Raw genomic sequence first — 72,089 nt, forward strand, 5'->3', positions numbered from 1 at the left:
ATATGCACATTGTTCAGAAAGACTCTAAATTGTGATCTGGTTCTGTTGTTACAGTATTTGGTGGTAGTTCTGAACAAAAACGTTAACAATTGTTTTTTCCCCTTCAATCATTCAATTTGTTAAAATTACTTGCCATGTGGATATAAACTGTGTACACTGTAAGAGGGAAAAAATGTTTTGTACTGCACATACAAATGGACAACACTGTAAAAATGCAAATATATATTTTATGGAGAGGGATAAAATTCAGCTACTGTGAGTGCTGTGTCCAATGTAAGTGAATGTGTTAGGGTTCCGCTGGTTGTTCCCTGAATCTAAGCTACTGTGTAGGTTTGACTCCCTCCGAAGAACTGTTCCCTGCATCCTTGCTTTCAATCAAGTCTGAACTGCAGTGCAGGTATGTCTTCAATAAATAGCTGATTGGTGAGCTGCACTATTTAAATACCCTTACTGCCTTTGTGCCTTGCCAGTCATAGATTTGGATAGTGTTTAACACACAAGCCTCCTGGCTCCTGCATCTTGTCCTGTTTGTTACTGACCTTGTACTGGTTCCTGTATCAACATTTCATTTGTATCCTGACTTCTGGACTTAACCATACAATTTTGCTGGTTCTGGCTCTGCTCAAATTGGACTTCTGTTACCTGGTTACTTCACACAACTTTGCTACTTTTTTACTCTGCTTCTGTTTGTTTCTGTAGACACTGACTGTGGTAACTACCCACAGCTCTTTAGTAGAGCTTTGCAGTGACTATTGGACTCAGGGCATGCCAATGAAGATGGGGTGATTTAAGTTCTGGGCTTCTCTTACTTATGCTTTTTAGCCACATCACTTGCATCAGCTACAGGGCAGTTGTAAATACCGACTGATAGTGATAACTGTCATGCATCCATTATGTTTAATCAAAAACTACACATATGCATGCCACAGAACATATGTATGCATGTAAGTGAAACTATAAAACTGGATTTTATGTACTGTACACATTGAGAACTTACTGATTTATGCATTTAATGTAATAAAATAAGATTTATTTGAGTTCAGTTTCAGTTAATTTATTTTATAAAATATATATTTTTTTGCATTTCTGGGACAATATATTGCCCATATGTATGTGTGTGTCCTGCAGTCTGTCTACATAAAGCAAGTAACATTTTTCCGGATCGTACTTACACCCAGATTCAAATGGAAACATATATTGAGTTCCGCTTACATTTGAATATGGGCGTACGTGCGCACAAGTCAAATATATGCTTTTAAAATGTAAGCTCCAGTTTCGTATGACAAAGACCAAGTTGATATAATTATATTTAAAGGAAAATATATAATTAAAAACATTTGTGTTGTCTCCTAAATGTGCAGCCATAGGTACATGTCTAGTTTGCTATAGGGTAAATACAGCCTTATGCAGTGGAATATCTGTTGTGAAAACACCTTTAACTCTCACTAATATAAAGAAATATTTGTTTCTACCTAAAAGGGAAAACATTAGAACTTTTTTGCCCTGCCACAAAATGAGAATGTGCTGATGACACCTACCAAAAATCCACTGCTAGTCTGTAATTTGCCAACAGAATTACTTGTGTCCAATGAGTGTCCTCCACATTAATATTATCTATTCTGGGCACAATCTGTCACAATTTTTTTAAATGTTTATATTTTCAAACCATGCACACATTGTAAATGATCAGATTTACCATAAGACCAGAAACTTGGTAACGACTCCTGACCACAACCCTTTGCCTTCCAAACCACCTTTTCCTGTAGAGAACACAAATCTTGCATTTTGACTAATTCTTGTGTGTTTATCCTTTCAGAGACCATTATTCTGTCAGTTGTCTGTAAGGCTGGCGGTCTGATCACCAACTCACAGAACAAGATGGCGGAGGTCTTTGCCTATAGCAGCCGCCTTTCCCTTAGAGCTTGATATGCTCACCGGTACTCAGATGCCCCCAGGACTTAACTCCAGGCATAGTGTGAGTTGGTAATACAGGCCTGTAGTGGCAGGCCAGGAAGCTGGATAGTAGGCAGCGACTAGTCACACAGTAGCCGAGATCAAGGGTCACAGGCAAGCAGAGTAATCAATAAACATGCCAAAGGTCAGGGTCACAGGCAAAGTAGCGGAGTCCAAGGTACAGGCCAAAGGGTCATGGTCACGGGCAAACAGGCAGAGTCCAAAGTCCAGGCAGGGGTCATACACAGAAAATCCGACAGGCAGTGTATCCACAGGACAGGATCTAACAACAGATAGCAGGTCAGCAATACTGGGACAGAAGCGCTATAACCGGCAGGGAGGCTAAGCTCTCCCTGCCTTAAATAGTAGAATCCACCAATCAGGGCTTTGCCCTGTAATAATATTCAGGGCCAGACTGACAAGGACAGTATTAATTAATCAGCCCGCAGGCTGCACCTCTGCATGTGTGCCCGGCTGCCAGACTTGCCAGGGCGCATAGAACCTTAATTCGGCGTCCGGCCCTTGCCCTGGAAACGGTCGGCCCGGTCATCACTGCAACGGTTGAGACATCGAAGAGAGGGGAGGTGAGTCGCGCCGGTGCCCGCAGCCGCCGCGGCTCTCTAACATTGTCATAAATAGATAAACCTGCTGTGCACTTGGCAGCTCCACCTACCCTGTCACACCCACTCTGGTGGGCCCCTAGCGTTGCAGTCCATCGGTGGGCCCTTCATGCCCCAGTCTGACACTGAATACATACAAAGAACAGTGAGTTTATCTGGGAGCTAACACTTATAACCTGTTTCATTAGACTTCGTTACAAACACACTTTGTTTTCTGTACAGAAAAATAGTTTTCCTAATGTTGGTAAACACTTTCCTGAGATTTTAACAATTCCTTTACAATTCCAACAAAATAACTGTTTAAACATGTGGTAAATGTACTGGGAGATATATGCGCATGCTATGCAAACAAACCATATATTAATCATAAAATGACATGAAAAATAAACATTCTATCTTTCTTATCTCTAGATTCTTCACCAGCACCTCTTAGATCACACAAAGCGGATATTCAGTTTAAGAACACTGGATGATAAAAAGGCATAGAAGTATTTGTGTTCTTACCTGTATATGATGCGTCTCTCCCACCCTTTGTTGGTAAACTGCAATCCGTAGGTTTTGCGAATCCTTAAGTAGTGTGGCACCATTTAAAGCCCCCATGCTGTTGTGTCCGCACTAACCTTAACAATAAATATTGTCCAATGCGATTAATGTGGTTAAGTATAAAAGGTATAAAAAAATACAAGAAAGATTTTACTTTGATAGCCTTGCACTTAAACCCCAATGAAAGCCAATATCTCAGAATTTAATCAGGAATAATCAGAGGCCTGGTCCTCATCCAGATCCATTTAAGCTTGCTGAGCTTTGCTAGTTAGATATGGCATCAGCCTCTCAGCCCAAACTTTAGAAGGCCAATTTGTCCTTTTTGCAACTCCATCAAAAGACACCATGTACAATTAAATGTCATCAGCTGAAAATATTTTCTGCAAACCAGGCGGCATGTTTCTATCATTCCTCACTTGGGCTAACTCTTCCTGCAACAGCCTGGTACTTTCCAATGGTGCCTCTGCAACTCATAGCACCTGATCCTCCTGCTCTATTACTACATATATTGGGGAAACTGCAAATTCACAAGGATTTTATTATAATCCATTGAACTAGCATTTCAAAACTTTTGAATACCAATTGGTTTTGCATTACACTTTATTGCTGTCAGATTATCTGAAGAGTAAAGCAGACGTTTTCCTCTCACTCTTCTTAGTCCTCCCTGTCAGTAAGTGTACAGTAAGTACAATACGGGGAAGGGGCTCCATGTACAGTCACAAATGTGACTGCATTGGGGGTTTTTTGCCAGGGCTGCTTTTAAGTGCCATCCTGAACCAACTTTGTGCAATTTACATAATTACTTGCCAATATGTAATCTGTTCTTTCTTCAAAAGTTTTATAAATGATTTAGAACCTACAAAATGAATGGATAAAATGTATTCACACCATCCATATTTTCTTGTCAAAGTGTGTTTATGCACTCTGCCACCTTTTATGCAGACTCCATACTTGAGTAGGAGTAATATTGTTATTTAATGATGTGTGATGTTCAAGGCTCTATTCAAAGTTATTCTGCTCTAGTTCATTCAAGTTAGTGATTTGTTTGCTGCATTTTGAACAAACCATAAATGTCCTTATATTTGTTAACAGTGTGGCTTATTCTTTCTGTCAGGAAAAGCACAAAGGATATTTTAAACCTTTTTTTCCTCATTTTCAAAACTATTCCTGTCAGTTGCTTTACAATGTTGCTTCAGTTTAAAATGTTGCAAGTGCTTGCAGCAAGATGAAACATTTTCGGTAGTATATTTGTATGTCTGTTTTTTGTTTTAAATATATTAAAAGGGAATCATCATGTGACCAGATGGGTCTATAGCTACCATTTACCATCTGCCACAATGGACCAAAAGACTACCTTGTCTACCTGGACATGGATAGTCCCTATTACATAATTTACCATCTATACAGACTTTTGTTAATTCCCATGTTTGGAATATACAGACACAATACAAACTGTTAAATGTAGCTAGGTGGGCTGCATATGTTTTATTTGGATATGATGTCTGCTGAACTGTTTTATAGCCAACCACCCCTTCCCAAGAACAGGAATACTGAAGCACCTGGAAACCCTCCACATCACAAATTCATGGTAGAGGTTAAAAGAGGAAGTTGCCTTCATTAATTGGGATTAAGCACTGTATGAACAGTTTGAGCAACTATTGTTTCCCTTTGAACTTTCCTAGACTACTGGGCAGGTGCTGACTGGCAAATGTTAGCCCGGGGAAGAAATTCAGCTCAGCAGCCTACAAGGAACATTTAAAGGAATACATACAGGGGGCCCAGTGACCCCGCCTAAAGTAGCTCACTGTGGGACTGGCCCAGGGGACAAGTTCCTCTTAGCTCAGCCAGTCCCTGCTCATGGGCACCATCTCAGCAGGATGGTATACAATGTGTGGCTGAATATCCATCCCACCCAATTCCATCCCCTGGGCAGCTCCCAGCCAATCTGTTATTACATTTAATTCTGATAATTACATTGTTATTTAAAAATAATTTTGTTTATATAGCACTTTGCTCCCAATAGGACTGCAATGGTGGCACTATTAAGCATTCCCACACATTTATTGATTTATTATTGAGTAAACATATAAACAGTAATTAATTATTTTCCTGGTACCCACCAGACAGGGGTCCTGGGAAAGGTCCAGTGCTACTTAACATTGGGCCAGACATCTCTACATATGGTGGCCCAAACACAACCACATCTTTTTCTGGAAGGATTTCCAGTGGGTTATTCTGCATTTTGACAAATTTAACATTTTTTATTTTTTTTTATATTAAACTAAATTGGGATGCAATATCTAATGTGCCAATTTGAAAACCAGCTGTGTTTCAGAGATTTGACCTTTAATAAATTTGGCGGTTTGAAAATCACCCCTGACATTTCTGAAAAATAAGTGGTTTAAGTGAACAACACTTTAGCAAATATCTCCCTATGTATCCAGTAGTCTTCCCTCATACTGAGCTGGTGAAAAGCTAATACACAGTGCTTTAAGTGAAAATATTCAATATTATTTATTTAAAAAAAAAAAAAAATTTTTATTAAGGCATGTCTAAATTTACATTACAGTTAAAGGATAGAAACAAAGGAAAAATATATCCACATGGGGTATAGTTTACAGCAGAAAAATAAAAATGTCAGCAATTGAGAAGATTCAAACATTGATAACTAAGAACATGGCACAGATATATACACAGTGTTACAGAAAGCTTAAAATCTTCAAACCATGGGAGCCACTCCTGTGAAAGCGATGTTATGAAAAAGTGATATGCAGATCATCGGCACACATTCTAGAAGTAAGGTGTCAAAGGGGCTACCCCAATCACCCAGGGAGAAGGACCGGATCACCATACTTACATAATGCTGGGCCTGCAGAAATGTCATATTAAAAGATCTAAATTCTGGGTGAGTAGATACAGCTTAAGCAAACATTTTTTTTTTATGTAGCAGGAATATTGAGAAAGTGCCTCACCGTACCAAATCCTCTACTAGACCAAACCATGAAGGGATAAGCAGCCACACCATCTTGAAAGTTTGGTTTGCCAAGCAGGGGGAGGTGAATAGAGGAATAAACGTGCAATTTGTATCTATAGCGAAGTATGTGCCCCAGTTTGCTTTTGGAAATCAAAAGGGGGTTTTCAAGAACATTTCTGGGGATTTCCTGGTCACCCTTATATAGAAAGGCTGACAATCAGATAGTTGGAAGAAAATTTTGTTCCAAGAATGTATTTGCATATACATCTGCTCCTCATACCCAATCCCTCAAGTATCAGAGTTTGGTGGTCTGATTATAAAGATCAATATTGGGAAAATTGATGCCACCATTGTTCCTGGACTGTTGCAGCCTGAACATTCCAATATGAATTTTTTTTTTATTCTAAATAAAATTACGAAAATGTTTGGGGATAGCAGCAACATCATTCCGTGTCAGCAACACAGGGAGAGATTATAATAGGTAGAGGAGCTTAGGGAATTACACAATTTTCAGTAGGCTAGCCGGGCCCACAACAGAGAGACGGAGAGACTGCCACCCCTCAATCTCATGGATCAGCTCTTTGATGGCCCTCGAGACATCGAGGCGATAAAGGAGATTCAAATTTTTGGGGAGCCAAATTCCTAAGTAGAGGATGTCCTTAGAGGCCTAGCGCTGCGACATATCCTTTGCCCTGAGAGAATCCTTGGGGTTAGAAAGGTATAACAAGATGTCGTCCACAAAGACCGACAATCTCATCTCAGTGTCACCAATTTGAATACCTTTAAATGTTTGCCATGTGTGCAATGCTATAAGCATAGGGACCAGATTGAAAGTAGGGGTGACAAACGGCATCCCTGACATGTTCCTCTGGTCATATACACTCTGTCACTGAGTAGATCATTCACAAGTAGAGAAGTGGATAGGGAGGTGTAAAAAAGTTGAAAAAGTTTCTCCAAAAGCCCTGTGTCTCGATATTTCAAACATATAAGGCCAAGAGACAATGTCAAACCTCCTTATTGGCGTCCAAATTTAAAAGGACATTTGTAGAGGTAGAAGGGGACGAAGCCACAGCTGCAATGGCAGTTCTTATTCCTGTCACCGAGTGATGACCTGCCACAAGTTCTAACTGGTGATGAGGTAGCAATGAGGGTAGAATAGACTTTATTTTGGCCAATAGCTTGAAATCTATATTAAGTAAAATAATGGGATGCAAAGAGGCCATTCATTGTAAATCCTTACTCGGTTTTTGTATCAGAGTAGTGTAAGCTGTGTTAAAAGTAAGATGGTCTCTCCCTGTAAACACGTCGAAATACAGTAGTTCAAGCTTCGTAAGGATGATGTCAGATTGAAGGCATTTATAATATTCTGAGGAGATGCCATCTTAACATGGGGATTGGTGTAATTTGAGATTAGCAATTGCTACATTAAATTCATGTTCAGTTCACCATCCAACATGTCTCTCTGATTCTCAGTCAGTTTAGGAAGTTTAGCTTTGTTAAGGAGAGAGCCAATTAAGCCAGGATCAGGGAGAGTGCTGGTGTATAGTGCAGAATAATAAATATGAAACATAGAAGCAATGTTCTTTGATTTAGTCAGGAGTGTGACATCTGATTCATGATGCATTGCAACTATGTGATTTTTTGCGTTTGGTAGGTTTTGCTTTTTTAGCAGGAAGCTTACCGACCTGGTTGTCCCAAAACAATATTTGTTTATTGTAAAATCCATTAGTAGTTTCACTTGTGATAACAAATGGAATTCTAAGAGGTGACGGGCTTATTTGTGTGTCTCTAGTTGGTTGTGACAAACGACTAGACACACACAAATAAGCACGTCAGCTCTGAAAGAAAGTGATGAAAGGATTGAAATATATGGTGATGTAGGGAATTATATTTGTCCTTGTTTGTTTTATTATAATTTTATAAATAATGTGACCACGGAGAACAGCTTTAGATATCTCCCAGAATAGTATGGGGTCGTCCCAGTGCTCTATATTATCGTTCATGTATTCCCGCCACGTGTCTAATATGTTGTTGAAACTTTTCAGAATGATACAGGTCGGAGAGAAAGTGCAAGAAGTAAGTCTGAGGGGAAGAAATGAGTAAATATAAACTATCATGGAGAATAACCTATGGACTTCTGAATAGAATATAAAGGTGTGGCTTGAAGGATTGAAAAGTGTTCAAGGATCTATGCTAGAAAGGTGCCCACACTCACAAGGTAGGAACTGTTTAGGGATAGGAGAGCGGTCTAACAAGGGGTCATCAGCCAAATTAAAGTCCCTCGCTACAATTAAGTTTGGAGTGTCCCTTTGTAACAATAACTATGGTTATTCCCCTTCATCTTGAATAAGGCCCAGCACGATGGGCCACAAGGGAAACAGAGCAATGCAGGAGACCCAATGAGAGTTAGAGGAGACCCTGATTGAAATGAGGAAGCCTTCAAGTGAAGTTTAGCTACCTGGGTGTCATCAAAGATGTAAGTTATTATTATTATTACCATTTATTTATATAGCGCCATTAATTCGGAAACGCGGTACAGAGAACTCACTTACATCATTCCCTGCCCCATTGGGGAGTACAGTCTAAATTCCCTAACATACATACACACAGACAGACAGAAAGACAGACACAGACAGACAGAGAGACACAGACAGACACACAGACTAGGGTCAATTTGTTAGCAGCCAATTAACCTAACAGTATGTTTTTGTGCTGTAAGGCAGAAGTGCTAACCACTTAGCTACCGTGCTGACCGTATACATCCGAGGTATCCATTAGCAGTAGATTGTAAGTCTCAAAGAAAGATTGCTGGACACTGGACATTAGAAGAAACTAAAAATGGCATCCTCACAGAACCAAATACCTGAGAGGTGGAGGAGGGGGAACCAGGGGAAAACGGATTGTAGTGGAGGAGGCAGGGGATAGGTCCTTTGCAGAAAGTCAATGAGACAGATGTTAACTCATGTGAGCCTAGTTGATAGAGATATGGCCCTCAAGCAGAAAACAGGAGTAGGAACTGGGCGTCCAGACAGGTTGGGTACGGCTTAGCGATTACGACAATTCTGGCAAGTGTCATACCTACCAAAAAAAAAACCTGATGGCAGAAAACGACGAACTAAATAGAAGCAGACTTACTTGAAAGATGAAGAGGCAAATATCCGATGGCACCGCAGGCTGACAGGCAGTGATTTCGACTGGACAGCTCTCCGGCACATCAGTGTAATGTGTGCGCGACTTACATGAATGTTAATTTAAAGCGGCAATGTCTGGGCCCTGCAGGCTATGTGTTTCGGTTTTTTTTTGTAGGTATGACACGTGTCGGAATGGTCGTAATTGGCAATACGATCACCACCGGTCCAGAGACCCCAACAAAAATATATAGATAGGAGAGTACACACCAGTTAGAGGCACTCTATGGGTGTGGGAGCAGTAGGCTTGAGGAGCAGGCAGAAGGAAGGAGTTCAAGAAGAGTTCGGAATGAGGTCATCCTGGTCAACAAGGAGCTAGGTGCCTACAGGTGTAGTCAGGCCAGACACCACAACAGAGCCAACTTGGAGGCTGGAGTTGTCAAGCTGCAGTAGCCTACTCGTTGGGACAGTGTCAGCAGAGAGGAGTCAGCAGAGAAAGGTCCAGAGATCGCTTCAGTCCAACAGTGCCAGGCTCCAGTTCCCATGAGGTAAGTAACAGGGTCAGCTGTGTGTGCATACCTTCGAGATCAGTGCAGTCCGAAACAGACACCTCTAGAGTTGATGCAAAGTAGATCACCTGCCTGAGAGCCAACGGGGCCAGTGACAACTCTGATTACTCAGATAGGGGACCCAGAGATGGCAAAAGGATTCTCCAACCTGTCCCGGGGAGCGAGCAGCAGGTGAATGCGAGATGTTGAGGCATCCATCACATGTTTTAGTCCACAGGTAAATTGCAGTTTCAGCCAATGGACGGAAAATTATTATATAGCTAAGTTAGGGCAGGGAGGACCCCGTTAGTGCCTCAGGCTAAATGTCTGGTGAGAGCTCAGAGGAAACACATCCTCTCGAGTCTGCTAGATATCCATGCTCTATCTTTTGTTTTTATGGTCTAACTTGAACTAGCTCAGTGATAGATGACCTGATGTACTTCATGGGTTACATGTGCAGCCTGTATATAGGGTATTATAAATCATATTTCATTTGTCAAACCTTGGATTATTTTATAGAATTTTATACTTCTACAAAAACTGTGTAGTTGCCAGTACTTAATTATTTAATAACTTCAACTACAATGCGTCTCCATCCTTCAAAAGGGCCCATCTACCCTTAATTTTAGTTATAACAATAGCCCAAAAATGTCCTCAGCATCCCCTTATTACTCATTGCAAAAAAAGCCCCTCCCTCTTAAACTTTCCTACTTGATCCAAAATTGTACCACATGTGTTCAGAACGCCACTTACCACAAAATGCTCCCATATGCCTCTCAGACCTTACACTTTCCATTAACTACCAATGTATTTCACATGTACTTCAGGAGCTAAATGTATCAAATAGCGATTTTTGCAAACGACGATATCCGGCGGCTTTGCATGGTAAATTTAAAGCTGCAATACCTTTAAAGTCAAGTTTTGCTTTTAAAGCCATTGCCTGTTTAAATTTAATATGCAATGTCGATGGATATTGGCGATTTGTAGAAATCGCTATTTGATACATTTAACCCCAAGAATCTGCCACTTACCAATACAAACAACAAAGACCTCCCTGATGAGATTTCCAGTGACCACCAAAAATAACAATTTAGTCACTTTTTAAATTATTATTTGAAATTAATTTTATTAATGTCAGCCTAAAAAGTGCTTACCTTTAGTCTGTGGAGTCTACAGAGGAAGGAAAGAGACCACAAGACTGATTTTGCTTGCTGTGTGACTGATTTTGCATAATTGTTTGGTGATTGATGAGGCTTTCAGTAGTTTTGTACCTAGCAAAAAGCAATGATTTTACCACCACCTCAGGGATGGCACTACCAATATCCCATGCTTTCAAAGGGAAGATTTTACTTATAACTAATGTAATGTAAGCACAGTTTTGTGCAGTGAAACACATTTAAAGTAAACATATGTTTAATAAGTATAACACATGCAGCAAAGGCATTCTTGGTGTCACCATACTATCATGGATAATTTCATACCTTAATGAGGGTTAAATAATCATTACATAGGGAGAAATGTGTAAAAGTCCACATAAATGGAGAGGTCCAAGTATTTGAATATCCAGTATTTCCTTAAAAACATTGAAGTCTTACACCAAAAATGCATTATATGTGCTCACAATGATCAGAGTAATCAAGCGTTTGTTTTTTTGTTGCAAGTAATCGCAACGATGCTCATTCATGTATAATTGCAAAAATAATGTTTGTACTTTAAATGACCCCCACAGTGTTTTACATGAACATTTTTTTAAAACTAGTCTACTTGTCTTATATGGCTACTGTCAAAGCTACTAAACCACCCACTGGTGTGGCAAATTACTTTATCTTTCAAAACGTAAATGGTTTGGCTTTTAATTGGAAGCTACTGGTGGAATAATTTATTCTGTTTTTTCTTGATGTCAGTTCTCGATGTTGCCTTTGAGAGCATTTTACATTTGCTTCTCAATGATGTTTCACATTTCTCGTTGATACTGGGAACAGATGGATGCACAAGATTAATTTTTATCCTCCTATCTTGGACTACATGTTTAAAACAAGGAAGGCATGTCCAATCTAGGCTCCATTTTTGGTTCTCTGATTTGATCTGGAACCACCAGGGACTACTTGGAAATATGCTCTTTCATTACATGTAGCAGTAAATTGTTTCATGCTGTCAGAGTTAGTGCTGGAAATGTCTACTTAATAGGAAGTTTATGATTGCATATTCTAGAAGACTTCTAAATGTTTAATAATTTAACAAAATACAGTGAAATTTGCAGTCTTCTGGTCAAAACTTCCCTGTATGTGTGTTAAGGTCAAGATAATTATCATATTTATACTTATAAATAAATGCAGACTTGATGAAAATAAGCAAATAAATAGCGTACAACAACATTGTGTTGGAGAGCTAATTAGTGACAATACAGTGAAATAAAATATTTACTGTTATTATTAAACACATGTTGATAGTGTGTAAATCTACTGTGCACTATATTATTATGATAGATGACTTTCATATAGAAAAATGAGTACAAGTTGATCTTGGGAGAATTGTATCACAAATATTTAAAATAATTTTAAGGAGAAAAAGTTGTTTATAATTTTGAACATGTGTTTTAATTTTCTTCAAGAACATTTGTTCAAAATTAACATTTTAAAGGCACTCATAATATAATTTAAGACAATTTGATTCTGAATTCTTACATTTTTTTTTCAGTATAATCTTCATAAGTAATTCACCAGCTGTGTCACTGATATCTGTCCCACATTTACCAAAATATATCTTAGAAATATAAAGTACTTATATACATCATCAATTCAGAATTCAGTCCTAGGGGTAAATGTATTATAGTGCGATTTTTTCAAGTCGCCGGAAATCGTCAAGTTGACAGCTAACATTTAAAGTGGCGCTGCCTTGTAAAGGGAAACTTGCCTTTACAAGGCAGTGCCGCTTTAAATTTTAGCTGTCAACTCGCCGATTTCCGGCGACTTGAAAAAAAATCGCACTATAATACATTTACCCCCTAGAAACACTGCACCAGGTGATATATTAAAAGGAATAACATAATCTCTCTTCAAATTTAACAATTGGCATGCTATTTGCATCATTTTGTACAATGCCTTAATCAATTATTTCACCTACTGTCCAGTGATGCTCATCTTTTGCAACTGGTAGCACCATCCCACCTGTGATACTCACTGCAACTTCTTTATTTGCATATTGTCACTGACAACAGACAAACTAAGCTACTGATAACCCCTCCTTCCAGTAACATCTGCCTCTGATTACATTTTTCATACCAACAGCTTACTGAATTACTACCACTTCTTTAACTTGCCTGGCACACATGTATGTAAATCAACTGTAATTGGTGTCTGGGCATTCAGTATAATTTCTGAGTTGTTATTTTAGATTTTAAGTTTGGTACATAGGCTTTATGAGAGCGATTCATTTGGTAGCAATGCTATGTATTTTTGTAGATTTTGGCCAAAAGTAGAGTTTAAAGGCCTGATTCATTAGAGCATGCCTTCTGAGCTCAACCCGCAATCTCAAGATCCATGGCCTGTTGAATTTGGGAGAAGGGCAGCTGTAGTACACAGCTTCTGCAGGTACGTATGCATCTGTCAGCACCTGTTGCGCCGTTAGATTGGTAGGCATTTCATCCGCAGACCCGCCGGCTCGGTGTTAAAAAATAGATTTAAAAAATAAAATAAAAATGTGGGCATCCCCCTCCTAATGCTATTAACCCTAGTGCTGCCAGGCTACTGCTGGTTTAAGAAAAATGCATGGAGTCCCCCCGATTTTACCGAAACCAGTACTAGACCAACCACGGTTGAGTGACACTATAAAAAGGGGGGACGCAGCAGGGGTCCCCTGCCATAATGACAAACCAACCCCAGGCTGTTCAGTACGGGCTGGATTCCCTAGGGTGTGGGGTCCACAAAAAAATGTTCGCCGGCCCCCCACCCCCTCTAGGAAGCGTGCTTGAATTTGGTATGCCCATACTGTACATTGCCTATTGCCACACGCTCCTTCACTGCTCCAGTCACTCCCCTTTATCGTACACTGTAATAATGCTCTTTCTGTGCATTGGAGCATGGAAAAGGGCTGTTTTGCCAGCCATTTCTTCTGGTTCAGAGCATGCGCAGTGTGATTTTGCATACAATATGCTCAAAATCCGCAAATACATGCCCTAATAAATCAGGCCCTATGTTTATAGACAGATGTCCAAAACTTCTATATTCTATAGAGTGTGTAGTTTCTGAAAATATATCTATCTATAAATTCCTGGAGCCCTGTTTAGGGCTCCAGGGATTTTTTAGGTCAGGGAAAATATCATAAATAGGGGTAGTACGACAAATTAAGTATCCTGTGTATTAGTAGTTTATAGTGGTGTCATCAGTGAATGTTTTAACTCTTGTTACCAATTCTTTCACTGAGTACCTATTTTCTAATGAATTTAGCTGGCTCCATAGGTCTATAAGACCCACTGGTTGTTTTTTTAGTCTCTCTATTGCAACAACACTCTTGCTGAAGACTTATACCAGCCTTCTATACTGTGTTTACATTATAAAAAATAGTGCCCCTGCAAAACTATTTCATAATTGGCTACTCTCCCAGAATCTCTGGGAGAGCAGGGCAACCTTCCAAATCCTGCTTCTTTGGTGAAGTGGATGGGGATAGGGCTAATCATGTCACCCTGACCCCGTCTCCTGCTATATTAGGACAAAATTGGTATTGTATAGCATGGGTGGGGTCTAATTATGCAATTAGTGTGGTCATGTCCCAAGACACAGCCATCTTTGGAGATCGCACGGAAGAGAGATCTGCAAAGTTGTCAAGTATGACCTATTTGCTAATCTTCATAGTCTTTATTGACCTTTCATAAACACTGCTGTATTTCTCTTTAATGAAATGTCTTTACTCCTCAAAAAATAGTTTTGGTGCTATATTACTGTTGCGGTACTGGTATTTTACTCATATACTATGTAGCTATTCAGCCACCCCACCAGCCATGTCTGGACTCTTATATAATATAAAATGCAAACTACTACATTGGACAGTACACTTGTTAGATGGTAATATGTATCTGTATCCCTGGGGTAAATTTATCAAGCTGCAGGTTTGAAAATGTGGAGCTGTTGCCTATAGCAACCAATCAGATTATAGCTATCATTTTGTAGAAAATACAAAATAAATTGTACCTAGAATGTGATTTGTTGCCGTAGGCAAAATCTCCACTTTTTCAAACCCACAGTTTGATAAATTTACCTTTGTGTGACATACAGGGAGAAAAATATTGCATTTTCATTTCACTGCACTTGTTACTGGCCAGAGCAACATGGCTGTGGGGGTCATGTATTGGGACTTCAGACTCATATGGTGTTCTTTCAACAAAATGGTGTAATATACAACACATTACATACAACATAATGAGACAGTTTAGGGTGCATTACTTTGTATATTCTGTAGCTAAAACTGTGCCATTTCTGCAGTATACAACAAAACACTCTGGTTCCGTTTATTTTGCAAAGCGTTTATTCAAGATGGCAGGAACCTCTATCTCATGGAGAGAAGAAGGACCCACAAAATGGACATAGAGGGTTTTACAAAGTTACAAGGTTAGTGACGGAAACCAAGGCTATAATAAACAGACACTCCTTAATGGGATTTGTCCAGAAAAAGTATACAATTGAGTAACAAAAAATCAAGGCTATAATTTGCAAATTATATATCAGCCCCCTAAATACAGTTTGTACATAAGCAAAATAAGAAGCTAATTTACTAGAATTGTTAATAAAAATAAATACTCCACCTATAATCCTTCTAAAGGATCCCCGTCTGAATGAAACTCAGTACACAACACATAGAGTAAGGACACCCTCTAGGCAGGGACGGATCTAGACTTTTCTTTTGGGGGGGGGCAGTTTAAAGATTAATTCTGACCCCTCCCCCTCTCCATTCCCGACTCCTGTAGGCCTTGTGCCCTACAACACTATGTGTATCACAAATTAATGTAGTTTAGGATACAAGACGGTCAGGTTTGTTCTTTGCTTTATTTTAAGTAAAACATTATATAGCTATAAAATCACAACAATAAGAGCAACAAATAACAGATATGTATTTCGCATCACCACACTGCTGCCCTTTTATCACACTGCTGCCCCTTTCATCACACTGGTGCGCCTTTCATTCCCCCTACATCACACTGCGCCATCTTCATCACAGTGCTCCCACCTTCATCACATTGCTGTTGCCTCCCACACTCCAAAAACATACTAGTAGGTTAATTGGCTGCTATCAAATTGACCCTAGTCTTTCTCTCTCTTTCTCTGTCTTTGTGTATATGTTAGGGAATTTAGACTGTAAGCCCCAATGGGGCCGGGACTGATGAGCGAGTTCTCTGTACAGCGTTGCAGAATTAGTGGCGCTATATAAATAAATGACGGTGATACAGGTATAATCCATCAATTTCCATTACAAAATCATTAACCACCCATAAGTGAGTTCTAAAAGAACCTTGCTGGGGCTTAGCGGCACAAGTGAATGGACAATATATAGATGAAGAACAACTATTATTGATGCCCATTTGGCTATTAAATATTGCAATTAAGGCAAGTGACATCCAAGAGCTGTCTGTCTGCTCGCTCGGGTGATAGACAGTCAAAATCTGTCAGGTCACACCAAAACTCCATGGTCCCATCGAATGCACTGAAAATGTGCTTTCAATGCATTTTTAATACCTCAAATGGGTCAAATGCAAGTTAAATTCTATGTGCTGGATTGCAAAATACTGCAAAAAGACAGTGGATACATATGAATGAGCCTTAGATGTACAATGCATTTTCATACTATACATTTTATTTTATTTTTGTATCGTAGATTTGTACTACTATAGGATTTCTTAAGTTTATTTAAAAACTAATAAAAGGAGAAATGCTTATGATGTCTTTAATCAAAATGAATAGCAACATTTTTGTCTGGGAAATTTCCCTTAATAGAAGAAATCCAATTACCCATATACAAAATGTTTGCACCTGTCCAAAGTTATTGTCAGATGTGCCAGCAACACAAGCTAATTGTGGTGATAAAACTAAACAAAAGTATGCCATATGTAGTATCTGCCTGCTGTTTCTAGTATCACAACATCTCTGTTAGTGTTGCCTAAGAGAAAGAAATACAACCGCACTAGGTGGGATTTATAGGTAATATCCCTCAATAAGTCTAAATTTAGGCTATTCAGGATTCATATAATCCTGAAAGATGCACCTTGGACACAAGAAATATAGAAATCCAGAGAAAGAGAATGTGTATATTAAGAGGAGCTCCGGGATAACCCATGCATAAGAACATACATTTTATTAGATATACATTAAAAATAAGATAAACAAACAAGGATGGTTGGAAAAGGAGCAAAATAATTAAAAACAATAAATAAAAACATATAGGCTGTGTGATTAAAAATGCAAAATAAATTGCATTACTTTGCTGCTACTATCAATATTCAAAGTGTGAATTTTTAATATTAGAATGAGGCCTGCTATTATGATAATTCAACTTTAAATGAAAAACAGAGGGCTAGGTGTTATGAATAAATGCCCTCTAAATATCCAGAATGGTTACCCAAAATAATATATTCGCTGAGTTGTCAGTGCAGTGTGCTACATATAAATTGGTTTGAGTTAGACTGGTAGGAGCCCTTTAAATTCTCTAACCAGGATCGTGGGGTTATATGAATCCCTGCCTAGCATACATCTAGAACACCCCAATTGCCCCCCCCCCCTTCCCCCCTGGCTCTAGGGCAATACAGCTCACAGGAAAATGAAAAAAAAAAAAAGAATAGCTTAATACAATGTACTGCATATTGACTTAAACATATACCTGTTTACACTATCATATACCTATTTTTCTTTGTCACATGGAAAACCCCTTATTTGCTCTGCAACTTCAATTGCTTCACCTAGTGGTTGTGTCGCTATGGCAACAGCATTTTATGTTTTTGAACTTACTGTAGATGCCAGAAATACAGGATTACCAAGCATTTTGTTGCACCCATAGAAAGTTTTAGCTAACACGTTTTAATGGGACACAGACAAAGCTGGGCAAAATATCTAATCAGGAAAACCCTAAGCTATTTATCATTGTGTTTTACCTCCTAATATTGATACAATATTGAGACCAAAAAATAGTACACTGTTTACCTTATGCGCATGGCATACAAAATAAAAAAGACAAAGACAAATACAAAAAGCAAGTGTGTCTAGGCCCTAAAAGAATGCTTGTGATGTTGGATTATCACACCTAAGCACTCTGTGTGGTATAATAAAGGGCCTTCATAATAAAGGTCTTAAAATAAAACACATCAATATCAATCACATTTGTTATCTCATTTAATACAATCATAAACTATTGTATAATCAACATTAAAAACTATTGAAAACAGTTAATATTCAGGATTTTTATCACTCAAAGTATATAGTATACTATGACTCATTGATGGAGTGAATTATTTGTTTATTATTTAAGTAAGTGACATAATGAAGGCTTTTTTAGAAATGTAATATGTGAGCTATTGATTACATACTACTGATTTTTGTGCAGAAAAATAATTGTCCTATAATCAGTACAATGTAAAACCAACTATTAGGCTAGACTCAGAACATACATATTTGTCACCTGTGACTTATAGGTAACTTGCAGGTATGATGTATATTGAACAGGATTCAAGCAACTGTGATAAAAGGGAGAAGTCACACTCAACCCCTATAATGATCATGAAGAAGCAGGAGGCAATGTACTGTAGCTGTATTCTTTCAAGTAATTTGGTCTATGGACTAGGCAAAGTAAGAATGTCAGAACACACAAGAATTTAGTGGATCAGACACGATCAGTTGGGTTTGGCGCACCACACAACAGGGGTGCAGAGTGTAATGTGGCATAGGTTTTCACCAGTGATCCTGCAATGAGGTTTGGTCTTCACTGCTAGAGCCCCGCAGGTCGCAGCCTCTCATGTGATGTACAGAGGCACAAAGGTGCTGGATGAGGACTGCTGGAGCAGCTAGGTAAGTTTATGAATTATTTTGGAGCAGGAACAGCAGTAGATATACAGATTACGCTGGAACTGGAACACAGATAAGTAACAAATAACAGGAGCCAAAATGGTCAGAGTAACAAGGAAAAACTAAGACTGAAGGTCTGACACCTAACAGGTGCACTGGGTAGGTTTACATTTCCTGCTGTTCAATTGGGAGGTGAGGATCACTACAATTGCAATCACTTGACTGCAATCTAACACGGTGCCCAGCAGCAGAAGAAGCACCACCACCAGTGCAGACAAGATGACCAATCACAATAGAGATCCTTTTTTTTAAATGCAGGATTACAAAGTAATAAAGCCTGCAAATTTAACAATTATAGCTATGCCTATAGATAGAACATATTGTTTTATTAATTAAAATAAAAATATATATGTTTATTTCAGTTACAGATTACCAAACTCTGGTAAAAATAAGATATAATAAATCATAACCCAAGCAGCCATACCGTATCAAGTATAACCTTGACATATAAGACACAATGCATTGTTTGCATAATGTTACGAATGCTACTTATTTGCCATTGGTTATAAAGAAGTAGACAGATAGACAAACTCCTCGAATGATTCCTATTAAAACATTTATTCTTGGCCTAATAATTACGCCACCCAGCTATTGTATGATCATGAATATTTCCTTCTATTGCCAGAAGGAGCATATATAATGGAACCTAAACACAAAAGCCAGAGATTCAAAACACTCCCTTTGCCGCTGAGTGGTTTGATTGACCTACATCTATCTACAATGCCATTGTATGACTACTTTTAATGTTACTAATTTAAATAATCATACTGAGCTATGCAGCTTATTCATTTTGTACTTTCTTTTAGTTCCTTCATCATTTAATGCCATGCAAATAATAGGATGTTTTTAAAAAAGTCCTTGACAGCGAGAAGGAGGGTCATGGTCAGAGCTGTTGTTTAACAATCATATTTTTGTCTGTGGAGAGAGGAGGTGCTGGAATAAGATGCTGTCAGAAAGATCTGTTCTCTGTAAAGTAAAAGTTTGATGGAAAGAGAGGGATAGAAAAGTTTGAGGAGAAATATGTATAGAAAATAGAAATAAGAAAAGGAGATGAGGAATTAAAGGAAGAGTAGGGAAATAGAGTTTAAAAAGAGAGAATAGAATAAACAAGAGCAAAATAGCTCAAATATACAATATTTTCCCCGGCGCAATAAAGGGACCGTAGTACCCTTAATTTATGGTTAGTGACAGATTTAATATGTAAAAAGAAAAAACATTCTTGTTAATACACAAGCAAAATAACAGCATAAGTGATCACTCCAAAGGATTACCAAGATACATATCCATGTAACAAGAGTATACATCAGGCATAGGTTAGCACAAATGCATGGAAGAAAATTCCCATAAATGTTCACAGTGGGATCAGGCATAAATATACATAAGGATCCATATGAAACAGGCACTATACTACACAGAAATATGGAGGAAGTGGCCCTAAAAGAAAGTTAGCATTCAATGTTGATAAAGAGGGAAACAAGTCAAGTGGTCCCAGTCAATTGGTATCCAGAATCACAAATGGAAGGGAACTCCTAATGGTAAACACCAGTATAAATGGTCTGAGATGATACTACACCAATAGTAACAGTAAATGGTGTTTTTCGTGGTCATGATTTCAAAAGTTCCACACCTAAGGGAGTGACGGTAAAAGTCCGTGGTCAGAGGTTGTGGGTATGGACTTACCCTATACTCTGGTCGATTTCCCGGCTTCTCTGGTCCACGAGCGTTTCCTCAGTTCTTGTCCACATGCCATCCTTTCCTTCCAAGCGTGGAGTAATTACTTCACCAGTGTGCATAGTCTATGATGCGCATGCGCATGCGTCCGTGGAGGAAATTGACCGCAACTAAAACATTGGGTCGTGAGATGAAAAGATCCAGATTCAAATGCAGCTAGCAAAGTGTAGAGTGGGTTAACCTACGCATTTCGCACCAAAGGGCTTCCTCAGGGATATTTTGGCAACAAATAATGAATTATTCCATCTTATAACAGGGTCCAATTTGAAAATCTTCAACATGATTGGATATTTCCTTTGATTGGCAGAACTAGGTTACTCCCTACTGGTTCACCATTGGTCTTATTTAGAATAATATAAACAAAAAAACACATAAATCGATGCAAGCAAAATTTGTAAATGTACACATTAAAGGGAAATATGTTACCATCCAGTTAACACCATGTTATAGAAAGGAGGTTTAAACAGTTTGTTAGACTGAGATATTAAAAGAAAACATAGTATGTGCTGAAACACAGAGGGGCAAATATATATATATATACAGTGTCGGACTGGCCCACAGGACTACAGGTAAAATTACCGGTAGGCCCGGCTACCTTACGGCCACACCCCCTTTTAGATGTGGGCGGAGCTTACCTGGAGGCCCGTTGTTCACACCAGGATGCTCGCATTCCTCTCCGGCGTCCCCGCTGCTGCGGATGACTGGCTGTGTACTGCATAAAAGATCCATTTATTAAGGCCTGACTAAGATATAACTCTGGTGAGTTTAACAACATTAGAGGGAGCAAGTGTGATGGTTGTCTATTGAAGCACAAAGGGGAGAATTATAATTTTTTGCAAACTTTGCATTAAGTTGTTTACAATTTTCAATAATACACGGTATATTATTGAGTATGCTGTACAGGCTGTATTACACTATTTTGGATGTTCATTTTATTTACATGATTACTCTGGATTAACAAATGGAATCAAGAAGACACTGACACATCCACATTGGAAACTTGCAGTCACACTGTATCATCACATAATATTTGTAATCGCTAGAGGAACCATAAGCGCTTGAATTGTCACACTATCCAAAAAAATTTTCATTATTTAAACTGGTTTATGGTTTTGTTGGGGTAATTTTAAGCTGCATTTCGGTTTCGAGCGCTGGTGAAATTCTAATTCTTTTATACACATAGGGCCTGAGTCATTAAAGAGAGCATAGCAAAAAAAAGGAGTAACTTTGCACCTTGGCAAAACCATGTAGCATTGGAGGGGGAGCAATGTTCCCTCTAAGCTGAGCAATCTGGAAATTATAGAGTTAAACCTGTATCTTACTAGGAAACATCCTGTAGATTGTGAATGCAAACCTTTCGGGTGGAGCCCTCACTAGAGTGACCTTTTAACTCTTTCCTTTCCAGATTGCTCAGCTTAGAGGGAACACTGAGGGGGAGGTAAATTTAAAATGTGGGGTCAGATTTATAGTTGGGGTAGGGCACGTCCTAGATTAACTTTTAAATTTCAGTGTAAATATAAAGCTATCAAGTATTTGTGTGCTACATGAAAAAGCAGCCAGTATTTTTCTTACATAATAATAAACTAATTTGCACCCCATGCATTGTAACATTGTTTGTCCAGAATCAAATATACTCTTTTTATGCCTTATTCTTCACAATGACTCAGATCCATAGATTTGAGGATGATCAGCTCTAGTCAGAGATTGGAATAGGAATAGGATGACTGACAAAACAGTGGCGAGAATAGGAGTTTCAATCAGGAGTGCTAACAGTCAGACACAGTAGTATAGGGAAAGAAGTAGAATAGAGAAAGAAACTGCAGTAACAACACCGCTGGTGAATGTCAATACATTTAAAAGGATGTAATCAATGATCAGTTCCTCTTCCATCCAAATGGGAAGTCTAAATACAACTCAAAGCCAGCCAACACATGCCAAGGATACAGATTTAACCACATGCACAAAATACACACAGAGCTCACCTATAGTTACCAACATTACAAGTAAGTCCTGGCTAGGTGAATAATTACCTGAAAAGACTGCATTTCAAAGAAATTTAAACTATGGTGAATACAGTAAAAAAAACAATTTCCTTGAGGATGAATGAACCCACATTCAAGAAACTGCTTCACACTTGTCACCCCCCTCATCCAGGAGTAGGACACCCATTTAAAGAGACCCATATCTGCGGAGCAGAGTCTGATTGCTACACTGAGATTTTTGGCCACTAGAAGGACACTGGCTGATCTCAAATACAGCTCAGCAATTTCATCTGAAACTCTGGATTTGATCATACCTGAGACCTGTAAGGTTATTGTACAAGTTCTGCATGGTAAATACATTATATGGATGAAACTTTTTGGCCACACCTGTTATTTATTGAATTGAAGTGTTTAGATCAGACCCATTGCCAGTGGTGTATAAAATCAAGCACCTAGCCATGCAGTCTCCATTTGCAAACATTTGTGATACAAAATGGGTCATTCTGAAAAGGTCAGTGACTTTAAGCGTGGTACTGTGATAGGATGCCACCTTTACAATAAGACGGTTAGTGAAATTTTATCCCTGCTGGATATTCCATGTTCAACTGTAAGTGATATTATTAGAAAGTGGAAGTGTTTAGGAACAACAGCAACTCAGCCACGAAGTGGAAGACCAAGTAAAATCAAAGAGCAGGGTCAACGTCTGCTAAGGCGCATGGTGCAAAAAAGTCACCAATGCTCTGCTGATTACATAACTGAAGCGTTCTGAACTTCCACTAGCATTAATGCAAGCACAAAAACTGTGTGGCGCAAGCTTAATGTAATGGATTTCCATGGCTGAGCAGCTGCATGCAAGCCTCACATCACCATGAACAATGCCAAATGTCGGATGGAGTGGGGTAAAGCACACCGACACTGGACTGTGGAGCAGTGGAAATGTGTTCTGTGGAGTGAACACTTCTCTGTCAGTCAGATGGGCAAGTCTTGGTTTGGTAGATGCCAGGAGAACATTACAGGCCTGACTGCATTATGCCAACTGTGAAGTTTGGTGGAGGAGGGATAATCATATGGAGCTGTTTCTTCAGGGTTTGGGCTAGGCCCCTTATCTCTTCATGCATCAGCATACCAAGTCATTTTGGACAATGCTATGTTCTAAACTTGTGGCAACAGTTTGGGGAAGGCTCTTTTCTATTCCAACATGACTGTGCCCCAGTGCGCAAAGCAAGGACTACAAAGACATGGTTTGATGAGTTTGGTGTGGAAGAACTTGACTGTCCCGCACATAGCCCTAATCCCAACCCAATCGAACGCCTTTGGGATGAACTGGAACGAAGATTACAAGCCAGCCCTTCTCATCCAACATCAGTGCATGACCTCATAAATGCTCCACGGAATGAATGGGCACAAATTCACACAGAAACACTCCAACATCTTGTGGTAAGCCTTCCTAGAAGAGTGGAAGCTGTTACCACTGTAAAAGGGAGATCAACTCCATATTAAAGTATATGTATTGAATTGGTCCCTGTTGGTGTAATATTCAAGTGTCCAAATACTTTGTCCATATAGTGTAGTTGCCCACTCTCATCACTTCTGAGATCAGACTATATGAACAATTCATCTTCGAGCGCAAAGGACCCTCATACGATTTCATGGAAAAAAACAGGAAGGGGAATGGTCGTGTGCACGTAGTCAATGTACAGTAAAGGCATGTCGAGGTTGAGCACATGCAGCAGCATCCAATTTAAGCTTTGAAAATCTCAATGGTATGTGATTTTTAGTCATAACACTTGCACCAGCTACAGTCTGGTGTATGTGCCAATTACTAGTGATGACAGCTTTGTATGTATGATATAACATGTGTTTGCAATTGGGAGCAACTGTAAAAATGTATTTTATGTACATTAGACGTTAAAAACATCCTAATAAATGTATTTTATGGAAACAAATAAATACATTTGTTAATGTTTTGTCGTTAATGACTATATTATTAACAGGTGACATTATTTGAATAGCTTTTTTTATTCTGTGTGTTTTTGTGACTTGATATTCCACATATATATTGGTCGTATCCTGCAGTGTCTTGTCTATGAGAGCAGAGCATCAAATTCAAATTCTAGGTGCAGCGTGCAATTTTCACCACGAGTGGTCACTATAAAGAGCATGTGCCCTAGAAGAAACTGAGTCTGTCTGTTTCCACTGTAGCTGGTAAACCTGATGGCTACACCATAAATACTAACCTCTTGAAAACAGTCCTTGCTAGATAGTTGCTGTTTTTGTGTTCCAGTTTCCTTGCTACCTGGTTCTCAATGACTTACTTTCCTGCTGCCTGCTTGTGACCTAATCCGGCTTGACCTCCTACTATGGTAATGTATCAATCCTTGGAACTTTGTCTGAAATACTGTTTACCTATGTACTTACCCGCCTGGACCCATGACCATGCTATTTTTATTGATACCTGGAAATTTGCACTGCTGACTCACTTGTGTATTAACCTAGTTTGAATTTGGGACCAAACTATTTGTACTATTACCTGCAATTTGCCTGCACTGCTGACTCACCAGTATACTGGCCCGGCTTGAAATTTGAACCACACTATTTGTATAAACACTTGAATTTGCTTGTACTGATGATTTTCCTGTGTTCTGACCAGGCTAAACCTCTGACCACATTCATTATGCTTCCGCCTTTACTCTGCCTCCAGCCGTTGGGGGTCCAAAAAATTGAGTACAGGTAATAAAACGTATTCTTATACACACACGTGACACTCAGGGATCTAAAGAGAAAAAGGTTATGGAGCTATAATTGTAGATCAAAGTTGAAGCCTAATGTGAAGGGCCATCACACTTATAAGAACTGTATAGAGAGATTAAGCTCATTCTATATACTAGACGCATGGACACTCACACCAAAATGCACATTGGATGTGATTGAACATCATTTTATACGATGACTTAAAATTAAGATAGTTAACATCAATGAAGGGCCAATCTGGTATAATATTTATCATATTGAGATTTTTTTAATGAAGTATAAAGCACTATTTATAATTTGCAGTAAAATACACAGGGCTAGATTTACTAAACTGCGGGTTTGAAGAAGTGGAGATGTTGCCTATAGCAACCAATCAGATTCTAGCTTTCATTTTGTAGAATGCACTAAATAAATGATAACTAGAATATGATTGGTTGCTATAGGCAACATCTCCACTTCTTCAAACCCGCAGTTTAGTAAATCTAGCCCACAGAGTTTGTATAATATTTCCTTATTGAGAAACTAAGAATCATATAATATTGAATTATTTTGTGGTTTTATACTTAATTTATCCCAGAGTCCACCCTTTGTAATCCTTGTCCTTGTCCATCCAATTAAAATCATCTCTAAATTGATGTTTAGTTTCTTGAGGTCTTGTTCTGGTTTGGGATTTGGGTTGGCAGCCTTCGCTCTCTATCTAAAGATAGGATTGGAACAGTAACCATTAACAACATCTAAACCAGAATACCACACATTTAAAACCAAATGCAGGATCAATAACATTTTCTCTAATAATTCTCACATATTTGAATAGTGTGACTCTTGACTTCTTCTAAACTCTGGTAGACGCAGCAGTGTCCTACCATAATCAAAGGCAATTGCCATGTAGCAAACTGCACATTGAAGAATATGTTTGCTAAAAAGTTAAAGTTTTATAACGTTTCAAAATTGAATAAAAAATAATAGTGGTGTCACATACTAAGATATAGAAGCTAAAATAAGCAAAACTGCAATTTCTAACAGTAGGTCATTTTACTTTTGTTTATCAAAAATGATCATTGCACAGTTGTTGGCTCAGCATTGTCAATGACAAGCGGTTAAAAAAGAAAAATATAGAATGTCACAATTTAAAAAAATAAAAGTACCTACTGTTTTTATGGTAATCATTTAGACACACTGTGGTGCAGCTGTTCACAGTTACCATCATTATTCATAGCTGTAAAAAATGCTATGGAAGTGGAAGACAAAGCCTATTTATTTGCAATAATTTAGATAAATGATAATATAGAGCAAGATTTATTTGGATTGAAGCGCTTGTCTCTCACCACACTAATTACGCTGCTCAATTCTAATTATGTAATACTATAGAGTGGACAAGGCAGTGCGGTGAAATCCAATGCATTTCCTTCTACTTTATAATGCATTAAGGGCCTGATTCATTAAGACACACAAAACAAACGTATTGTGCATTTTTTTAAAAAAACCATGAGTAAATTGTGCATACGCACATCTGTATTGAACAAGGAGCGGATGTATAGATACATCTCTTGTTGAAAACGGGTCTAGGTGTGCTCTGCTCTAACAGACAATAAATACACTGCATAACGCACCCAGTACATATGTGGAATATAAGGTCTCAAAAGAGCGCACATAAAAAAAAAATATGGTCATCTGTAATAATATAGTCATTAATGACAAAACATTAAAAAAAAATTTTTTTTCTTTCCTTCCATAAAATACATTTACTAGGATGTTTTGACACACTGTCTACTGCAAACACATGTACGCGATCGTCATCACTAGTAATCAGCACTTACAGCAGACCTGTAGCTGGTGCAAGTGATACGCCAGAAAAACACGTAACTTGGAGATGCCCAAAATTTGAATTGGAAGTTCTGCATGCTCTTGAGCTTGGCACACCCTTACTGTACACTGACGTTGTGCATATGCCCATTCCCCACCCTGATACATCACTAAAATCATAGGCTATAGCAAGATTTCTTTGTGGTCAAAGATTCATTGAATATACTTGTGTTCTCAGGCATAGAGTTTGTTTCTGTGCATGCGCCGAGCAATTTAGCGCAAAATACAGCACATATCGGCATTTGTGTCCCTTGATGAATCAGGCCCTAAATGAGAAGTTTGCAGAGTAAATTATGCTCCATCTATGGAATTAAATCATGATTCATTAGCCTGTGACACAAGTGCCCCCAGAATTATCTAATACAGGTACCAGGGGCACTTAGTCTGATAAATTTAATTTGAAGTAGCACTTTATTATTGATTCCAGTTCCCAGTTACCCTGCATTTGTGCATCAGACCTCGGCTTTGAACTTGATTATTATTTATTCGTCTCCTGTGTATTAGACCCTGGCTTTGAACCCTGACTTCTGTTATAGCATAACCTATGAATCAAACACTGGCTGTGAATAGCACCACTGATTATTTCTTACTCAAGTACTAGACTTGGCTGTGAACTCAACTATTGCTTATTTATATCCTATGCTTTTAACTCTGACCATTGCCCAATCACACCTGTGAATCGGATATTGTCTGGGAATCTGACCTCTGACTTCTCGGTACAGCAGTAATGGATTTTTGCTGTAAACTCAGTTAGTGTCTATTTGTCTTCTGGTTCTTAAACAACAGCTTGGAACCTTCAGCTTATTCAGTATTGTAAACCAAACTTCAGCTGTAAAATTGTCTGTTGCTATCTCTTCCTGTACACCGAACTTTGGCTGCAGCTTAAACACTGTCTATTCCTCCTCTGTGTATCAGACTTGTTTCTCGAGTATAACTGCTGTCAGATGTTACCTGAGTACTGGATTTTAGCTTAAATTTTAGCCACTGCTAGTCTTCTTCTGGTAAATCTGATTTAGCTATGTGAACCTGTCTGCTGCTGCATTATTACCAATGCATGGGAACTGGATGCTAATGTCTCTGCTGTTACTTCATTATATGCATTTCAGGCTATGGCCTATGTTTTAATATAGTTCAACAGGTAGCACCAGTGCCCGATATCTATAACCAGAATTCCTGTGCTGCTTTTAACTGCATTCATTCTACTGTTGCAGGCTGTAGGACTATAGAATTGATCCTCATTTGCAGATCTGGCTTTCTTACTTGTTCTTTGTGCTATATCTTTGCCAATAGTGGGCGCATCCTCTTTGCTAGTTTTATACATTGCAATAGGGGTCACCAGCCGAATGGACACATTTTACTAATAATAAAGAACTATCAAACTTCAGCCAAGTATCTGACATTATGTCCTACTACAGAAAATTATTACAGCAATGGAGTCATGATTAAAGCCTAAACAGAATTATTACGAAAATAGAGGGCCTGATTCATTAAGTAAGGCAATAAAATGGACAAAACCATGTTACAACGCAAGGGTTGCAAATTAGTTTATTATTTTGCACATTAGATAAATACTGACCATTTTTACATGTAGCACACAAATACTTGATAGCATTATTTGTAATCTGACATTTAAAGTTGATCTAGGACATGCCCTACCCCAACTATAAATCTACCATCATTTTAAATTTATCTCCCCCTCCAATGCAACATGTTTTTGCCAAGGGGCAAAGTTACTCATTTTGATTTACTTTATTTTCCTTAATGAATCAGACCCAATAGGTTAAATAAGTCATGATCTATCCTAAAATGTAAATTTGCTTTAGTCAAACTAGTTTCTAGCCTATCACTATGTGTAAACAAACAAAGTGTTTATTTATTTTGATGAAGGAAACAGGCATTCTTTGGGTGCCTGCTTTCCCTTACCTTGATTATTCACACACAGATGCCCTGTTATCACAGAATAGCAATCAACCATTTTTTATTTTACAGTTAAGAGTTGCAAATAAAAGATTGGCTCAAATATCTATTTGGGTCACTCCAAGTTCATTGTGTATTCTTTATGGGAAACATAATAGAAAATTAAAAAATAGTTTAAAAAATAGTTTATGTAATCTAGGTTTGAGAAGAGTACATTACTAGAATGGTTCTTTGACAGTTGTGCAATAAATCATTGTAAAACTGATTATCATATCAGAAAACCTCTTTCAGTAATGTCCCCAAGGAAGGGGTTTTGTGAAAACAAAAACGTTTAAAAAGTAATTAAATTATTTTTTAAAAGTTTTTGGGGGATCCGCCTGCCTCAAATAAAATTGAATGCTCAAAAAAATAGGGAATAGGCAATAATGGATACGTCGCACCAATCATGGGGAGTGAGAAATACCCTAATTATACCATTTTTGAATTATTACTTTATCAGATTAAGGGGTACATACAAAAAAAACATAATATATTGTATTGATGAAGGAAAGAAGCGAGAAGGTTGTAGAGATATGACGCACTGCTCACTCCACTATAAATGATTAATTTTTCAAGTTATAGTGATAATCAATTTTAAAATGTATAACCTTTATTATTTTTATTAAAAAAAATAAAATTAAAATCTCAGCGAAATACAACAAACAAGTGCATAAGTGATAAATAAATGTGTTTAAAAATACTGGATGTACCCAAACTATTTTAGTAATTATAACGTTATCACATGTCCTAGGGGAATAAATGAGTTTATTAGTGAGAAAGACTGTCTATTTATCTACAAGACAGTTTATTATATATATATATCTCACTGTCAAGTATATATCCCTTAGATGTGTTATTTAAATATACTAATACCCATTTCCATTCACAAACCGTTTATAACCATAGATTACTTGAAGATAAATTAGATTAAATAAATCACAGGAGCCCGGGGATATATATCCTCTATGTGCTACTTGTGTTGATATATATTGCCTACAATGTTTCAGTTATACTGTAGTATGTGGCAAATAACATTAATATGATTATCTATGTATAACTGCTGCTCAGGAAATCTTAGCGTGATTTACTAATATAACTCTTAAGCTTACTGGCACATCAGTTAATTACAGCCGTCCTAGAGACTGTCAGGTAATAGCCCCTTCTTACGGGAATATCAGCGCTATAGATATTCATTCATTCCCTACAAGTCTGTCAGTCTCTATTTAAATGTCATAATCTTCTTTCCACTCGGACACCAATTGTAGGTTGAACCCATTAACTATTTCATTGTATTCTGTCGTGGACATTGTATGACATAGTATGAATGAATCGCTAACAAATCACTGACACTGCTTGTTAAGCACGCTAGCACTATTAAAGCTTTCTGTTGCGCCCTCAGTCTCTGTTTCTGATATACTGTAATATGCGGCAAATAGCATTAATATAATTATCCATGTAAATCCGCTGCTCAGAAAATCTTGAACTTAGCGTCATTAGCTAATATAATTCTTAAGCTAATAATATTTTCCTCCTACTAGCACATCAATTGATTACAACCATCCTAGAGACTGTCAGATAATTACCTCTTGTTGCAGGAATATCAGCACTAACAGTCTCTATTTAAATGTCCTAATTTTCTTTCCACTCGGATACAAATACCTATAATTTGTTTCATGAGAGTGAGAATACTCAGTTTCTGTGTTTTATATTATTTTTATATTTTAAATAAATTATTTTGATTGTTTCTTTATTGTATTGTACTTGCATTACATTTGTAATTTACTGTTTCTTTTTGTATGTCAATTTGCTATCATCATTTTGTTCAATGACCATTGTAACCTTTTGTCATATTAAATCACATTTAAAAATATTTTGTCATCTTTAAAAATTCACATGTCAGGTAGGCCTGGTTTTATGCATGGAATTGGTTTACAGTATCTCTGATTAAAATATATTTAATTGCTTTTTGGGATATGTCTTGGAGTAACTGAAGACTTCCTAAGAGTGACAGCTATTGAAATTAATCCTAATGGTGGCATTACTTGTAGTGTAAAATAGTGCACTTGAGATACCTTTTTGGAGGATTTTAGTAATTTTTAGACAGATGAGGTAGTTTTATTTTCACACCCACGTGTCACTCATAAATAGGCGGGTCTTTCGTTACAGATGGGTTCTGTACAAACATCTGTTTATGGCAGTTAAACTGTTCTACAAAAATGTTTTGTATCATAATTTATTGAATGCAGCTTTAATATTATTTCAAAGTAGTAATAACAAACCAAAAAACAGATGGATATCACTAATTCAGACTCATGATACTGACTCATGAAACATCATATAATCACAAATAGAAGGGAAACAAATATTCCTGGATCACAGTAACAGTCCTGATGTGTTTCTTTATCTATATGTCAGTTTCATCAGCGGATAAGGTGAATGGTGGAGTTCGCTAGGTATTTATTACGGTGTACAACCAATTGATCGCTGGAACTTGATTAAACCCCTGAACTTAACACACATATAGGTGATTAAATCTTGGGGAAGTATACAAACATATATATATATATATATATATATATATATATATATATATATATAAATACAAGAATATATATACAAAATTTACAAAGTCATGCAACCCTAATGCTAACTAGACAGTTAGTCCCCTCACTGGGAATTCAATGACATTGGTTGCACCACCACAGCCCAAATACAGCTATTTAAGCTTCCTCTCAGGTCAAAGTTCTGCCCAGCGTACACCAACAGGTGGTCCAACCGGGACCCTAACCCCCTAAAACCTGACCAGGATCTAACTGGACCACCTTGCATTTGTTATATTCCAATTGGTGCAGGGGTGTCCAAATTCATAATCGGACTGACAAACAAACCAAATCAATCCAGTGGAAGGTCCAGAACAGGCTCCCCCAGTCAAAGTTCTGGCCAGACACACTTACTGGAGGTCCAACCTAGTATGTCTTCTGGGATCCAGTATTAATAGTTAATTAAGTTTTTGTGCAAATCCATACAGTGGAAGGCTCAGAGCAGGCTCCCTGGGTTAAAGTTCTGCCAAGCGTACACCAACAGGAGGTTCATTCGGGACTCTAACCCTCCTAAAATCTGTCCAGCATCCAACTGGACCACCTGGCATTGGTTTAATCCCAATCGGCACAGGGGTGTTGAAGAAGTTTGCAAACAAACAAACACTTCTTTTATATATATATATATATATATATATATATATATATATATATATATATATATATATATATATATATATATATATATATATATATATATATATATAAAACAGTATAATTAGGAGGCACTCACAGGACTTTTCCAGATTATTAAAGTGTTTATTCCATTAAAAATTGGTCAATGTTTCGGGCCCCACACAGCCCTTTGTGAGTGCCTCCTAATTATACTATTTTTTACATTCCTGCTACTGGAGTTCCTGCACCCAGGCTGGAGAAGTATCTACAAACGTGAGTGCCTTCCCTGTTATGTGTTTTTTATATATATATATATATATATATATATATATATATATATATATATATATATATATATATATATATATGAAAAATTGCACCTTAGAGCAATGTAGAGGTATCTGCAAAAGAGTTCCCTGTCCATATGGAGAATTCTGTGTCATCACTTCAAACAGTACAGGAGGCCTCAAATCGGTCAGCAAAATGAAGCCTGAGCCCATTCCCAAATCGCTGAAGAACACCTGCTCCAGGTAAACTCCCAAGTTAGGAAAGCTTAAGGTATGCCCCTAACTTAGGAAATCAATAAGGAAAATATAACACAAAAACTGAAGTAGTGTTTTGTGCTATGTGTAATTCTTATAACCAAGGGAAAGTTCAGGTTCCTGAACAATTTGAGGTGCTTACTGCATGAAATAATCATTGGCAATTAAAAATTTGTATTCATTGGGAGGAGTTAAAAGAACCAGATCTCTAGATAACATAGATATATAAGAAAAATAATCTCGGTCAAAGTGGAATTATCCAGGAATATTGGAACATTCTTCCATTCATTCTAATCAAAAGACATTAAAAAACATTTAAGTTATTTAATCTGGATAATGTGGAAACTTTGATCAAAAATATTTATAAGTCCATAGAATGAGTGAAACTGCAATTTCTACTACAACTCAAGGCTTTCTCTTTGAAGAATGTGTTAAACAAAAATAGAGTTTTTCCGTGAACATCAAGTTGGGAAATAGTTAATGTATAAGAGAAGCTTCAGTCTAATTGAAAAAGCCTAGAGCAGATGCATCCACGGCTATAAGAAAGCTCAGAAATGAAGCACAATTCCACGAATCGATACAGCTTTAGCATTCTCTTGAAAAGAAAGGGGTCATTTATGGGATCTGCTTTCATCTAGAACAGTGTTTCTCAACTCCAGTCCTCAGGACCCCTAACGGTGCAGGCTTTTCAGGTGACAAGGGAAATAATTATACCACCTGTGGATCTGTTAGAATGTGTCAGTCAGTAATGAATACACCTGTGCTTAAGCAAGGAGGTATGAAAAACATGCACTGTTAGTGGTGCTGAGGACTGGAGTTGAGAAACACTGATCTAGAATCACATTAAAGTCAGGAGTGACTATGGCCTAATTAGCCAGGGCCTTAAGGTTAGCGGGTAAAAGTAAACAGATCAAATTTAATAAAAAGTGTTGAAATGATGTAAATATATATGGCATCACAAAACATTCTCATTGGAACAAACCTTAAAATTGTCAGAAACCACCAAGAGATCTCTCAGCTGGAGGAAAAGCCCAAAATTAGCGACAAAAGCAATGAAAATTGCAGAGCCAGAGAAGTTGATACTCTAGTGAAACAGAATGGGGAGTTCATCTTCAAGAACAATATTGTATGAGATGTATGGTCACAGAAAGAAAATAATTGCACATCATGGAAACAAGAGCGGCTTGGAAAACAATCCAATATTTCCAGTTTCAATTACAGGGAAAACATCTAAGAGTATTCTTAGACAACAAAAGCCTGATGGACATCATAAATCAGCAGGGAGGAGCCAGAAGCAGAGCAATAAAGGCAGCGATAGCAAGAATTATGCTCTAAAAATAAAATTATGTAAAAGTGCTATCAGCATTACATATATCAGGCAAGCATTACATACTAGCCAACTATCTCAGTTACACACACATCGATCCAGATTGGACTATGTCAAATAGACATAATGGTGCCACACCCCAATGCCAAAGTGTCCAGATTTCTTTCTTGGCACAAAGATCCATGAATAATAGTAATAGATGCTCTAGCACATTCATGGATGTTCCAATTAGGATACATCTTCCCTCTATTTCCTCTCATTCATTATGTACTGAGGAAGATCAAAAAAGAAAAAGCAGAAGTGGTAGCTATCCTTCTTTAGAAAGTGGCTCTGGAACTTGATAATCTTACTGGAAGAGATGTGTTTTCAATGAACACTTGCAGGTTTGGACGCTAGGGCAAAGTGCTGTTGTATGAGGGAGGGAATTCCACAAGATAGGTAAAAATTAGTTGCTGCATACATTTGCATTGCAAGCTTATTTTCTTCCCTTCCTAATTTAACACGGTTTCTCTTGGGTCCTTTAGTTCTGTAAGAGTTTCACATTTGTACACAAATGGGCTAATGAATTTTGTGGATTGTAGCAATCTCCTTTATATATAACATCTTTAGAGTGGATGTTATCGTATTCCTTGCATTTAAACAATTAATAAAACCAAATTACTTTTTCACAATATTTTGACTGTATACTTAGCATAGATATTTAGTTTATTTCGTATGTTAATCATTTTTGTTTTTAACACAATCTAAAATAGGTCCCTAGGTTAGAGTGTTCTAGATTACACATCAGGGGCCTGATTCATTAAGATCTTTTCTTAAGAAACTTCTTATTTCAGTCTACTGGACAAAACCATGTTACAATGCAAGGGGTGCAAATTAGTATTCTGTTTTGCACATAAGTTAAATACTGACTGTTTTTTCACGTAGCACACAAATATCAACTTTAAATTTCAGTGTACAAATAATGCTATCAAGTATTTGCGTGCTACATGTAAAAATGGTCAGTATTTAACTTATGTGCAAAACAGAATACTAATTTGCACCCCTTGCATTGTTACATGGTTTTGTCCAGGAGACTGAAATAAGAAATTTCTTAAGTTAAGATCCTTAATGAAGCCCCAGGTGTGGTGTGTCTACCTGAAGACCCAGCTCTGCCCATTAACTCATTTTAGGTCTACTGCATCTTTATCCCTACTATTTCTAGGATTGCATAAAGTGGCAATATATTGAATTTAACTTTATGGAACAGGTATGATATTTTTTATTTATCTATTTATATTTATTGTTAGGGGGCATTTGTTTTATTGTAACTTTTAATTTCCTTATGTGCAGATTTTATAACATAGAGAAAACAATATTACTTTATTCAGTCTGGTGCTGTATATTTCAGTGAATATTTCTGCAATTAACTTTTATACTCCACTGTACACACATGCACAAATATCATTTGAACATTTGCAGGTATTCAAGTTTATATTTAATAATACAATCCTTTTTTTGTTTTATATTACGTGGTTAATATTATTTCTACAATTGAATGCAATTAAGAAATACAAAAACTAAATCATCATTTTTTGCTTATCGGGAACTATTATTTAATTTTAGTTACATATGTCTCCTATTCAGGTTGCACAAAATGCATTTAATTAAAATTGAAAATATGAATCTATATTTACATGGTCGCAAGTAAGATCTAGTTTCACCTTATTGTGTTTCTTCTATAGAGAAATTATTATGGTGACAGATTCTGGAGAAGATACACATGTATCAAGAATAATGATCTACTTTCACAGATCTTATAAAATGAAAAATAGCATTTGTGAAAACACGCAGGCAATATATAGTAAGCGTTACATTCAATTTACCTTGACCTTCAAAATGCACCGGTAAAATGGGAAACTAACAGCAGAAGGTACAGTGTTGTGGTATTTTTTTCATTTGAGTGATTGTATATGCCAAAAACTGCTTTGGATTCGTCAAAAGGTGTAAAAAGTAAAAATCTTTAAAAAATGGGACAACTATAAAAATAATTCCTTATGTAACAATTACCTAATAGTTGTATATATGTAACCACCACCACCACTGGGTTACAATGCAGTGGTATTGTTGCAAAGCTACAGCAAATAGGTGCCAATGAAGCGGCATTTCTGCCTGTATCTCCCAGTAGCCTATACTGCTCTGATATACTTTAGGAGCCTTATGACCCAGTGTGTAGTGACTGAGCTGTGATGACTTCAGTCCCACGTGTTATTTATGTGATATGCTATAGTTATCTTTATAGGTGTACTGATCCAGCCAAACTAAAATCATATTCAATCTCATTCAATTCTATCACAGTCAAGTCCAATCTACTGTTTGCAGATTGATCTTTTATCTAGACTGCATCACCTTATAACTTGCACGGTTAGATACCCCTGTCTTAGTGACCAGAACCTGCACACAGAGAAACAACCCCCTCTCTGTAAGACTATAAGCCCCATGCACTGGGCCTCTTCTCAATAACCTTGTGCTGTGGGCATTGAGGTAATGCTTTATCATATCACCTTTGACCCTCGCCTCCTCTAAACAGTACATGTTCAGTTCTTGATGTCTTTCCTGATAACATTTGATTATATTTAGTACTTTCTTCCGTTGTAAATATGATATTTTGCAGATCTTGAAAGCACGTCGCTAAGATAAATAAAGAGTGTAGAAAATTATGGAAGAGGAAAAATAAACAATGTTCATGACTGACATCCCTTGTGTTGGATTTGTAATGTTTAAATATACAGTCAAATACTAACCTATAACATTCACTTGCAACCTTCTACCAAGAGCACAGTGATATTTCTTTAATCCCTAGGATGGCTGTCAATTCAAAGAGCAGCATCAAGGTAAAATACAAAAGTAAACAAGATGTTTCCTTTTATAAAGGTGAAATTAGCAAAGGAAATTGTGAAACTGAATCTTCTTCTTACGTGACAAGCATTTACTTAGTTAATCAATAATTTACTAAGAATAAACTTACGCTAGCAGTTCACCTTGCCTAGATAAAATCAGTCACACCATAGTGCAACTATTCTATTATCATTTAATAAATATTTTTTTTTAAAAAGACACGCTTTTTTTAAATGTAACTAATAATTTGTAAGAAAAAAAAAGTTTACATTAAAGATCATTATAAAAAAAAGTTGCATCATTTTTCATATGCTATAATGTATATCTCTGGAATGGAGTTCCTTATACAAGTACTTTTTCAGGATTATGTCTTTGCAAAGTGCAAAGGTTTTAACCTATTTCTGCCCAGGACCCAGATTATAGTAAATCAAAGCCATTTTCAAGAATTATTTTTGATGGTTTTAAAGTCCTCGCTATTTTTCATATTTGTGTGTTTTTACAGATTTCATTGATACAATTATTATTTTTGGAATATCTATAGAGTATAGTTTGCAATGTATAATGTGTGGCTATCAGGCTTCTGTCCAACTTACACACTGTCGATTCCAGAGATTGACAACAATAGAGAAAGAGGGCACTGATATCCCAAACAAGCTAATATGGAGTAAACAGTCAATTGCACAGACCACTAATATGTTGCAATAAAATGTACATATCTATTGTAAGCATATTATTATTATTATTATTATTATTATTATTATTATTATTTCTTTATATACAGTTAACAAATAATGCAATGCTGTACAGAGAATGTTTATTCACATCAGTCCCTACTCCAGAGAGACTTACAATCTGAATTCCCTACCAGCGACACACTAATGCACATGCAAAAAACACACACTGGGCCAATAGGCTTAGACATCAATTAATCTACCAGTATGTTTTTAGACAATGGGAGGAAATTGGAGCACCTGAAGAAAACCCTAACTCAAACACAAACGCCACATTGCTAGCACCATAATCAGATTCAAACTATAGGCCATAGTGCTGCTAGGCAGCAATAAAAGCCATTGTGTCACTGTGCAGCACACAATATCTACTGATTTTAGCATGGCTGACTTTTACAAGCGCAAAGATAAACTGATATCAAGGAAAATCCATTATGGGAACTATTCCAAATCAAAACAATGAAAAATTTGTAATGCACTAAGTCAGTAAGTATTAGAGATGGGCGGGCTCGGTTCCCCGAGATCCGAATCCTAACGAATTTAGGGTGTCCAAGTACCGAGCCGAGGCTCGGTACTCTTCCGCCATTCGGTTACGAAAACGTATTCGTTTTTCTGAGCTCAGATCTTGCGAGATTTGAAAAGCATAAATACCAGCCTCCACAGCAATCCATCGTCATTTGACAGGGAGAGAGCAGGGTTAGGTCACACTGGCTATATCAGAGCAGGGACAGTGATTGATTGTATTCAATACCATTGAAAGCTTAATACCAGTTGTTACAGCAGTAAGAGGAGAAGAGAGGAGGGTTTTTGTTCAGTTTCTGGCACTCCAAGTGCTGTTGGGGTGTCCCCCATTCTTTAGCTGAAATTTATCTGGCTGTGAAAAAAGTACAATATTGCAGCACAGTAAAAACAATACATTTAGCACTTCCATTTGCTTTTGGGGTGTCCCCCATTCGTTTGCTGAAATTTATCTGGCTGTGAAAAAGTACTATTTTGCAGCAGTGTCAAAAACAATTTATAGCACTACAAGTGCTTTGGGCTCAGAATGGATTCAAAGCAGTCCACATATGAGCAAAATGAGCAACCAGATTCTGTCACCAGTCCTGATGGTAGTGTTCCCAGTACGTCATCTGGGAAAGGCGATGTGAAACTAATTGTGAGCAATCTGTTAGTGTACCCATAAAGAAGGGTCCTTTAAGCAGTTCCTCTGATGTGTGCCTGAACAGCCTGAGTATAGCCAGTGATACACCAAGTAAGGATGACACTTTGTCTTTAGAAGAGGATGTGGGGGAGATTTGGGTATCTGACGATGAGGATGCGGTTGATTGTGTAAGTCCTGCAGCAGTGTGGCACCAGTGGCAGCAGTTCTGGGACGTGAGGTTCTGGCACCAATATGTACTTTCCAAACACAAGCAGGGATGACGCAGGGGGCAGAGCACAACAGTTTAACATCTGGGCTGGTTTGAAAGATTTTTTTAAAAAATGTGTGACCTTGACCATAACTCCGACCAATCCTACTATTAACATGCAAAGGATGGTGGGGGGCCTATCAGGGATTAAACTGTATTTTTACTAACTTGCACTCATAAGGTTTGAGTGTAATATACACCCAAAGACGAGTGCTTGTTACAACTCACCTGTCCTCGCTCCAGCGCCGCGATCCTCTCTCTCTTCCGGGTCGCGGCGGCGCTGTCACGTGACAGTCGGGGCGGGGAATTCAAACTTGCAACCCTACTAAAGATCTGCTCTGACGCCTGGGCAGCGTCAGAGCAACTTCCCTTGTTCCCTGACTAGGTGCTTCTCGTGTGTCTCTCCATGTACCAGTTCTTGCATACTTCTCAGATATTATCTCCACTCCAGTGTACCAGACCCAGGCTTGCTGACAATGTATTATCTCCACTCCACGTGTACCAGACCCAGGCTTGCTGACAACGTATTATCTCCACTCTACGTGTACCAGACCCCGACTTGCTGACAACGTATTATCTCCACTCCAGTGTACCAGACCCAGGCTTGCTGACATTGTATTATCTCCGCTCCAAGTGTACCAGACCTCGGCTATCCTGATACTACCTTCCAGTTCCAGTGTTATCGTGGGCTACCTCCTACATCCTTACCTCTAGAGGCAGACCAGTGAACCGCGACCTGTGATCCTCCACAGCAAAGCCCATCCCGCCTTGCGACAGTTCTTGGTGCACACCAGGGGGTTTGTTAGACTCCACCACCGGCCGGCCAGCGCTGATCTAGAGTAAAGCAAATACTCAATATTTAATACCTTCATTGCTACATTGTTGTACATGCTACATAATTGTTACAGTGCTCAATTGCTAAGAGTCATTGATGAAGAGGAAGACAAGCAGGCTTGTCTATAGAATTTGCAAGACCAAGTAATTTGAATTCCAAAAGTGGTGCACAACTACTGTTACGTGTGAAAGCCGAGCTGCAAGAAAACACTAAGGCCAATCCCTGTGGAGAGTCCATCCAACAGTGGTATGTCTAATCATGAGCATTCTGTTAGTGTACCCATAAAGAAGGGTCCTAACAGCAGTTCTGCTGATCTGTGCCTGAACAGCCCGAGTGTAGCTGGTGACACACAAATTGAGGATGCCACTTTGGAATTAGAAGAGGATGAGGGGGAGATTTGTGTAGGCGATGAGGGCACTAATGATGATGTTGATGATTATGATGCAGACAGATACCAAACTGCCTTTGTCCATTTCTTTTAATATTCTAATTCTACTGTCTATGCAGGATGCTTATTTTCTATTTTAATGCAAGTGGATGGGGGGGGGGGGGTTTGATGCAGACAGATACCAAACTGCCTTTGTCTATTTATTTTAATATTCGAATTCTACAGTCTATGCAGGCTGTTTTTTTCTATTCAACTGCAGGTGGAGGGGTGAGGGGGGGCAGAGACAGCTATCAAACTACCTTGGTCCATTTATTTTTTATATTGTTCATTCTATCCAGGCTGCTTTTTTTCTTTTTTACTCCGAGTGGAGAGGGGATCTGATGCAGACAGATACCAAACTACCTTGGTCCATTTATTTTTTATATTGTTCAGTCTATCCAGGCTGCTTTTTTTATATTCAACCACAAGTGGAGGGCGGGGGGGGGGAACTGACAGCCACCAAACTACCTTGGGCCATTTATTTTTTATGTTGTTCAGTCTATCCAGGCTGCTTTTTTTCTATTCAACTACAAGTGGAGGGCGGGGGGGGGGGGGCTATAGAGAGAGAGAGAGAAACCAAACTGCCTTTGTCCATTTCTTTAGATATTTAACTATAAGTGTAGGGTGTAAAATACACCCAAAGGCGATGGCTGCATTGCCAATATGCATAGATGGAGACGAAGACAATCTGGTTTGTGTGTAGAATTAATGAAGGCCTACCTTCCAGGAATTAAACAGTTTTTTTGGATAATTTATAAGCTTTACAATTACATTACTTATCCAAGAAACAGGTGGAGCACTAAATTTGGTTATTTTATGCCCAAAAACATTGATTTTCCAACAAAATAGCAAAACAAAACCAAAATCAAAACCAAAACCAAAACACGCAATGGCGGTTTTGCAAAACCAAAACCAAAACACGATGGTAATCCAGATCCAAAACCAAAACCAAAACACGGGGTTCATTGAGCATCTCTAGTAAGTATTCCACCACTAATTATTGTTAATTATTGGAGAGAGATTTACTGGATGCATGTTTAAAGACATGTTCTTACAATATTTTATTAGAATTTATGCACATTTACATTTTTCTACTAATGTGTGGATTTGATACCTCTTAAATTTTTTCCACTTATTAATTTACAAGATGGAAAACTTTGTAATTAATTGGCGAATAATAATCCCTATAAAATACAATCCTTTGTTATTTATTTTTATGCATCAAAACGATGACCACACAAAAACTGCATTACATAGAGGGATCTATTTAACAAGACCATGCAGTTGGGAAGTTTTTCTATCGATGCGTATTGCAGCTATAGAAAATCTTTGGCCGCCCAATTTATCAATTAAGGTTTGCCAGAGCATAGATATCGACTAGCCGTAATACCAGTCTAGGGTCAATTTGTGCATGCGTGAGCCATTCTGCCAGAGAGAGACAATTGTTTGTACTGACTGGAAAGCAACTGCAATTTGTTTTGGCAAAAATTTGAACCTGTATCACAATTTTGTTACTTAAAAGAGCAATAAAAAAACAGCACAGGCAAGGACAGTATTATTAATAAGAGAAACCCTTCATTTATTTTTATATCTCTTCTTATTGTGGATGATTTGTGGCTCTCGTTATTTTGCAGAACAAAATGTATTAAGCAATTAAGTAAAAATATGACATTTGTTTGGTAAACAGTCTGTGAAGTGGTAATAATCTCGGTCTTTATGGTTCTCGACTATCCTCTACTGACAAGCATGGGGAAAGTTTATGTAATGTTTTAAGCTTTTTAAATGAATTTCATGCATTATATTATATTATGAGTAAGATAAAAATATCAAAGTGTTTCTGCCTTGAACCAGATGGAAGAAAATTATTAGAGAAAAAAGCTATTCGGATAGTATCATATTTTTTAGTCATTCTAAACACAAATTAAGGGAAGTTTGCTTATCGATAAAAATTATTCTAAAATATCATTATTCATGTTTGTGGTGGCTTGGCTTTTAGAGCAATTTCTCATTTGAGTATATAACTGTCATTTTATCTCAGAAAATAGGATGGCATTCACATTCGTTTTAGTAAATTTATAGATGAATGATATTCCCTGTATAGTATATGTTAGATTGAATAGTTATATAAATAAGTAAACCACCCTATGTTTTAGGTTTAGTTCTTTGTACATACACCAGGCTGGTGTTTACTGTATTTTATTTTTGGATTTCAACCAAAAATGTGAATTTAATTAAAATGGTAGTCAACAATCCCACCAAAAAAAAAAAAAAAAAAATTACTAAGTAACATTAATCAAATTGTTCCCCAAATTGTTCCCCTCACCATATATATATATATATATATATATATATATATATATATATATATATATATATATATATATATATATATATGTAGTGGGTAATGGCATACTATTTATTACATGGTAAAGCAAAAGTGAATTTTTTTTTTATTTACTAATGGAGATTTTATACTGTTTCATTCAGCAGAGGTAGTGGTTTCTTCTGGTAACATATCCAAGCAAATATATTTTATTTCATATAGGGAAGATAAGGGCACAATATGCAATGTATTCTTTACACTGTTAATGCAAATCCATAGATTTACTTAGTGTTTAAATCATCACCAACATTTATTAATCATTTATTTAAGTCTTAAATTGGTGCTCTTGATGCTAGGTAAAGATCTATTAATTGACATATTATTGCATTTTCACGTCTGGCTGACAAGGGGGTCTTTGCAGGGATATAACTAGAAATGTATGGGCTCCATAGCAAAAATGTTTAAGGGACCATGTGTCCAGGCAAATAGTGGAAACCTCACATAAACACAAGGAACTTATTATTATTAATATTATTATTATTATTATTACTATTATTGTTCATTTGTAAGGTATCACATTGCTCTGCAGTGCTTGAATGTGGGTAAAATGACATACATAAATCAGAGACATACAATGTAGACAGTAAAATGCAGGCAAGGTAGGAAGGGTCCTGCTTATGAGAGAACTTACATTCTAATTGTAAGGGTGCACAACAGAAGCAGGAGGAGCAGGTGTGGCTCAGAGTGAAGATTTGTACAGTGGTGAGGGTGTATTAGTGAGGATATAGGTGGAAGTATAGTAAGCTATAATAAAAATGTGGGTTTTCATAGAGTGTTTAAAGAGTTGAAGGCTGTGGGAGAGTCTGATTAGGCATGGTAGGGAATTCCATAAATGGGTAGCAGCATGAGAGAAGTATTTTAAGTAAGAGTAAGAATGAGACTTTTTTTAATACAAATGAGGTGAGGTGTAGGTCAGAGGTAGATCTAGCATCGTGGGTAAGAAAAGGGTATATTCTGCAATAATTTTTAAGGTAGATGTGGCAGGACAAGGAGAAAGACTGGATGTAAGGGAATAAATCAGAAGGTGGAGTCAAGTGCGAAATTAGGCAGCAGACTTTGTATGTCGAAGAAATTGTTATTGATGGTGAAGGAGATTTTGTAAACCAGATGCATATGCTGTTGATACAGTGTCAGCCCATCTAGAGACGCATACAGCTTTGCATATGGGTGGTAATATGCTCATTTTCAATGCCCATCTTTTTCTTTTATGTGGACATCTTCAATAGTCCATCAACTATAGAAAAATTCCGTAGTCATCCTGTGATACTTGAAACTCATTATTGATAATAGATAAAATGATGATAATCTAAATTGAACTATATTTCATCAGCTAAAATTTATAGATTTTTGATTGGTGTTTGTAAGGGAGTACAACAAATTTGTAGAAAATTGTGTTAAATTTCATTGTCAGAACTTTGGTTTTATCATAACTACTATAATTATTTTTTTAATTGTAGTATTACATTGTATTTATATGAATGTATAAGAAAGAAGAGATGAATAATATTAACTAAGTTGTAAAACATCTCAGATGATAGTGGTTTATTTAATGATCGGGCATGTCTTTATAAAGGATGCAGAGACACTGAAAACTAGTTCACTATCTATTGTGCCTCTGAGGAAATTGTTTCTTTATGATGAAACACAACAGGCAATTTTAGAGATCAAGTTAACAAAGTTAATGAATGCTCAGTTCTAGCTATAGGATTCATCGGCTTCTACATTATTGTCAACAAGTGGACACAGCAATTATGGACTTGGAGGAGGTTCAGGGCTCCAGCCTATGATATTTTCAGTGTATTGGAAACTGACAGAGTTTGCCGGGTAATGTCCTGACTCTTGCCAGCTAAGAAGCAACACGCTAACATCATTATGTTTGTAACTAAATATCTGCCTAAGATCATGAGGCACTTGAGGAGATCCCACTGACAAACATTTACTAATAAGATTGGCATCTGGTATTTATTTGCTAAGGAGTGTTTTGCCAAGCCGATGTTGCATATGATCATAGCTGTTTCTATTTTGCAGCATACTGTAGAGATTGACCAGACACAGACATTTCATCTCTCAGGTGAGGATCAAGACATTTAAATCTATTTTTGGGATTTCTATTTTTCTGGATATGCAGCCAGATGTATGATCTTCATACGTTGAGACTGAACTGTGAAAACAGGATTGTTTCATTTACAATTGTGAACCTCATTCAAACGCTATTTTGTTTCAGACATGGAAGAATAAGATCAATAAATTAATATTACAAACGATGTTCATGTATATATCGTACATGACAAAAGTATTATTGAATATTTTTGAACTGCCAAATGTGCTTGGATTAGGTCTTGCTGTCACATTCAACATATTGAAACGCTGATTAGTATCCACAGAATAGATATTTTTACTATCATAGGATTTTCTAATAAGGCGTTTATTGTGATTTATATTGGTGGATTAAATGTATATGTTTTTAGAGTACATGATCGTAACATTGTTGAAATAAAGTGTATATACAATTTTATGTAGAGTGTACATATTTGTGAACTCTTTTACATATAAAGATTGGTATTTTAGCTTCCAGCACTGTATTTTGTGGTTTACATGCCCTGCTTTGAGAACTGGTCTGCCTGCTGTCCCATTGCTTGGACCCATAATCTGTGACCCGAGAACAGGGAACCTTTCACATCTGGCACCAGTGGAAGTCAGTGACTCCTGCCATTTTTGCCTGGTTTGTGAGTTACTACAGATACCTACCCTACCGCTCCTCTAAACCTTGCCAACTGGACTGCTAGGCATGCTCCTTATACTGCCCCAACAAACAGCTCCTTTCTTCTCCTCTCGCCCCGGATCCAGTATACACATGAATCTTCAGGCTGCAGTCTACAATATTGCTTGATTCCGAACAGGGAACAGGGGGCCAGACTCCTCACCTTTCCATATCGATGGCCTCCCTCTTTTCCTACCATAGACATTACTGAAGGCAGTCCTGCACCCCAGACTCTAATGTTTCAGCCATCTTGCTACTTCATCTGTCTCCCTCCATGTGCCCAGGGCCTCTCTACTATCAGTGGAAGCAGCGACTTCACGTAGCTGAAGATACCCTCTACCTGGCAGAGTGACCCCATAGCCATTTACACACAGGCTCTACATACTGATTTGTCCTGATTTCTACATGAGCTGCATTACTTTTTTTTATTTTGATTAAAACTGCTCTACAGTTCACCTCCTGTGATTTTCTATTGCCACAGCTAAATGCCCTCATTGCCCTGCCTAACCAGACTCTCATTTTGCCTTCTTGTCTGGCACCAAGATCACCACAAGAAGCCCATGCCTTGCTCAAACAGACAGACCTTTCACCTCCTGCCCCCACAGTCTCCTCATAAGCTTCTGTCAATGCTTCATCAACCCCAAGACCACAGAGACCCCCCAGGAGAGATTGGTCTACAGTCCCACAATCCGTCAATCAATGTTCTCTTGAGGCCTGACTCAACCTGACTAATGCTATTCATCAACCCTGACCTGTTAGCTTCTCTGCTTCTGCTTGTTTTGTGCTATGTGGACACGTTTAGACTCTGGATCTCTACTGACACCCATAAGTGGTGCTGGGTCCTAATCTTGGTTGTGATCTCCCCCTTTTTTCAAGTAGACATTCTCCCTAAGATTGTCTGGGAGGACCATATATTTAAAGTAGGGCCCAGTCTCCACCCCTGAACAGTGTCTGCAGTCTCCACTCAAGTGTCCTCTATGCTTTAGTTTTAATGTTTCTTGCTTACAACTGTTGTTCTCTTTTTTCCGTACCACCCAATCTCCCCCATTTTCAGATTTCATCCTTGCATTTCTGGGACTCTTTCCCTGAGGAGAACGACTGTTTAATTTATCTTTTTGCAAAGTATAATGGCAGGTTTGCCTTCCTTGCAAATGTTACACTGTTTTGTTTTTTGTTCACTGTTTCTCTTAACCTAAGTTACATCACTGCACCCTTCCCATTCTCCATACTGCTCACTAAGGAGGTTACAATACCCCATCACAATACACTTACATGTCTACTCCACCTCCACCTCCACCTCCAACATAAACCAACATACTTGGCAGGTGAAATATGCATTGCTTAGCTTCCCTCACCCTCCACTCCTCTTCCCTCTTTCACCTGCCGCTACTCCTTCCAAGTACCCAAGAAGCACTTTATGCCCACTGCTTTCTTTTACACTTTTTCTTCTTTTTGCTTCCATGCCCTTGCTAATCACTATTCTCCAAATCCCATACACATGACTCTTTGTATAGTATCTTATCATTTAAGGTCTAGTCTCCTCTCAAAAAAGCTCCAAGCTCTCTTCAAATCCATTCATAATCTGAATGCAGACTTAGTGCTTCTGCAAGATACACACTTTGTCAAACCACTTCATAAAGAGCTCTGTTCTAGAAAATTTGCCACAACTTTTCATGCATGTGACATCAGGTAGAAGCAATGAAGGGTGGTGATTCTGACTGGTGGTAGTCATTATTGCGATGACTACATTTGCGACAACAGTTAGAACAATTCCAGCAACCCTGCTATCAATGCCAACAGGAGAACATGCCAGTACTCAGATTTACATCACTTCGAATGGTGACAGTTACTTTGCTAGTATTAAGGGGACAATGAGAGAACCCGCCAGCTCTATAATGTTTTTTACAAAGGATTTGACAAAACAGTAGACCTGATATCTTCCCGAGGAATTTATGGGATGCCCATAAGGCTGCCTGAGGGGTCATCTGATCTACTTGACTGCTAGATCAAAGAGAGATAGACTTGCTAAAACTACTCAATTCATGGATACCCTCCAAACATTGAGATCACAACACAAATGCTCCCAAGATCCTGATATCCTCCAGAAAATTAGGATCTCTTGAGGTGAACTTAACCTTATCTTGTCTAGCCAAGTGGCCAACAAATTGCAGTGGCTGAGACAAACCTTCTACTAGAAGGGTGATAAGGCACATAAATTGCTCATCTCTAAACTACGTGCCAAACCCTCTGATTTTAATCTTTTAGCTATTAGGTATCCTGCAGGGACCTTGGTATATGAACCCCAAAAGAACTCTATAATCTCCCACAACATCAATCTGCCTCAGCACAGGAGTCCTAAGCACAGCTAATCAGTTAGTTCCTCTTTAAATACATCTTCCCAATCTTACCATTGTGACTGCTAACCAGCTTAATGGTGAGATCTCACTCCACAAAATCACCAAGGCTCAAAAATCTGGTAAGGTGCCAGGTCCGGATGGTTGTACAGACGCTTACTCTAAAAAGTTTGCAAACATCCTTGCTACACACCTCCACACCATCTTTAACTCTGTCCTGGATGGATTCCCTTGTGTCAGGTCAGACACTGGAAGCCATAATTTCAGTGATTCATAAAGAGAGTAAAGATTGAAATAGCTGTGCCAGCTACCGTCCTATATCTTTATTGAACAATGATCTCAAACTTTACAGATCCTGGCAAACAGACTGAACTTGGTCCTAACATTCCTGATTCACTATGACCAGGTGGGCTTCATCACGGGCTGACAAGCCAGAGACAACGTGAGGAGGGCCATTAACCTGATTCATATTTTAACACCAGAAAATCTCCAGCTATAATCATTTCCCTTGACACTGATGGGCCTTTGACATATCTCATGGCAGTTTATGTTCCAGACTTTGCAGCATTTTGGCCTGTCAAGGGGCTTCCTCACTGGAGTCAAGGCTCTCTACTCTTGATCTTCTGCTAGAGTCATGGTCAATGGTACTACCTAGGATTCTGTCCTCATTAAAAATGCCACCAGGTGGGTGGCCCACTATCCCACTTCATATTTGCCCTGATAATCAAACCTTTGGCAACGGCCATTAGAGTCTCTCCTGATGTACAGGGTGTGGAGGTTGGGAATTTGGAAATCAGGATATCATTATTTGTTGAGGATGTTTTGTTATCCTTCCAATGACTTAATATATTCCTTCCCAATATCTTTAAATTCATGGTCCATTATAGAAATCAGGTTATAAATTAACTTTTCAAAAATTGGAGGCAATGCTCTTAAACGCCTCCTGCAGCAAACATCAAAACTTCGCTATTCACTTCAATTTTAAATGAAAGAAAAAGAAGATCAAATATTAGGGGGTCTACATTACATGTTCCAATGAAGCCCTGTACTCAGAGAACTTCCCACCTCTTCTCTCTAGAATAAAAACCAACCTAGACTACTGGAGACCCCTAATGATCACATGGCTGGGCAGGATCATTGCGATCAATATTAACATCCTCCCCAAACTCCTCTACCTGTTTCAGATTTTACCCTTCAAAAAAGCTTCTCTAAATTTGATAGGAAAAATAAGCCTTTGAGGACATGTCTCACTCTACTTAAAGACTGAGGACTCGGGGAAGCAGAGGCGTTCCAGACATTAAGATTTATTACTGGGTAATCCACTTCAGTCAGATTACTGCCTCCTTAGCTCCCCACAGCCTATATTCTATCTTTGAGACTACCTATCTTGGTGTTAGCTAAATATCCAATCTCTGGGCCTCACTTAGGTACAAAGATCAACATTGTAAAGCTATTTCCTATCCTATATTTCTCTGCCATGATTTGGGACAGGTTTATAAGATGAGTCACCTCACAATCGGAGTTTATCCTTTTACTCCCACTATGGGACATCCCTGACTTTCCTTCAGGCTTCTCACATCATTGCTCCCAGCCCTGGTGGGATTAAGCATCCAATTCACATTTGACCTTAATCACAGAGGCTTCTAGCTGACTTTCAGTCTCCTACAAAATAAGCATCATTAACTCTCACACAATCTCTTAAATGATATACAATTGAGACATTTCTTGGAGTGGACCTCAAAGGTGCAAAAGGAGAGGTTCTGGGAAAATAACATTGTCATTTTGCTCCAACAGCAATTTTATTAAAGACAAAACCCGATGGGCTGTGTCTTTAATAAACATGCCGTCTTAAAAAAAATGACTTCTAGGAGCTGGGAATCTTCAGTGCTTAGGAACTGCCACATAGTACATATACTCTCAAAACTGCAACTTTGTTTAGGAAGTCACTCTGACTCTGCTTCATATGGCTGTGATGCATTATTAAACTCCCTAATTGTCTCTCAAAAGTGTCAGTTTGGCTCCTAAATGAATGTAATATTGAATATGTATATTACTATGCATCCAGAATGCCACTAGAGCAAATTTTACATCTGGACCCAGCTCACATAGAAAAAGCATTTAAGTGTCCTTCTGGAAACCTTATTGCTACCTGAGTGCAAGGACAGAGCAAATTCAATTAAACATAGTTGTGATGTACTGCTGAAACATCAAGGAATGACTCTGGGCTTTTGGAAACACAGAGTAGCTCTTCCACAGTGACTCTAGGGTTTGAGCATTTCTTACCAGTTTTAGAATTGTTTGGATGCCCCTGACATTTAGGGAAATTTATACAATGTTAACATATGCTATTGTAAATAATAATAATAATAATAATAATAATAATTTTAATAATAATAATAATAATAATAATAATAATCTTTGAGGACCTCTCTCCTCAATCTGTTTCTTGTCCCATCCCCTCTCTCTCTCTGTGAACCCACTCATTCAAAACCCTGCCCTTCCCTGCAAACCAGCAACCTTAAAAACCTCATCCACATCTCTCCTCTTCCCTCCCTTCCCCCTCTCCTGTTCTCTCTGGTATTTCGGATCAGTGGACAAGAAATTGGCCTCCACCCATGATCTTTATCTCTCTTGCTCCTTCAACCTTTTCATTGTCACTGAAACCTGGAAATAATCTGCCATCACCACCTAGCTCCATGATCTCTAATTTGGGAATCTGTTCTTCTCACACACTCCCAAACCTGAAGACCGGCAAGATAAAAAAATGGAATTCTTCTTTCCCCCCATTTTACCTTCTGCGCTATTTTCCTGGGACCCACCCTCTACTTTTGCACCTTTGAGGTTCATTCCATCCACCTCTTCCACAAGGCATGTCTTTGGCATCTAACATCCCTATCGACAATCCTTCTCTACCCTACCCACCAAACTTCAAGCGCACTGCTCCTCTCTCGGTTTCCCTCCATTGTCCTCCTCTCCATTCCACAGAAGTGCCCACTTCTTTGATTTGGTCTTTTCTTACCTCTGTGCTGTCTCCAACTTCAACAACCCTTTCCCCCACTCTGGCCATCAGCACTTCTGCCTTTGATACCGTTGCCCACCGTCCCCTTGTAAATTCTCCATTAAATTGACTTCTGTGACATCATCAATATCAACATTTATTTATAGAGCACCAGCAAATTCCATAGCGGTTTACAATTGGGGACAAACACAGTACTAAACAATACTGGGTAATACAGACAAAGAGGTGAAACGGCTCTGCTCGCAAACTTACAATCCATGGGACAATGGGAGTTGGATACATGAGGTTAAGTCTACATATTGCATTTCAGTCCAGCCAGATTACAAAGGAAATATCACATCTCGTCGCCAAGCGCCGCATCTCTCCAGTGACGGCGGACATCTTGGTATTGGGTCTGCGCATGTGCAGACTCATCCTGCTATTTGACGCATCTTCTCTGCTTCCATTTGCCAGTCCTTTAATCTGCTCACCTTTTAAGGCACCTGTGCTGATACTCAAGTTGCCTGTTTTTTATTTGTCCATCCTGACTGCGTGTGAACGTGGCTCTTTGCTCCTGGCTACTTGTTCCTGTATTGCCTCACCGCTATTCAGCGCTACTCCTCTACTCCTCTCAGGACTTCAGCTCACAGAGTTTAACTAGCTCTTCCTGTATTGCCTCAACGCTACACGCTACTCAGTGTTACTCCTCTCAAGACTTCAGCTCATAAAGTTTAACCATTTGTTCCTGTATTACTTCACCACTACTCAGCACTACTCCTCTCAGGACTTCCGCTCATAGAGTTTTGCCATCTGTTCCTGTATTGTTTTATCACTGCAGCTCCTTTCCGGATACCTGCTCACTGAGCGATACCAGCCTGACAAGCCCTAGAGACCCTATTCTCTACCGTGATTCGTGACAGGGAAAAAGTGATTCCTATGTTATAGGATCCAGTCACACAAGAATGTTGGTCAGGGGTGCAAAGGGTTGTTTTCTTGTATGCATTGTGTAAAGAGCTGTAATAGGGTAACCAAGCTTGCCTGTAGAGGTGGGTTTTCATAGAATGCTTGAAGGTTTGTAGACCAGAGGAAATACGTTTTGAGTGATGGAGGGAATTCCATAGAGTGGGTGCAGCTCAAAAAAAGTATGGTGAACAGGAATGTAGTCATATAATGAGAATGGATGAGAGAAGCAGATCTTGTGCAGAATGGAGTTGTCGAGTGGGCAGAAATTTTGAGACAAGTGAGGAGATGTATGTTGGTTCAGTTCTGTTGATGGCCCAGTGACACTGTGCTTTTCTGGTTTACCAATTGTTCCTTTTCTGTATCCACACCCAGCTCCACCTACCCCCTTTTACTCTTACCTGTCAGAGTCCCCCAAGGATTTATTCTTGGAATCCTGCTCTCCTCTCTCTACATCTCCTCTCATTGTGATCTCATCAGCTCCTTTGATCTCCAATATTACCTCTACGCAGATGACACCCACATTTTTCTATCCTACCCTTTCTCTCTTGTGTCTCCTGTTGTCGTTTGGCCATCTCATCTTGGATGGCCCAGCGATTTCTGAAACTCAATGGGCCTGAGTTACTGAGGAAAGCAAAGGAAAAAAAGGAGTAAGTTTGCTCTTGGACAAACCATGGTACAATGCAAGGGGTGCAGATTAGTGTATTACTTTGAACGCAAGTTAAATACTGTCTGTTTTTTCATGTTGCACAGAAATACTTGATAGCTTTATTTTTACATTGAAATTTAAAGTTGATCTAGGACATGCCCTATCCCAGCTATAAATCTGTCCCCACCAAGGAAGATTCACAAGACAGAATAAAGACTGTTGAAGCCAATATTGTGTTACCATTTTTCAAGTTGCCACCTAGAGTGTATTTGGATTATTGCAGTTTTGAAAGTGACTGTACCTTTTCCGTAAGCATATACATCAGGCTTGTAAGAGTAAGCAATGCATTCAGTGACAGATCCATCCATTCATTCTGAACAAGGTTGCACCATTCAAGAAAAAACAAAATTTGCTTCCTATGCTTTCTATCTTCAAAATATACCTTATATTTGTCATCTGTGTTGTTGCACTGGGCAGAAGATGTAAATATTTCCTGCAGTATCAGTATCTCCAATTTCATCACTGTCTAATATTAATATTTTTTTCAATTTATTAGGGCAGCAAAAAAATTGTATTTTATTTATTTTTTAATAATTAAAAAAGAGTTATTACTGTGACTTGTTAATGTCTTGCGTAGTCTAGTTAGCGTGATAAATAAAATAGACTGTTATGCTGTGTATGCACATTTAATTACCAGCAATGAAAACTGATGAAATTAAATACTGCTCTTGGCCAGATTCATCAATGCTGAAGTGACCCATTTAAAAATGACCCATTATATCAAGGTATGTATTTAAATTGGTAATTAACAGAAAGATTTAATGAAAATGAAAACTAGCTCTAAATACCACAGAAATACTATTGACATTGTAATATGTATTGTTAAATCTGACAACATTTGTTTATATAAATTATTAAATAAAGGGTCATGACAATGGCTGTTCTTTTATAAAACCTGTTCGCAGATCAGAGCTAAAGTTAGTAGACCCAAGTAATTCACTTTCATAGTTTTAATCCTGTTTGTAATAGAAAATCTCAGCATGATCTCTTTTTGAAGCTGCAATACACAAAATGAGTCCTTTATCTCACCCTGCAGAGAACAAGGTTTCTGATTAAATAATAAGTAGGGCTCATCATGGTTCATTTGTTATGTCCAAGATAGAGAAGAAATGTGCAACTTCCCATGCAGTGTTTTAGAAAAATGAATAATTTTACACTCAAATGATGCATGGTTTCTTTTGGTTCAATTATTTTACTGTGGACTAATAAAACTGTCTGATACTGAACTCATTTGCTTTTGTGGAAATTCGAAAATGTTAAACTAATACTGAGTTGAAGTCATGGCAGTAATCTATGTGCAAGGACATACACGCCATTGTGGTAAGCTAGAAATTGCTGATTACTGCATACTTTATTCCCAAATGAAAATTACAGATACTGTAGTTCTTCATTTATCATTTTTAAGCCTCAATAAATGTATTATTTTTTAAAAACAAAAAATAGAGGTTATAACGGTCTGGCTGCCTGATTTTAGCCTGGAGAACGAGCACATAACAATGGCTATAGTGGCAGAGCAGCAACAATAGAACAGGTATTGTGATGGTACAGGTAAAGCCATAATACTTTTTACAATTACATTGGGAAGCCTTTATTATTGGCAGGGTTATCACCAGCAATAGCAGGGTTATTCCTAGTAGTAACCATTTGATGTATAAGATGAAATGAAAAAACCCTATAGCAATAAAAATCTCCCTTTTCACCAGTAATAGCGCCTTTTACCTTTTGATATATCTGCATGCATCTTTAAGGAGGAATCCCTGAACAGAGATGTCTCAAAAACACATAAGTGCTTGTGCTAATGCAGTTTAGAACTTGATGAACAGGATCCATAAGAGTCATTAAGGAAAGTAAGGAAAAAAAGGAGTAAATGTTCTCTGGGACAAACCATGTTACAATGCAAGGGGTGCAAATTAGTTTATTATTTTGCACATAAGTGAAAAACTGGTTGTTTTTTCATCTAGCACATAAATACTTGATAGCTTTATTTTTGCACGGAAATTTAAAGTTGATCTAGGACATGCCCTACCTCAACTATAAATCTGTCCCCACATTTTAAATTTACCTACCCTCCAATGCAAAAGGGTTTTGCCCAGGTGCAAAGTTACTCCCTTTTTCGGCCTTGCTCTCCTTAATTACTCAGGCCCGATATGTTCATCCTTACCACTTCTAATCAGCAGCCAACAGGACTCCATCTTAAACTCTAGCAGAAGAGGAGGAAGTTAAGGGGTGAACATGGGAGAAGTGGAAGATAAAGTGAAGGTGGAAGAAGGTGCAGGACAAGAAGATAGTGGGCACAGAGGAAAAGTGAGTGATTGTGTAATATGTTAGAAGAAGGAGGGATAGATATGTTAAGAGGGGTAAAAGGAGACAGAAAAGCACACAAGATGGAATAAATAAAGGACAGACAATGGGGGGAGAGCAAAAAGACAGATCAGGAGACAAAGTTGCAAATACAAAATTTGAGACAGGTTAAAAAAGAGGGGAAAGAAAATGACAGACACAAAGAGGAGACAGAGGTAGACACACACAAGGAGGGCAGAGAAAGATGACCGATTGATCGAGACTTAAACCCAAGGGTAGCTGTGCAATGATGTCTCTGCACAGCACTACCATTAGGATTCAGAGATGAAAATATCTGCTACAAAGATTATCAAGGCAACTCTTTATGTTTGGGGGGTCGGGCTCAGACTTTGCAATGGACCAAGGAGGCTTATTTTTATCTAGAAGCCTGGCTGGCTTCCAGGTATGTCAGATATTTAGAAAATGTCAGTGCATAAAAATGATAACTGAATCCTTCCAGACTGCAGAAATGATGTGGCTGTGCCACTTTTGCACAAGGCAGACTTGGCCCAGTAGAGACAATAAAAACAATACAAGTATCCCCTGGCCTAGGGCCATCCAATATGGTACTGGACCAGGGGACATAAATACATTTAAAAATTAATGACTCAGTGCCTTAGTTATTGTGTTTAGCTAAATTACTTTATGTTTAGTAGCATCAACCATATTGGGCCCAAAGAATATCCATATAATCAGTGGAGGAACATTCCATTTCCAGGCCCCATAGACAAATTAGAGTAGATGCCTATTGCTCTAGCCTCATGGGCCTCTTCTAATCATGCAGATGCAGACTGGCACATGTTCAAAGGAGGACTCCACTGCTCTTTAAAAGGCAGAGAGGGGGCCTTCTGGGGGGATGACAGCATTAGCAAAGCCCCCACATCTTTGGACCCCATAGCTGCTTCTCCCACTGCACCCCCTGTAGAACTGCCAGTACCTGCAGTTCTCGTATAAAGGTTTGTCTAGTCTGGTGTTCATAGAAAACAAATTCAGCCTTATCTCAAATATCTTCCATTCTGAAACAACTCTTATACTCTTTCAGATATAGTTGTAAATGATGCTAGTAACTTTAAAACATGGCATCATGAAATAAAAGTCTGCTGGTCTTTTATTTTACTTTCAACCCTTCAGTGCTAAGAGGAGAACCTCTACAGTTATACAGGTCTTACATACTTCTAGTACTCTCAATTCATTGTGCATATTATGGGATAATAGTGTTTTGGTTCCTACAGTTTAATGCCAAAAAATGCAAAATCATGCACTTGAGTCTCATAAACCCAAATGTTAGATATAGTATTAATGGCATAATAATGGAAACTACTGAAGAGGAAATGGATCACTATTTCAGGTGACTTGAAGGCAGGTAAGCAATGTAACAAAGCAATGAGGAAGGCAAGTCAGATGCTTGGTTGCATAGGGAGAGGAGTCAGCAGCATAAGGAAAGAAGTAAAAATGCCACTGTATAAGTCATTGGTGCGGCCTAATCCAAAAAATTGGTTTCAATTTTGGAGGCCATGGGGTAAATGTTTCAAGGTCCGATTTTTCTCAGCGTGTTAAAATCGCGGCAAATCGCGGGTGATAGCCCGCGATTTTAGTCAAAAATTTCTGAAATGTATCAAGCTGCGATTTTGACCTTGATCTTCAAAATAGCTGGTCATCTCTGGCGATTTGCTGCAATGTAAAACACTCCAGTGTTAGCTAACACTCCTGTGTTGTAGCAGCGGGGGGGCAGCAACAATGCCCCATCTCCCCTGGGCAGAAGAACTGAACAGATTTCAAGCATGGACTTTTGGAAATACAAGTTTCTTTGGGACAGGGGCAAGCTAGACTTTGGATACAAATTTATTTTGGACTTTGTTTACAGCCATTTTGGGATTGAAAGCTGCTTGACAACAGATGAAAACTTCATTGGTGAGTATTTTGGGGAATTTATTATTTTTAGTAAAAATCTGTGGTGTAAATGAGGGTGTTTACTGTCATTATTGTTGTTTTATTATTTTTAATAAATGCTAGTGGTTGTATTGAGGGTGTGGTGACTTTGTAAATATTCTGTATTGTGGAACTGCAGGTCCCAGTCAGCCGTGGGTGTCAGGGCATGTTGGCACTTGTGGTTCTCCAAGTGCCAACATGCCCTGGCTGCCGTGGGTATGCTGGTGCTTGTAGTCATATAAGCAGCAGCATGCCCACACTATTTATGGCAACCTGGCTGGCTGGGACTTGTAGTTCCACAAAACAAAATGGCGTCTGTTTGTTTTTTTTACATTTAATTTGGCGCTATTACCCCATACCCACCGCCCAGGGGTGTAGGAAGAGCCCTAGTGCTATCAGCACTGGGCTGGATGTCCCTGGGGGGGGCACTCATTTTTTTGGCAGACCCCACTCCTTAGGGAATGCAGCCCAGTGCTGAACAGCCTGGGGTTGGTTAGTCATTATGGCAGTGGGATCCCTGCTGTGTGTTCCCCTGCTATAGTGCCTCCAACCCCGGCTCGTTTGCCTAGTGCTGGTTCCATGAAAATCAGGGAAAAATTTTGTGTGGGGTCCCCTCGATTTTCATGGAACCAGCACTTTTTCAGCAGTGGGCTGGCAGCACTAGGGTGAAGACTGAATACAGGGGGGAACCCACACTTTTTTTTAAAAAAAACCTTTTATCTATTCTTTACAGTATTTACAGCTGCCGGAGCTCTATGACAGGCAGTGTAACAGTGATATGTTTATACAACACGCTGCTAGAATGCAGTATGTTGTATCTGGCGTGTTTGAAAGCAACCTCTCCTGAGTTTGCTTAATCGCAGCTTCATACATTTGAGACTTGTATAGCTGCAGTGGCAAACAGTCAGGAGTTTGATCTCTATCGATTTTGCAAATAGCTATTTTGACAGAAGCACAGTTTTTTTGCATGAAAACTTGCAGCTTCATACATCTGCGAGTTTCAACTCTCCAGAGAAAATCGTTGATTTTGCAAAATTGCACCTTGATACATTTACCCCCATTTCTCCAGAAGGATATATATATGCATTAGAGACTGTACAAAGAGGGGCAACTAAAATGGTGCATGGCCAACAGCAGAAAACTTACCCGGAAAGACTTAATGATCTCAATATGTATTGTTTGGAGCAGAGAAGGGAAAGTGGGGATATGATAGAAAGTTTCAAATATATTAAGGGTTTGAACAAGGTACATGAGAGAAACATTCTTCAAAGGAACAGAAGTAATAGAACACGAGGACATGCACTGAAAACTGGAGGGAAGTAGGTTCAGAGGAAATTTGAGGAAAAACTACGTCGCAGAAATGGTAGTGGATAAGTGGAATAGCCTCCCATCAGAGGTGGTAGAGGCTAATACATTATGGCAGTTTAAACATTCTTGGGATAGACAAAAGAAAATCCTTATAAAGAATAAAGGATCAAATAGGGATTAAGGTTCTTATCTGCTGTCAAATTCTATGTTTCTATGTTACTTTGATAAAAATAAACCACCCAAATATACTAACTCTTTGACTCCTATAAGTAATGGTGGTCCAATGTTACACAAAGGTCTAATGCAAGCAACTAATTTTTCTTCTCTCAGGACCTCTTTACAGAAAGAAACCATACATCTTTCCCTCCACAACCCTTCTCTATTAAACATCATATATACTGTCTACTAAAATTCCTGTCTACTAAAAACAGCTATTAAAGGTAACTTGGATTTGGTTACCGTGACTGATGGTAATTTCATGCAGCATGAAACCATACTAGCCAGGCTGGACTGAACACCTTAGCTTGATAAATATGAAAGAGATGGGTACCACACACTTTGTATTGGTTTAATGGGCAGAGGTATTTTCTTCCACTTTCTTTAGCATTAAAAAGGCACAGGAGAGGGAGAGGGAGTGGAATTACCCCACCCTCCAGTCCAGGGACTGATTATTTTTTTAAGTGTGGCTTCAATATGAAAAGTTGGATTTGATATAATGTTGTTGCATTTTTCTATACTTTTAATCTAAGAAAAAAATTAAAAGTTGATTGTGAAAAAATGCAGAATATTGGTCTGTTCAGGTAGCACACGCCCTTAAGTTGCCCCACTACCAATTAATTTCTTATGACATTATTCATAAATTTACATGACAAATCACATTATTCATTACGTCAAAGATGATATCACATAATCCACTAAACATTATTACATCAATGATCACTGACATTACCTTGTTCAAACAGGTCACACTAATAAAATATTGTTTAGTAAAGGATAGCGTATCTATAACTAGTACCTGGACTAGAAAGCTGAGTAATGCACCACTATCTCATCCCTGTGTAATGATAACATGAGTAAGAAAATGTCCTGGTCCAGTACTCCAAATTCTTGTGTTTTTTAAATTTGTACAGAAATTTAGCTAGGAGTTTAGCAAAGTTTTCCCCCAAAATAATATATTACATATTGTTATATAGTCCCACTGCAGCTTTTGAGAAGCATTCTTTAGAATTGCAAGAAACCAGAAAAATTGACTGTGCTTACAATTAAGGCAAAATGGAATCACAGAATCAGTTAAATTTAAAATAAATTTATTATAAACTAAATATAGAAAATAAATACATACACAACACCAGCTGATGTTAAAAACATAGTTATTGAGTGTGTTATGCACACTCAATCACAAGGACATTAATAATGTTCATTCATGAAATAAATTGAAAACTGTAAATTGCAAATATTATACAGTCAGTCTAGCTGCTTAAAGTTTTTCACTGATAATTATTAGCCTTTGGGAGAGAATATAGAAGGATGACTGTGGAGTAATAATAACACAAAGTGTAAGGCCGGACACTGGAAGTGTCCAGATCAGAACTTCACCAAATTATCTTCCAGTCTCCAAGGCACTCCAACCAGTCTCCATGTGTCTGATTGTGATTTGAAGAGGAAAGCACCTCTCCTTTATAAATTGTAAAAAATTATTTTGACAAGCACTTCACTCTCATTTGCAGCTAGATTAAACCTAAAACAATTATATGCCAATTTTGAAAAGTGAGATGTGAAAAATAATAAGTATAATCCAGTGCTGTCTATCTCCCACATAAATACAAAAGAAAAAAAGTGATATAAAGTAATAATAGAAAAATTATACTTATATTTCTTAGGAACAGCAGGTAACTGCTGTTTTCTTTTTGGCCGCTGAAGTGTTTTTTTCAGCTTGGGTGTCATCACCTGAACTCCTTACATTACAGCTGTATCTGACACCTGCCCTGATTGGCTACTACTGGTTTAAATACCTGTCAGCTTCACTTTGCCTTTGCCGGTTATAGCGTTCACATGCTTGCTTCTCCGTGCTCCTGGTTCTCTGAATAGTCTGCCTGTTTTTCCTGATTGATACCCATTGTGATCTCTTCCTGGATACCAACTTTGCTTGTTTGCTTGTGACCCTGACCTCTGCCTGAATACTGACCTTGCTTATTTGCTCGTGACCCTGACCTCTGCCTGGATTCCAACTCTGCCTGTTTGTCTGAGAGATCTTCTCCCTGCTGCAGGATCGTGGTGCCAGCTATTCGCTCCATCAAACTCACCTGTGTCAGCAGTGTTTCATAATACAGATTTACTGCTCAATCTTGCTCCCACATTTTCCCGAGCACTGTGCTGCTCTCTAGCTTCATCTCACACTGCCAATCTGTTATACTGGTGGAGGTTGGTACTGGATCCTGTTACTAACTCAGTATTCCTGCTTTATCTGATCCAGGATTATCTCTGCTAGGCATCTTACTGTCAAGTCCTCGGTGATGCCTACCTACAGGAGTTGAGTTATCACTACTCTAGAATAAGTCCTGTGGACAACCGAGTAGTGCTGAACATATCTGGCTCTATTGGAAAGGAGGTTGCTATAGGTGAAGCTCTAGTCAACAACAGGTTCTGATAACTCAACTAGTAGGGTGATTTGTGACATTATAATCGGCCACATACTTGGGTTTTACTCCCATGGATCCTACTCCTCTATCCCTTGCACAAGTGCTGGCTAATCGACTGCAGGCTCAATATCAGATAGTTCAAGACACTTCTACCAGATTGTCAATTCATGAACAAGCCTCCAGGATTACCTCTTCTCAAGAACTTGAGGTTCAAGAACCCAAGCTTCATCTTCCAGATTTTCTGGCAACCGAAGGGATTTCCACAACTTTAGGGAAAGTTGCAATTTATATTTCAAGCTGCGTCCTTGGTCTTCCGGTTCTGAACAGCAGCAAGTGGGTATTGTTTTCTCACTGTTGCAAGGAGATCCACAAACCTGGACATTTGGATTGTGCCCTGACAGTCTGGAATTGTTATCTGTTGATTCCTTTTTCCAAGCCTTGGGTCTCCTGTATGATGATCCAGACAAAGTCGCTACTGCAGAGTCTAAACTTAGATCTTTGAAACAGGGACATAGTTCTGCTGAAGAATATTGTACTTAATTTTGCAGATGGGCCTCAGATTGGGAATGGAATGATCCAGCTCTCTGCAGTTAGTTTGGTTTGGGCCTTTCAGAACTAATAAAGGACATATTGCTGCAATATCCAGCTCCTGATTCTCTGTGTTTGGCAATTCGCATTGATCGGCAAATAAATGAAAGAAGACTGGAAAAGGAATTTCATCCACAGAACTTTTTCCCTATCACTGACTCATTTAAGACAGGGGATACTAGGAAAGTTCATCTAGGCATTTGACTTTTACAGAATAAAAATTCCGTCCAGTTGCCTGCCCAGATTTCCCTGGTCTCTGGGAGTGTTGATGTACTAGCTTTCGTGGACAGCGGAGCAGCTAGAAATTTTCTAGAGATATCTCTGGCATGGCAATTTTCTGTTCCCACCCAACCATTAAAAGTTCCAGTATCTGTTTCTGTTTTGGATGGGCACCTAATTAAGGGCGGAAGCATGCTAGAGAGTACAGGCTCTCTTACCTTGACAGTGGGAGCACTCCATAAAGAAATGCTGTTGTTCTATTTTATCCATTCATCCACGTACCCTATGGTTCTGGGATACCCATGGCTTATCAAGCACAATCCAGTCCTTGATTGGTTCACAGGAGACCTGGTAGCATGGGGAAATACTGCCAGGGATCATGCTTAGTAACACCTGTTAAGGTTGCTACTGCTTCGGTCAAACCAGGTCTCACACTCCCACTGCAATATCAAGATTTTGCTGATGTTTTCCAAGCAAGCTACAGATACACTACCACCACATCGCCCGTATGACTGCACTATTGATATTCAGCCCGGGAGTAAATTTCCTAAGGCTCTCTTATATTCTCTTTACATGGTAGAGACCAAAGCCATGGAAAACTACATTTCTGAGAACGTGAAAAAAGGGTTCATTAGACCTTCTCATTCACCCCTTAGTGCCGGATTTTTCTTTGTCAAAAAGAAAGATGGAGATTTAGTACCTTGCATTGATTACAGAGATCTGAATCAGATCACCATTAAAAACAAATATCCTCTGTCAATTATTTCTCAGTTGTTTGACCAGTTAAGAGGTGCTTCTGTATTTTCTAAGATTGATTTACGAGGAGCATATAATTTGATACCCATACGGAAGGGCGATGAATGGAAAACCGCTTTCAATACTCATTCTGGACATTACGAGTATTGTGTTATGTCGTTTGGTATTTCTAATGCACCAGCCATGTTCCATGACTTAATCAATGATGTACTTCATGATTATCTAAGTAAATTTGTTATAGTGTATCTGGATGACATATTGATCTACTCCACATCTTTGTCCCAACACCATGAACAAGTCTGTTTGGTACTACAGAAACTTACAGAGAATCATCAATTTGCCAAATTGGAGAAATGAGAGTTTGAAGTCTCCACTGTGGCATTCTTGGGGTATTTCATTTCTGCGAACGGATTTACGATGGATCCAGCCAAAATCTGAGCCATCACTGATTGAGCCATCACTGATTGGAGCCTTCCCAGTAACCTAAAAGCCATACAAAGATTCCTACAGAACCGAAGGTCCACATCTCCGATCGAAGTGAGATGCTGACAGGCAGTGATTCCGAAAACACAGGACTCCGGCACTTCCCATTCACGTCAGCAAGACTTAGATGGAGGTTCATTTAAAGTGGCAATGTGTGGCCCCCACAGGTTAAGTGTTTAAATACTTAGCCTGCTGAGTCCACACATTGCTGCCGGAGTCCTGTGTGTTTGGAATCACTGCTTGTCAGCATGGCGCTTCGATCGGAGATGTGGACCTTCGGTTTTCAGGTAAGTCTCTTTCTTTTCTAGTCGTTTTTTTCACATTTCGGATTTTTTTGTAGGAAAAAAGCGTGTAGGATTTGTCAGTATCGGCGACGTGATTACCACCGACAGATAGGATGGGAGACCCATGGTTGGGTGTTCTTTATTTGTATTTTGTCCATCTAGAATATTATGTATTTAACAATTACCTCTTAATTTAATTTTTAATTTTGTATTTATTCTATTATGTATTTTGTAGAGAACTTTTAGATTTGTTCTGCCTTCTGGTGCCATATATTGTGCTCTCTTTTGGGAGTTCATTGAATTGCATCTATGTGTTTTTAGTATACCACTTGTTCCCTTACTTAGTGTGAGATTCACTGATATAACTCATATATTTGAAATGTCTAGTGATTGGCTACACACCATTTATATAAGAAGACAGTCACTGTATACTAATCCACTAATAAAACTGTCTTTGAATGACAGAAAAACATATCAGGAATATACTAATTAATTGACAATTTGCTACTTTTCAACTTTGAATTTTAAACATCAACTATAAACACCTCTTGGTTTTTACTTTACTGATTACAGTATACAAAATATATATTTCTAATGTATGAGAAATTATGCTAATCAAGGATGTAGTTCCAATATTACACTGGTATAATACACGTTAAACATAAACATCAATTCCTTGGATGATATTTATATAACGCACTAATTCCGCAGCACTGTTCAGAGAACACACTCATATCAGTACCTGCCCAATTGGAGCTTACAGTCTAAATTCCCTAACTTACACACACAGAGACAGAGAGAGAGAGAGAGAGAGACTAGGGTCAATTTGATAACAGCCAATTAACCTACTAGTATGTTTCTGGATTTCAGAGAATATACACAAAATAAATAATTTTCGAATTTGGGAGCTAGACCCAAATTTGTGAAAGAGCATATAACAAGAAAATGATCCCTTTAAAATTCAAATATAAAAGGAACCTGAATTATCCCAGAGAAGGACCTTTCAAAATTTACAATTGGTACAATTCTCTGGGCTCTCCAAAAATGGCAAGAGAACCAGAATCAGAGGTACTAGAGCAGGCAGGAGAAAATAAATAAAACAATGCAAAACTCTATTGAAACCTAAATGTATCTATAACCTCTCCTCAAAGCAATTAATACATTCACAAATTAGTTGACTTATGAAAGGACTAAAATTTGCACCATCTCAAAAAAAAATACTATCTATATATTTCATTAAATTGCTACATAAGAAATTTGTGCAGGAAAATGTATTTTGCCCCCAATCAACTAAGGGCAAAAAAATCATTTTGATCAATATCTCAGCTACACAGTTAAATTCTTCCAAATTAAGAACTAAATCACAGTTCTATCCTTATAAGAGTGTTTGAGTTGACATTTTTTATTTTATAAATCCACTTTAGAATCTTTTAGAAAGTCTGTGAACAACAAAATCAGAATAGCTTTCAATTGAACCATAATTGAACTAGACAATAACAAAAGACACTCAAAGACCTAACTGGAGATGGTTCTATTTTTATAAAAGCAGCTGAGGGGCCTAGTAATAAAGGACAGAGATGAAGCTTTCAGAAGCTCACCGCAGCTATCAAATATGAATTTCTATACCATATTATCAGGAAAGCTCTATTTAATTCCAGAATCCTGTATTTAATCTTCTGTATAGCTTTAAATAAGAGATTGATATCCAGGAAAGAAAGGTATTTCTTTTAAATTACACCCAATCACACCAACTTATTATCACCTCCCTAAGTTGCACAAGTCCCTCACAAATCCACCTGGGAGTACATTTATTTTGTGTGTGGGATCTTGGACTTCAAATCTTTCTTTTTATATTGATTCCTTTTTTTCAACCTTATATTACATCCCTGAGGTAACACGGGATACTACAGTTTGTGAGAATGATAAAAAATATGAAAGGAAAGATGAAAATTTTGTGATATGCAATGGACAATTCTTGTACATCAATATACCACATACTAAAGGTATAGAGGTAGTAAAATAACATTTTTTTTTATCATTTATTGATTTTTTTATCACATAATTATTTTCTTTATGCTGGTTCTTAATATTTTCAGGTAATTGGCAATGTATCACATGTTTAAACATTAATTCTTATAATCTCACTTTAATGTGTATATTATTATTATTATTATTATTATTATTATTATTATTATTATTATTATCATAGATTTGTAAGGTGCCACAGTGCACCGAAGTGCCGTACAGCAGGGAAAACAGGACAAACATGAAACAAGGACAGACAAAATAAACGCAGATATGAAAACAAAGGGTATGCAGGACCCTGCTCATTAGAGAGCTTACATTCTAAGTGGAAGAGGGGACAGGTGAAAAAAGAGGAATGAGTGTGACTTAAAGTGGAGATTGGGACAGCTATGAGGGTGTAATAATGTGAATGGTATCATCGGGAGATGGTGAAAGAATGGATAAGTGTTTTGAAAGCATGTTGAGTAAGAAAAGGGCATATTCTGGCAATGTTTTTAAGCTGGAATTGACGGGACTGGGAGAGAGTCTGAATGTGATGAAAAATGCAGAGTTGTGTGACACCAAAGCAGGCTTGGGAGACTGAGGAAAGTGTGGTGTTATTGACAGTTAGGGAGATTTGAGGGGAGGTGGTGATTCTGGCAGGAGGGAAGATAATAAGCTCTGTTTTGTATATGTTGAGACTTAGGTAGCGTTGGAACATCTATTTGGAGATAGCTGAAAGACAGTTGGTTACACAAGATAGTACAGAAGTGGAGAGGTCAGTGGAAGAGATATAGATTTGGTGTCATCAGCATGGAGGTTGTACTGAAGGCGGAAAGAGCAAATTAGTGCTCCAAGAGAAGAGGTGTACAATGAAAAAAAATTAAAGGCCAAGAACAGAACTTTGTCAGACCCCAACAGATAGTGGGGTTGGAGGGGAGGATGTGTTACACTAAAGAGGCAGTTTGATAGGTAGGAAATGAACCAGAAAAGAACTGTATCACAAAGTCAAATGGAGTTAAGGGTGTGTAAGAGAAGAGGGTGATCAACAGTGTCAAAAGCAGCAGAGAGGCCCACGAGAATGAGTATGGAAAAATGACCTATAGATCATCAATCACTCAGCCTGATTGCACAGATTTGAGAATGGAATTAGAGGAGAGAAAGTGAGACAGGCATTTGTACACTAATCGCTTAAGTAGTTTGGGGCAAAGTGGACAAGAGAAATAGGGTGGAAGTTGGAAAGAGAGGCTGGATCGAGAGATGGTTTCTAGGGTTAAGGGGACAGGTTGTAGGGTGAGATGATGAGATGAGTGCAGAGACTTCATTTTCAGTTATGGAGAAAATTAAATAAGAGTAGAATGGGGGGAGTGTAGGTGAAGGTGGGTAGAGTGGATGAAGTGTGTGGAATTTGCCGTTGTTAGGATTTGCCTGCAGCTTTCTGCATTCATGTTGCTTTGCCTTGGCGGCTCCTTTAGGACCTTGGACTTATTGCATTAATGTATTATCTGTAGTGTCACTGTTCACCAGAGGTGCTGCTATTGTGCCTTTCCTTTTCATCACTAGGGGTTAACTTGTTGCAGCTTTTATCTCCTGTTCCTGGGTGTTCCCTATTTATACCTTTCTCTCTCTCATTCCTGTTCTGGTCATTGTTGTTTTCTTGCCTTCCTTTTGGTTTTGTTCTCCTGATGCCTTCTCACAAATCCCTGTACAGTTTCAGCTATATTTGGTTCATACTATTTATCTGTATTTTCTGATCAATTAACACCTTTATGCTTCATCACATCCTGGGGTCCATAGCTGTGATTTACATTGAAGTGTGACAAGCATGAGGAAATATCTTGTCAAATGGTGTCAAACTTTTCACTGAAGTAGATGTCAAAATCAATGGCTGTGAAGGAGGAAGTTCGAGAACTTGCAGGTGGGCAGAGAAGTGAATTGAAGGTGGGAAAGTGGCGATGTGTGTTAGAAGACTAGGTAGATATTAGAGATTTGAGGAATGCTTGTTTGGAAATTAAAACGTCAGTGCAGTAAGATGAAAGGTTGAATTTAAAGTGGAGGAAATCAAGATAGGAATGAGATTTCCTCCAGTGTTAATCTGCAAATTTACAGGTAGCGGTTCTGTTTGGTGTGCCATGGTTGGGGTTTGGATTGTTGGAATCTGTATGTGGCAGCTGGACTGCAGTGTCTAGGGCTGAAGTGGGTATTTTATTGTAGAAAGAGACAGCCCTGTTAGGGCAAGACAATGCAGACATATGAGAAAATATTTGTTTTAGTGGAGATGAGAAGTGGATTGGGAAAAGCGTACTTAGGTGTCCTTGTGTACGTGTGGATTTGGGTGCAGGGGAGGGGCATGTTAAGGCTGAAAGAAAGGAGGTTGTGGTCAGAGAGTGGGAATGCTAAGTTGGTGAAACTAGAGATGGAGCAGTAGCAGAAGAAGAGAAGGTCAAAGAAGTATCCATCACAGTGGGTGCGAGATGAGGTCTAATGGGAAGACCAAAGGAGAAAGTAAGTGAAAGAAGTTTAGTGGTAGAAGAGACTGTGGGATTATCAATGGGATTGCTGAAATTGTCTAGTATGAGAGTATATAGGTCAAAGGATAGGAAATAAGTGAGCCAGGCTGCAAAGTTGTCAATAAATTGTGAAACTGGACCTGGGGGGCAATAAATGACAGCAACATGAAAGTGGAAAGGATAAAACATATGGATAATGTAGGCTTCAAAGGAAGTGAATGAGTGAAGGTTCAGAGGGTATAACTTGGAAGGTGCAACTTGGAGAAAGTAGAATGCCTACTACACCACATTGTCTATTTCCATATCTGGAGGTATGGCTGAGGGAGAGTCCTTCATATGAGAGAACTGCAGGGGATGTAGTGTCAGAGGAGGTGAGCCAAGTTTCTGTAATGCCAAGGAGGTTGAGGGATTTAGAAATTAATATATCATGAATGGATGCAAGTTTGCTACAAACAGATCTGACAGGGCGGAGAGGGTAGTGGAGAGATGTGGATAAGGTTGGCAGGATTGCAAGTATGGGGTGGATGGAAAGGTTTGGGATTGAACGAGGAGCGTGAGCAGAGAGTGGGGATTGTTCAGGGTCGGGACCAGAGTCGTGGACCTGGGTCGCATGACCCGGGTCGCCCCATTCACACAGACACATGACCTGGGTTATTCTCGGGTCCATATCTCTGTGTGAAAGGGGTATAAGAGAGAGCAAGTCTGCGGACATATAAAGTTAGAACTAGTTTTACATGTAACATTAGACCATTATACTTAATTTCCAAATGTATATTTAAAAAAAAAATGTTAATCAGAACTATAATATTCTAATGGCGGATCCTATATTAAAATAATGTCTAGACTCTCATACTTCAATTATTTTCATTTTTTTTAAATAATCTAAAAATTTGAGTAACACTGGCTCTCAGTTTTTTCAAAGATAGGAGACTTACATCTGAGGGAAAGAGAGTCAAGAATAGCTGTTGATTGCCTCACAAAGTTAAGGGATGCTTTGGATGTGGAACATTAAGATGCATATCATGTTACTTCATTCAACACAAAGCAATACATTTTAGCTCTTTCATCACTCAAAAATAATTAAAGTTGTGTTTTTAATACCAGCTGGCTTTGTGTATGTATTTATTTTCTATATTTAATTTATAACAAATTGATTTTTAAAAATTCTGTTCTAGCATGTTACTTTAAGTATAAGCGCAGCCAATGTTTCTGGTTTTTTCCTTGGAAATTGTTAGAGATTACAAAGTCTCTAATTGGCAGCTGGTCACACCTAATCTAAACTTTATTCTGTTTCCCATAGCGTAGTTGGCTAAAATCCCTTTTTTCTTTAGATTTGGGCATATGTTTAAAAATGTGTAGCAGATCATCAGCATATGCAACTTTCTTTAACATGTACTCATTTGATATCTAGGTAGGAAGTACTATATTCCTTCATATCAAACAAGAAATGAATGAAGTTATCACAACCTTAGCCTGGGCCATCTGCTTTTGGGGATCATTGCATTTGTTAGGCCTTTCAAGTGTTTATTGGCTGTAGAGAGTGTGGTGGTCCACATAGTCACATAGTCAAATAGTCCCATGGACTACTATTGAATGTGTTATTTTATACTATGGGAATATAAATGTTTTCTGCTTTTATTATGTTTGCCTTTTGTCTGCCCTCTTTAAATTGGCAGGTGTATTTTTGTTCTATCTTTGTGAATAAAATAAATGTGTTTTGAGATGTGCAAAGAAGTCTCTAAACATTTTCAATTTTTTTTTTCTAGAATTAGACTAAATATAATATATTTATCAATATGAAATATGTTTTGTTCTACAATAGCATGTTACTTTTACATATATATTTTTAAATGCTAAATACATGCCTTTTCACATTGGGTTTCCCTACGTTTCATATTGTATAGACATTTTATATACAGCATAAATGTAACATATTTAAAAGGATGCAATGTAACGTGGAGTGTAGAGCAAATTTATAAAAATCTTTATATCTATTGGATATGATTTAGAATTGAATGTATCAATGCCCCATTTGCACGTGAGCAAAGATGCATCTGCACATTTTTGTTTCCATGTCTGTATTTTGAACTGGATGTATCTTAAGATATGATCAACACAAATTCTGGCATATAATTGTGCACATAGTGAACATGTCACAATAATCATCATCATCAACTCGCAAATTTAAAAACTAGGGAATAGAAGCGCAAAAAATATGTTCTCCTCGACAATTGCATACCACCAACACAACATTCTATTAAAACATTTTATTAAAAAACAACTATATATAAGCATAAACCAAGTCATGGATAACTCACAAGATAGTGGTGGAACAAGCAGTAATAAAATGCAGGGCTCAAATACACAAAAGAGAAAAAAAGCAGGTATTAAATATAACAGTCTCTGATTGTAAAACTCGATTGTGCACATGAGATAAAATAGTCTATTACCGCGGTAAACAGTGGATAGTAAACAGGTTTCATATACTTTACCAGCAGTCCAATAGAGATTAACTCTTAATCTGTGCTGTATAACAATTTATAACTCATGGACAAAATGATAGCTTCCAATAGTTGTGTAACTATAAGTCCCTCCTACAGTTGTATGCATGAGCTGACCATCCGGAATTAGCAGTCCACAGACTGTCTCCTACTTAGGATTATACTCACTAAGACAGCCGTCTTATTACCCAGCTCTGTGGGTAACGTATCCTCCAAGCTCACCTCCAAGGAAGACAGCGGTTAGCTATATTCTTTCCTCGGTCTACTGCACCTGTTTTTACCAGGTGGTCTCCCATCAGGTACTAACCAGGCCCAGCCCTGCTTAGCTTCCAAGATCAGACACGAAAAAAGACATTGAGTACAAGAGCGTTTGTACCTCCAAATTATCAAAAATTCCTCATCTCTGAGGAAACCATAAGTTACTGTGGAGAAACGCGTCTGATATTTTTGATAATTTGGAGGTACAAATGCTCTTGTGCTCATTGTTTTTTTATTTTTTAGTGGAATAAGAGAGATAAGTTTTGATCCAGCTATTTAAACTTGATTGCTGTGACCTATCAAGATCAACTACTTATGCTATGGAGATCTGAATGAGGCTTTCACCATATACCCTTTATTTCCACCTACAGCCGCACCACCCTGGACAAGCCCTATCTTGTCTGATCTTGGAAGCTAAGCAGGGCTGGGCCTGGTTAGCACCTGGATGGGAGACCCCCTGGGATTACTGGATGCAGTAGACCGAGGAAAGAATATAGCTAACCGCTGTCTCCCTTAGAGGTGAGCTCAGAGGATACGTCACCCACAGAGCTGGATAATAAGACGGCTGTTTTATTGAGTATAATCCTAAATAGGAGGCAATCTGTGGACTGCTAATTCCGGATGGTCAGCTCACGCATACAACTGTAGGAGGGAATTATATTTCCACAATTACTAGAAGCTATCGTTTTGTCCATGAGTTATAAGTTGCTACACGCCACAGTTAATCTCTATTGGACTGCTGATAAAGTTAAAGAAACCTGTTTACTATCTACTGTTTACCACGGTAATAGACTATTTTATCTCATGTGCAACATCAAGTTTTACAATCAGAGACTGGTATATTTAATACCTGCTTTTTTCTCTTTGTGTATTTGAGCTCTGAATTTTATTACTGCTTGTTCCTCTTATTTGTTTATCTTATGAGTTATCTATAATTTGATTTATGGTTATATATACTTGTTTTTTTAATAAAATGTTTTAATAGAATAAGGTGTTAGTGGTATATAATTGTCAAGGAGAACATCATTTTTGCTTCTATTCTATAGTTTATTTATTTTCCAATAAGATTGATTACACAACAATCTCTATAAGAAGTTGCATAAGTTCTTCTCCCCGTTAATATAATGTTGGCTACAAATTTTACAGATTTTATATGATTTATGATACTATTATAAGGTTTAATTATTGGTTGATTTAAATCAGCACCCAGGGATATCCTCCTTTGTGTGGATATAGTATTGCTATAACTCACAATTTTGCATCCAGTTTATGTAAGAAATTTACATCTCGTAGCAGATATATTCATCTGTGCTGCAGGTGCAAGTTGTGTGTATGCTGTAATGCACTCATAGTCAATACATTTTGAACTAAGTTGCATTTGTACGTCACTCAAAGGCACTTACATGCAATTCTAAATCAGGCCCATTGTCCTGCAATCCAGTTTTATACCCTTTTCCTGCAATTAATGTAGGATGTAATTAATTTTTGTCCCACACTTTGGAACCATTGCCATTGATAGGTATTCTCTACCTTAGCATTCTAAGCTACAGCTAGTATCAAATGTCCAAAGATTTTATTGCTATAATTCATGGGATAAAATT

This window comes from Mixophyes fleayi, chromosome 2 (genome assembly GCF_038048845.1).
Source record: "Mixophyes fleayi isolate aMixFle1 chromosome 2, aMixFle1.hap1, whole genome shotgun sequence".
Lineage (NCBI taxonomy): Eukaryota > Metazoa > Chordata > Amphibia > Anura > Limnodynastidae > Mixophyes > Mixophyes fleayi.